Source organism: Schistocerca cancellata, chromosome 8 (genome assembly GCF_023864275.1).
Source record: "Schistocerca cancellata isolate TAMUIC-IGC-003103 chromosome 8, iqSchCanc2.1, whole genome shotgun sequence".
NCBI classification, from domain to species: Eukaryota; Metazoa; Arthropoda; class Insecta; order Orthoptera; family Acrididae; genus Schistocerca; species Schistocerca cancellata.
Window position 1 is genome coordinate 285,200,751 of NC_064633.1, and position 72,089 is coordinate 285,272,839.

Below are 72,089 nucleotides of genomic sequence, written 5' to 3' on the forward strand. Positions count from 1 at the left end.
AGTATCAGAGCAGCAACAGAAATCAATTCTGTACACATGTCAGCTCCCTGTTGCAGATCCCTGCACGATAGAGTGGAAGTCAAATGAACATGTATAACTGTTTCCAGGCTTTGAGTTTCCGTCAAGTGTGTCACTACACGAGTCTGCAGACAAGCTCTCTGATGTGTCGTAGCACCACAAGGAATTGTTTCCAGACTTCGAGTTTCCAATACATCCATCATCTGCACCACTTGTTTAGTCTCATTTAGGTATGGGGCGAGTGTTACTATACTTTTCATCACCCTGTCCAAAATGCATGCATGTGTATCATCAGGAAGAGGGGAATTCTTAGGAATTTTTAGTAGGCTGGTATATAAGACATGCAAATATCCCTGTATGAAATCAAACAACACACGGGATGTCAGCAATATGACCTTACACATATGAAAAACTATCGAAAAAATTTTTTGATAAACGACATAAAATCGGTAAAAACTGAGGAAAACCTGCTATAATTACGACAAATTGATGGGAAATACGTAAAATTGAGGGAAATAAGACGAAATATGTAAAATCGCGAAAAACTTGCAAAATTATGTAAATTGACTGAGAATACATAAAATTAGAGTACAAATATCATGAAATGTGGCAAATTGAGGTGGGTTGGGGGTACCAGGACATTCAAGACCGGGTAAAGTTTAAGAATTGTGCTCTTTCTGCATTCAGTTTTAATCCTCCCTCTGTAAACTAAGTGGGTTTTCGTAACACAAATTTCAACAGAGGCTATATAAGTATTAAACATAAGCGCCACATTAAAGCAGGCTTTGTATCCCACTCCAGGACAGTGTCCTCACACATGCAGTCGAATATTAACGAATTATGGTTGGTTCTCCGTAGCAATGTCATTCCATTAGAATACTATGTAATCAAAAGTATCCGGACACCTGGCTGAAAATGACTTACAAGTTCGTGGTGCCCTCCATCGGCAATGCTGGAATTCAATACGGTATTGGCCCATGCTTGGTCTTGATGACAGCTTCCACTTTCGCAGGCATACGTTCATTCAGGTGCTGGAGGGTTTCTTCACGGAATGCTGCACTGAGGAGAGGTACCGATGTCAGTCGGTGAGGCCTGGCACGAAGTCGACGTTCCAAGATATCCCAAAGGTGTTCTATAGGATTCAGGTCAGGTCTCTGTGCAGACCAGTCCATTACAGGGATGTTATTGTCATGTAACCACTCCGCCACAGGCCGTGCATATGAACAGATGCTCGATCGTGTTGAAAGATGCAATCGTCATCCCTGAATTGCTCTACAACAGTGGGAAGCAAGGAGGTGCTTAAAACATCAATGTAGGCCTGTGTCGTGATAGTGCCACGCAAAACAACAAGGGGTGCAAGCCCCCTCCATGAAAAACACGACCACAGCATAACACCACAGCCTCAGAATTTTACTGTTGGCACTATACATTCTGGCAGATGAGGTTCACCGGGAATTCGCCATACACACACGCTGCCATCGGATCGTCACATTGTGTACCGTGATTCGTCACTCCACACAACGTTTTCCCACTGTTAAATCGTTCAATGTTTACGTTCCTTACACCAAGCGAGGCGTCGTTTGGCATTTACTGGCGTGATGTGTGGCTTATGAGCAGATGCTCGACCATGGAATCCAAGATTTCTCACCTCCCCCCTAACTGTCATAATAATTGCTGTGGATCCTGATACAGTTTGGGATTCCTGTCTGCTTATTACACGTTACGTCCCTCTTCAACAGCCAGTGGTCTGTCAGTCAACAGACGAGGTCGGCCTGTAGGCTTTTGTGCTGTACATATCCACCGGCCGAGGTGGCCGAGCGGTTCTAGGCCCTACAGTCTGGAACCGCGCGACCGCTACGGTCGCAGGTTCGAATCCTGGATGTGTGATGTCCTTAGGTTAGTTAGGTTTAAGTAGTTATAAGTTCTAGGGGACTGATGACCTCAGAAGTTAACTCCCATAGTGTTCAGAGCCATTTGAACCATTTGTACACGTCCCTTCACGTTTCCACTTCACTGTCACATCGGAAACAGTGGACCTAGTGATGTTTAGGATTGTGAAAATCTCGCATACAGACGTATGACACGAGTGACACCCAATCACCCGACCACCGACCACATTCTTAGTCCATGAGTTTCGTGGAGCGCTCCATTCTGCTCTCTCACGTTGTCTAATGACTACTGAGGTCGCTGATATGGAGTAACTGGTAGTAGGTGGCAGCACAATGCACCTAATATGAAAAACGTATGTTTCTGGGTGTGTCTGGATACTTTTGATCACATAGTGTATCAAGGAGAAGAATCAATGTGTTTAACAGACTTAAGCCATTCCCTAGCGTATTCTGTAGGAGAGTGGACTCATGGTATATACGTCTGCCTTAATAGTGTGAGGAGGGTGTACTCTAGGACGAAATCCTACACATGAGCAAACTACGTAACATCATATCATGACTTCCATGTGCAAGAGGAAAGCTGCCACGACAGTGGTGATGCTACTGTAAATGGCAATAGGACTGTTACATCTCCTTTGGCTACTGATCATGGTACTTGCTCCCACATCAGACAGCTGTTTCTTCATGTGCATTTTCATGCAGCAGGGCGTGGATGGTAACTCAAAGTATCAACTATTGAAAACATTCTTGTTGTTTTTCTTCGTTCTATTTCCTAGTGAGGCATGGCGTCATTTGTCAAAACTGCTACTACTACTAATAAGCACGACTGATATGGGAAAGGTGATTGAGGGTATGTATGTTCCTGACTTAAAAAGATGTATAAAATCCATCAATTTCCTAAGAGACAGAAAATAAGTCTCCCAACGTCATTCTAGTTGGCTTATAAGCAGTTCGAGCAGTGGATATACATCGAAGATACCTTCATAGTGAGGAACAGCTCGGTCACTTCCTAGAACAGCAGAATAGTGTACAAGGAAGTAGTTTCATCATCCTAAAGTTTATCTCCATAGAGATTGGGGTACAAAACTTGCAGGTTGGTTGTAAGTCACTAGTTGGACATATATGTCCTGCATTGTAGTATTAAGAGTCTTGCATAGCTCGTGATTAATGCTTCAGAAACCATACGGTTTTAACAATGTAGCATTTTTAGGTGCAGAACCATGGAGCCATATGAGTGTGTGTTTATGCTCAAAGATCATTGCTCTCGTGCCGGTGCCATCTTCCTCAACATGCACACATCTGGAGAGATCTTGTGCACTCGGGTAGTTTCTGTGAGTAGGAGTGGTGCATAACAGTCTTCGCTGATCAGCAGTTCTGGACACAGCTCACTCTGTTTCCTCACGAGACATGGTATGTGATGTGTTGGCAAATGTGCCAACACCTAGTAGATAGAGGAGGCCGAAATGCACGCTATAATCTAACGCAGACGGGCGTGAGGTCTGGAACAGGATACTTAATGAATGCTATAAAGAAAAGTACGTAGCTGCGGTTATACTTAACTTTTAATCCATCATTTGTATACAGCGTTCTTGATGATACAAGTGAGACTCTCTCTAGATATGGTTAATGGCGCCTTGCTAGGTCGTAGCCATGGATTTAGCTGAAGGCTATTCTAACTATCTCTCGGCAAATGAGAGAAAGGCTTCGTCAGTGTAGTCGCTAGCAAAGTCGTCGTACAACCGGGGCGAGTGCTAGTACGTCTCACCAGACCCGCCGCGTGGCGGCGCCCGGTCTACAACCACTGACAGCGGCGACACGCGGGTCCGACATGCACTAACGGACCGCGGCCGATTCAAAGCCACCACCCAGCAAGTGTGGTGTCTGGCGGTGAAACCACAGTATGTAGTGGGTATAGTACCCTCCTACTTACGGCAAGCTACAAATTAAATCAGAGACAGTGTTGCATTTGCAGTCTTGTATATGGTACTTGCAAAGTAGTAAAGGGGTGTTTCAATGATGATACAGAAACTGGGAATCATTCTGCTCTGTCATTGGTTGCTGTTGAAAGTGTCATTGGTTGGCATTGAAATTACCGAAAAACTGGTTAAACTGCGAAAATTGATCATGTGGTGCTTCATTGCAGTACATCGTCCCACATCGGTGGCGTCTTTTCCATCCAATCCGTCCATTGATACGCTTTTGATTACCACATAATAACTGACTGACACCATTGTTTGAGATGGGAAGAACCTTGGCAGAACACTGACCTTCTGTTGCTTGTCACTGTGGAACATGGGGTTAAATGCAGAGGTCATGCCTACTGTCATGCAGAGGTCATTCTTGCTGTCATACAGCTGTTTGGAGACATTCCACATTGCTGCAGACTCGCTCTATTCCAATATTCAGCGATACCTGCCACGTTTTTTCACCAATAAGATAACAGTACCTCTTTTTATTTCTACTAACCCATACATGTTATGAACAGCACCTTCCGGAGATGATCAACACCGGAACAGTGATCATTTACATGGTTGCAGTACAAGGAAACAATGCTCTTTGTCTGTTCGAAATGGAAAACCAACAGATCTGCTATCCTGTCACTGTGGAATATGAGATTCAATGTATAGGTCATCGCCTTTGGACAGCTGCTGGGAAATGCTGCTGCAAACTCTTCCAGTTTCCACATGTTGCGAAATCTTCCGTTTTGTTGTCATTAAGAAACATTGCCTCTGTGTTATATTTCTACTGTCCTGTATCTTTTGGGATCAGCATAGTTTACACCATATGATGTCCAGCTTTCCGAGAGAACCAATGGATCGAAACGTGTTAATGTTGGTTTAGCACCTGACACAGACCTCGAAGTCATGGTAGAAAAACAAATTGTATGGCGGTTTACAAAGCTGTAGTCACACATTGCTTGGATGTGTTACATCAAAAAAACAATGTATCAAACTGCTTATGAAAGAACAAGGTAGGAATCCTCTCTTGTGACTGACAGTCTGTGGGATATGGTCTTCCTCCACTAAAGGTGACAAAACTTTACACAGCTCTGTGCAAGGGATTTCGATCACTGGGCACCTGTTCCAGTGGATCAATATGTTTATGTGTAATATACTTGATGTCAACATGCAGACAGTATATGTTTTCCAATATATCGAAAGAGAGAAACGTGGTAAAATCTTATAGGGTGACGTTAAAAGGTTCTGTTTTTTTTTTTTTTTTTTTCCTACTCTAGATGTTACAAAATAACGATGAGGAGTGTTCTTGAATGTAATAAATGACTTCATAGATGCTGATCTGTAGCGGTATTTCATATGTCTGAAATGAATATAATGCCCTCATGGATGACATTTAGTAATTTGAGCATGCGGAATGCTTTTAGACTATATCGATTTTGCTCATAAAACTCAGGGAAATCAGCTGTATCTATTCTTGGGGAATCAAGACTGTTTTTTATTATTATTTTCACGATTGTGTGTCTCAAAACAAACACTAAATCGCCAAACAAACTGGTATAGGCATGCGTATTTAAGTACAGGCAGAATATGGCGCTGTGGTCGGCAACGCCTATATAAGACAACAAGTGTCTGGCGCAATTGTTAGATTGGTTACTGCTGCTACGATGGCAGGTTGTCAAGATTCCATTGAATTTGAATATGGTCTTACAGTCAGCATATGAGCAATGGGACACAGCATCTATGAGGTAGCAATGAAGTGGGGATTCTCCCGTATGAGGATTTCACGAGTGTACCGTGAATATTAGGGATCTGATAAAACGTCAAATCTCTGACATTGCTGCGGCCAGAAAAAGATCCTGCAAGAACAGGACCAAACGATGACTGAAGGGAATCGTTCAATGTGACAGAAGTGCAGCTCTTCTGAAAATTGGTGCAGATTTCAATGCTGGGCCATCAACAAGTGTCAGTGTGCAAACCATTCAACGAAACATCATCGATTTGAGCTTTCAGAGCTGAAGGCCCACTCGGTATCCTTGATGACTGCATGACACAAGGCTTTATGCCTTGTCTGAGCCCATCAACACCGACAATGGACTGTTGATGACTGGAAACATGTAGCCTGGTTGGACGAGTCTCCTCTCAAATTGTATCAAGTGGATGGATGGGTACAAGTACGTAGACCACCTCATGAATCCATGGACCGTGCATGTCAGCAGGGCACTGTCAAACTGGTGGAGGCTCTGTAAGGGTGTGGGGCGTTTGTAGTTGGAGTGATATAGGACTTCTCATATGTCTAATTACGATTCTGACTGTTAACATGCACGTAAGCATCCTGTCTGATCACCAGCATCCATCATGTCCATTGTGCATTCTGACGAATTTGGGCAATTCCAGCAGGACAATGTGACATCCTACACGTCCAAAATTGCTACAGAGTGGTCCAGGAACGACCTCCTGAGTTTAAACACTTCTGCTGGCCATCAAACTCCCCAGACAAAATGGTTCAAATGGCTCTGGGCACTTCTGACGTCATCAGTCCCCTAGAACTTAGGACTACTTAAACCTAACTAACCTAAGGACATCACACACATCCATGCCCGAGGCAGGATTCGAACCTGCAATCGTAGAAACTCCCCAGACATACAGATTATTGAGCATATCTGGAATGTCTTGCAACGTGTTGTTCAGAAGAGATCACCCCGCCGAACTCTTACGGATTTATGGACAGCCCTGCAGGATTCATGGTGCCAGTTCCCTCCGGCACTACTTCAGACATTAGTCGAGTACGTGCCACATTATGTTGAGGCACTTCTGCGTGCTGACAGGGTCCTAAACGATATTAGGCAGGTGTACCAGTTTCTTTGGCTCTTCAGTGTATATCATCACGACTCCTGTGTTATTTCATACTTCATAACATCTAATTATAAAGTAGTCAAATTACTTACGAAACTACAACACAAGAATCTGCTGCTATTGCGAATGATGGTGACAGAAACCTTACAGACAGGTGGGTAGAGGCGAGATATGGAACAAATATGTCAGATGTCGACGTGCAGACGGTATTTATTTTCGATGTATCAGTGGAATCTTATAGGGTTCTCTACTAAGTGACAGTAGGAAGGTCTATAATAAGACATGCTCTCATCATTTGTTTTTATGTTTCGTAAAGACCAGCATGATGTAGCAGCGTATAGGTAAAATGGGACCTGCCATAGTGTACCAAAACAACAACTTCCGCTTGAATTGTATTTGCTGTTGCTGAACGTAAAATGAGTTTTTTCCGACATATGAGCAGGTAGCATGAAAGACTATATTTTCCAGTGTTATTTTGCATGTCTGAAATGTTTGTAATACACACATGCTGGACAATTTATTTATGGACACTGATTCGAATGCCAGGAACGCTCTGAAAACATGTAATTTTGTCCACAAAACTGAGAGAAATTGCTTAACATAGATGTTTCGTTAGAATGAGTTTAAATTTCCGATTTTTCTATACTTTGATGAAAGTTTCGAATTGACGAGGACATTCTTCAGTGATTGATAGTTTTCACTGCAAAATAGTGGAAGTTTTTCATTTTATGCAGGGTGCACATGAATAAAAGATGTCAGGTAAGTTAACACATTAACCTCTGCAGTTTGGTCATCTGTATTCAGTGGCAGTGCTGTAGTTTTTTTTCTTCACGTTGTTGGATGTCACAGAATTGCGGGATGCAGGGGGAGAGAGGGAGATGCGAACTGTACCCTGCAGTCAAACGTGAAAGCATGACTGTACAAATGCCATTCCACACAGATAATTCAATCGTCTGAAAACAATATAATGTCCTCCTGCACGACGATTTATAATTTGAACAGGAGGAATACTCTCAAACTATGTCGATTTTGCTCATAAAAATAAAAGGAAATGGACTGCGCCTCTCTTCATGTAAACAAGACTTTTTGTCATTGTGATTGCGTTTTTTAATAAATGCTCGTCTACATCAAGTGTTCTGACGTTAAACACAACCGTTACATTGAAACGTATTCCCTCACAGAGCGGTTGGCGCCAGCGGAAGCAATCGGTCACAGCAGGGGGAGTGGGGCGCAGCTGCACTTTTAGATAAACAAAACGCAGTTGCTATAGTCATCATTTATCTTACTTTGTTCTCTGGCGTGTTGACCGTCCGGACTGCCTCGTGCTCCAGTAAGGAGGATGCTCCAACTGCGGCTTTTCAAATGCTCTGCTTGCTGGTTGGGTTGTGCAGCAGTGGTCCAAAGATTATTCTCTCAGTTACGGCAGTTGGCGGCAGGTGGTGGATTGTGGTGGCAGCTGCCTGTTTCCTAACCAGCAGACATTTGAGAAAGCATTGTACAGAATTTCGTTGTTGTTCCAGGAAAGGGGGGAGGGGGAGCAGTCTTTCTTAGAAATATGTTTAACAGCTTGCTCTTGAGTCTTTTGTCCATCTGTGACTGATTTCCGCAGACTGGAGACAGTATATCACTGCCACCAAATGGATGTCTTCGTGTACCAACAGCAAAAGATATAACAGGCCTGTATCCCTACCTACAGCGAAGAGAGTGAGGGATGAGGTGTGGTAGGGGGGAGGTAAGACTGGCTCGAAGCTGGTTACACTGTGACCACACATCAAGGAGAACACACATGCAGTTGCCGCCCATTTCTCCTAGTGTGACCTTTTGGAGTCGGTTTTTGTGGTATTTGTGTTATTACAATGATTTTTCCCAATCTTTGGTGATTGTGTTGCATTATGACCTGTTTACGAGTGCTGTTTTTTTCACGACAATTTCTATGTGTAACTGGAACAGGGAAGCATTTTCCATCAGCAGTGCTAGTGTGTACTGGCCTTCCTACACTTCAGTTATGGTTAGCTGCCCTGTCCCTTCTTATAATGCACACGTTAGTAAGCAGCTACACCAAGGTGACCTCTTAGGGCAGTAGAACAGGATGTTGTTGTCGAGAAATACAAGGGAGCATCAATTACTTGAATTTTGAGCACCAGGGTGTTTGATAAGCAATGCAATGGGAGGCTCCTGTAGTGAACTCCAACCAGTGATAATCACAGTCCTCAGCTGTATACTTATAGGAAATGCACTTACTAAACTCCAGTCTATCCTACACCAACATCTCATTAGTTGAACACATTTCCCGCCAAAAATAAAAATAGTACATTCCAATGCAGTCTTTTTCCCGCCAGCTTGCAGGTTAAGGGATAATCTTATGTAGAGTTTATTTCGAGTATATCTGATATTAGTTTCGAATGATACTGTGAATTTTTTCCCAGCGGGGCAGCACCATTTGTATGGCGTCGCCAATTTTTGAGCTGTATTGTGATTTTAGGTGCACTTTGCGTACAGCGCTATGCATATAGTTGTGTAATTAGGACCGATCTTTGCTTCAGTTCCCCAACACAGAATACGTAATGTACAACAACCCAACCTTCCTCTCCTTCATCTGGACAGTTTCCCTGTGTAGAGGGGTGCCCTTGAGCTTTCCATCTAGAAGGGTCAAGGTTTGAGTCCCACAAAGGGCATTGCCATTTGAATTTCACGCTGATTCTCAGGTTGGGGGTGGGCTGGGACGTCAGCAAAGACTTGGGACGTAGTAATTCGTACAATTTTTGAAACTCCCACCATATTTTGAATTTCCCCTCAAAATTCAAAATTCCCGCCAATAGGGCAGGTGGGGAAGAGGAAGGGGAGGGATGGGGACAGTAATGGAGGGGGACGACGATGGCCCATGTGCTAGTTGGGGAAAACCCACGACTTCAACCGCAGGGTTGGTGGGGTCAATTAATTGATCAGTTTAATTAAGTTGCGTAATTCATTTGACATCAGTTTCACATAAAAAGTGCAGCCAGAGACCTATTAGCCCACTACTCACGTCCCCCTGCAACTGTAGCGTTCAAACCGATTGTGAACGACGTGCATCACGTTTCAGTACCTACCAGAGGACACACATTAGAGTGGGGACAGTACTCGCAACTTACTGTAGAATGGACGCACCTCAGGCAGAAAATACATATGTACAACTTCCTTGCTTCCCTGAGGCGTCTCTCGATGGTTGAAAACGTGGAATGGTGTTGAGTATGTCAGCTTTGAAAACATTCCACATACAATCTTGCAGCAGCTGGCTTACTGCAATCTGCTTTGCCATATGCAAGCACCATGTCGGTGGTCATTTCTGCAGCTGTCACACTGATGTCAACAACGCTAGTACACTGGCACACCACACAAGTCCAGAGTAGGATGAACCCAAGGGCTGTGTGGAGGAATGTAGCGCATGCACGGTAATGTTATTAGCCTCAGGTTGTTCAGCCGCAGTATACAGATGGCTAAATGGTTTTATACTTTCTGTAGTAAGAGACCAAAACGAGCCGGAACAAACTATCACAACTGTTTGTTCTCAGACTTCGACACTCTCCAGTGTCCCAGTCGTGTGTTTTCCTTCTTGAAAACCAATCAGTGTGCCTTCCTGCGTAACATACTAAGTGTTGTCAGTGTTTTTTATGGGACACCCTGTATATTAGCGCTTTACTATGCTGGGGTTAGTGACTCAGCTACTAGAAGATTTGCACAAAGAAACGAAACTGACTGTAAAAGATATTTTACAGGACAGAAAATTAGATCCATGATGGAATTCTAGAACATAGCTTATTTGTAGTTGCCAAATTACTAGCTGGAGAAACAATTAGATGATTCTAATGTAGAATTAAATTGTAAGGTATTAAGATAGATGTTATTATAACTACACGAAACTACCACAAAGAAAGAGTTGTTTTCTGTATGTAAGTGTAAACTGTGGCCTGGTGAAATGGCACATTATCATCCATAAAAATTCCATCGTTGTCTGGGAACATGAAGTCCGTTAATGGCCACAGATGGTCTCCAAGTAGCCCAACATAACCATTTCCAGTCAATGATCGGTTCAGTTGGACTAGAGAATCCAGTCCATTCCATGTAAACACGACCCATACGATTATGGAACCAACACCAACTTGCACAGTGCCTTGTTAACAACACGGGTCGGTGGCTTCGTGGGGTCTGCGACAGACTCAAACCCTGACATCAGCTGTAACTACCTGAAATCAGGACTCAACTGACCAGGTCTTGTTTTTCCAGACAACTGTGGTAGAACCGATATGGTCACGAGTCCAGGAGAGGCTGCAGGGGACGTCGTGCTTTTAGCAAAGGCACTCACGTTGGTGGCCTGCTGCAATAGCCGATTAACGACAAATTTCGCCGCACTGTCCTATCGGATATGCTCCCTGTACGTCCAATTCCTCGTACACCCAACACTGATTTCTGCGATTGTTTCATACAGTGTTACTTGTCTGTTAGCACTGACAACAGTATACAAACACCGCTGCTCTCGGACGCTAAGTGAAGACTTTCGGCTGCTGAAATTTGGTATTATAGGCACACTATTGAAACTGTGGATCTCAGAATGTTGAATTTCCTAACGGCTTCCGAAATGGAATTTCCCGTGCGTTTAATTCCAACTACCACTCCGTGTTCAAAGTCTGTTAATCCCCATTGTGCAGCCTTAATCACATCGGAAACCTTTTCGCATGAATCATCTGACTACAAATGACAGCTCCGCCAATGCATTGCCCTTTTATACCTTGTGTATGCAATACTACCGTCATCTGTATACATGCTTCTCGCTATACCGTGACTTTTGTCACCTCGCTGTATAAAACGTAAAAAATACCTTCTTCCACGCACCGTACAGCTATTTGCATGATAGAGAAGCAGGTTTTTTGCTACTGCTCTTGCAGTAGGTCTGTGACCCAGTAATGTAGAAAAGTAGGCAACTTACTGGCTTTCGAGCATGACAGTACGTAGCCAAACATGTAAGGGCGGAATATAGGAAACACTGTGATTCGATATTTCGTTTCTTTTTTTTTTTGGTGGGGGGGTATAAATTATGCGCTACCATTACTTCATGCTGAAGGATGATGCTCCCTCATTTGTGAAATGAAGCAGATGCGACGATATTAGTGATTATGTGCGAAAGTTCAAGAACTAAGATACCATTCATGTATCTAGCCTCTGTTGTCTATTTCTTCGTAATTGTTCTTACATTTGCCAGCAGTTCATCGCCAATGCGAATTTGAAATGTTATGTGCAGTTTTCAATGAGAATATCAACATACAAATATTACTATTCGTGGTAATAGCGATCTAGAAGCACAGTAGTATAAACCGTATGAGTAGATTAAGAATAGCTAAAACTTCTGTTACAGTTCTTGTACACAAATAGACTGGAAAGCAGCATGAACAGTTATAGGAATTTGGCGCTTACTGGACAGGGTGCACGACCCATTGGTAGAGTCGCGTTACGCAGAGGCGTCGGTTTGGCACTCTGCCTTTTACACCTTGAAAGCAACGCCCATATGGCGACAGCGAGGAACGTTGCGCTTGCGCAGACGAATCGCCGCGACTGCCGCATCAGTCTTCAAGCGTGGACTTGTCTAAAGGAGAAAATGACATATCAGTAGTGCCAGTGTCGTCGTAACTGCCGTCTGTGTCACGTCTGCTGTGCAGCGAGCTACGCTAATTTAGGTATTAACTGTATTTTTCTTACTTGTCACTTCTTCTTCAGTGTTTTTTTGCTTTTAGGAAGCTTTAATTGTCGAGTGCTAGTAATAGTGTTCCATAGATTTCGTGTTTGTTTTGAATACAGTAAGAGAGAGTTCCTTTAGTCAGCCATAGTGCCAGTAGTGTCAGTGTCATCGTAACTGCCGTCTGTGTCACGTCTGCTGTGCAGCGAGCTACGTTAGTTTAAGTATTAACTGTATTTTTCTTATTTGTCACTTCTTCTTCCGTGTGTTTATGCTTTTAGGAAGCTTTAATTATCGAGTACTAATAATAGTGTTCCATAGATTTCGTGTTTATTTTGAATACAGTCAGAGAGAGTCCCTTTAGTCAGCCACAGTGCCAGTAGTGCTAGTGTTTGATTTGAATACAGTCCAGATACAGGTAGTGCTATTTTCATTGTTTTCTACAAGAAGTGTCTAGCAACCACAATTTAGTCAACTATCAGCAACCTTTAGTGAACTAGCAGTCTAGTCAAAAGTTGATTAACTCTCTACAGTAAATTGATTTCTTAGGATGGATAGGATGTGTGACTGCTGTGTACGGATGCAGGAGGAGCTGGCAACTGTTCACGAACAGCTGAACGTGTTGATGGCCGTGGTCAGCCATCTTAAGGCTGCTGCCTCAGAGTGTAGCGGCAGTGGGGAGTCTGGTGCATCGCATGGTACACCCCGGTTGTTAAATGCTTCACCCACTGTCCCTGCTGTCGAGGCATCTTCGCGGGTACCGGGCGCGGTTGGGCCACCCTCTCCCCAAGGGGAGTGGCGGGTTCAGCGGCGTTCGCGGCGCACGAGGTGGAGGGCCAATGTGGAGGCTGACCGTGTGGCATCACCCGCTCTGCTTGTGAGTGGATATGTGGCCGCTCCTTCAGCGAGGTCCGAGCAGGCACACGGGGGGAGGGGTTTATTAGCGATTGGGAGCTCCAACGTTAGGCGGGTGATGAAGCCCCTTAGGGAAATAGTGGAAAGGTCGGGGAAGAAGGCCAGTGTCACTCTGTCTACTTGCTGGGGGTTCTCATCTGAGATGTGGCAGAGGCCCTGTCGGCGGCGATAGAGAGCACTGGGTGCACCCGACTGCAAATTGTTGCTCATGTTGGCACCAATGACACCTGCCGTCTGGGTTCAGAGGTCATTCTCAGTTCATACAGGCGGTTGGCGGAGTTGGTGAAGGCGGAAAGCCTCGCTCGTGCGGTGGAATCTGAGCTAACTATTTGTAGTATCGTTCCCAGAACTGATCGTGGTCCTCTGGTTTGGAGCCGAGTGGAAGGCTTAAACCAGAGGCTCAGACGATTCTGCGGAGATCTGGGGTGCAAATTTCTCGACCTGAATAGGTCAGGCATGCAATACACGCAGGAAGCGGCTACAAGGGTAGCGGAGTACGTGTGGAGTGCACATGTGGGTTTTTTAGGTTAGAGAATTCCCTCCCTAGACCCGACAAGATGTCTCTTGAGACGCGGCAAGGTATGAGTAGGCAAAATGCAACAGGGAATAACAATATTAATCTACTAATAGTAAACTGCAGAGGCGTCTATAGAAAGGTCACAGAACTGCTCTCATTAATAAATGCCTGCATAGTACTAGGGACAGTAAGTTGGCTGAAACCAGACATAAACAGTAATGAAATTCTAAACTCAGATTGGAATGTGTACCGCAGAGACAGGTTGGACAGTGAAGGGGGAGGCGTGTTTATAGCGATAAGAAGTGCGATAGTATCGAAGGAAATTGACGGAGATCCAAAATGTGAAATAATTTGGGTGAAGGTCATGGTTAAAGCAGGCTCAGACATGGTAATTGGATGTCTCTATAGGCCCCCTGGCTCAGAAGCTGTTGTGGCTGAGCACCTGAAGGATAATTTGGAAAATATTTCGAGTAGTTTTCCCCACCATAATATAATTCTAGGTGGAGATTTTAATTTGCCGGATATAGACTGGGAGACTCAAACGTTCATAACGGATGGCAGGGACAAAGAATCCAGTGAAATTTTTTTAAGTGCTTTATCTGAAAACTACCTTGAGTACTTAAACAGAGAACCGACTCGTGGTGATAACATAATAGACCTTCTGGTGACAAACAGACCCGAACTATTTGAAACAGTTAACGCAGAACAGGGAATCAGCGATCGATGATTTCAGCCGTAAATAGAAATATTAAAAAAGGTAGGAAGAATTTTCTGTTTAGCAAAAGTGACAAAAAGCAGATTTCAGAGTACCTGATGGCTGAACACAAAAGTTTTGTCTCAAGTACAGATAGTGTTGAGGATCAGTGGACAAAGTTCAAAACCATCGTACAATATGTGTTAGATGAGTATGTGCCAAGCAAGATCGTAAGAGATGGAAAAGAGCCACAGTGGTACAACAACCGAGTTAGAAAACTGCTACGGAAGCAAAGGGAACTTCACAGCAAACGTAAATATAGCCACAGCCTTGCAGACAAACAAAAACTACGCGAAGCGAAAGGTAGTGTGAGGAGGGCAATGCTAGAGGCGTTCAATGAATTCGAAAGAAAAATTCTATGTACTGACTTGGAAGAAAATCCTAAGAAATGTTGGTCTTATGTCAAAGCGGTAGGTGGATCAAAACAAAATGTCCAGACACTCTGTGACCAAAATGGTACTGAAACAGAGGTTGACAGACTAATGGCCGAAATACTAAATGTCTTTTTCCAAAGCTGTTTCACAGAGGAAGACTGCACTGTAGTTCCTTCTCTAGATTGTCGCACAGATGACAAAATGGTAGATATCGAAATAGACGACAGAGAGATAGAGAAACAATTGAAATCGCTCAAAAGAGGAAAGGCCGCTGGACCTGATGGGATACCAGTTCGATTCTACACAGAGTACGCGAAGGAACTTGCCCCCCTTCTTGCAGCGGTGTATCGTAGGTCTCTAGAAGAGCGTAGCGTTTTAAAGGATTGGAAAAGGGCACAGGTCATCCCCGTTTTCAAGAAGGGACGTCGAACAGATGTGCAGAACTATAGACCTATATCTCTAACGTCTATCAGTTGTAGAATTTTGGAACTCGTATTATGTTCGAGTATAATGACTTTTCTGGAGACTAGAAATCTACTCTGTAGGAATCAGCATGGGTTTCGAAAAAGAGGATCGTGTGAAACCCAGCTCGCGCTATTCGTCCACGAGACTCAGAGGGCCATAGACACGGGTTCCCAGGTAGATGCCGTGTTTCTTGACTTCCGCAAGGCGTTCGATACAGTTCTTCACAGTCGTTTAATGAACAAAGTAAGAGCATATGGACTATCAGACCAATTGTGTGATTGGATTGAAGAGTTCCTGGATAACAGAACGCAGCATGTCATTCTCAATGGAGAGAAGTCTTCCGAAGTAGGAGTGATTTCAGGTGTGCCGCAGGGGAGTGTCGTAGGACCGTTGCTATTCACAATATACATAAATGACCTTGTGGATGACATCGGAAGTTCACTGAGGCTTTTTGTGGATGATGCTGCGGTATATCGAGAGGTTGTAACAATGGAAAATTGTACCGAAATGCAGGAGGATCTGCAGCGAATTGACGCATGGTGCAGGGAATGGCAATTCAATCTCAATGTAGACAAGTGTAATGTGCTGCGAATACATAGAAAGAAAGATCCCTTATCATTTAGCTACAATATAGCAGGTCAGCAGCTGGAAGCAGTTAATTCCATAAATTATCTGGGAGTACGCATTAGGAGGGATTTAAAATGGAATGATCATATAAAGTTGATCGTTGGTAAAGCAGATGCCAGACTGAGATTCATGGGAAGAATCCTAAGGAAATGCAATCCGAAAACAAAGGAAGTAGGTTAAAGTACGCTTGTTCGCCCACTGCTTGAATACTGCTCAGCAGTGTGGGATCCGTACCAGATAGGATTGATAGAAGAGATAGAGAAGATCTAACAGAGAGCAGTGCACTTCGTTACAAGATCATTTAGTAATCGCGAAAGCGTTACGGAGATGATAGATAAACTCCAGTGGAAGACTCTGCAAGAGAGAAGCTCAGTAGCTCGGTACGGGCTTTTGTTGAAGTTTCGAGAACATACCTTCACTGAGGAGTCAAGTAGTATATTGCTCCCTCCAACGTATATCTCGTGAAGAGACCATGAGGATAAAATCAGAGATATTAGAGCCCACACAGAGGAATACCGACAATCCTTCTTTCCACGAACAGCACGAGACTGCCACACACCGTCAGGTGTCTAGCGGAGTATGGATGTAGATGTAGATGTAGATGTAGATGTAGGTGTAGATTTACACAACTCGCATATCACGGCACGGTGGGTTCTGAGGTAAGTGTATGTTAGTTTTTTAAACATTCTGAACTAGCGTCAAATTTGAATCGTGGTTTTATCTGCATCTTTCAGTTTGCAACAGACATCTGTGGGGACTCCACCCATCGGAGACGCGAAACGTATAAAATCTTGTAAAATGTACTCCCTCTCTGTATCTTTTCTTCTGTTTACTGACTTTCATGTTATTGTACGAATGCAATGTCAAGTGTACTCGTGGTATTAATAAAGCAAGTGTATCGGTGACATGCAGCACACTTGCCGCAAGGAATCCTACAGTGATGATTCCGGAAAGCGTAGCTAATTTTGTCTCTGCTTTCGAAGGGTACTCCCCAAAAAAGCGACGTTACCAACAACGCAACATCTAAAAGAACATCATTTTTTGGAGAAATTCATCAGAACAGTGACTACCACAGTGAACCGCTAAAACTTTTCTTGTCCCCTGATCAACATGCAGTGGAAGTGAAAGGCGGCCACGGACCCGAACAATATTCGCGCCTACTGGACGTACTTTGCTATTTCACATACGACGACCACAATGCTCCATATATCAGGATTCCGCTCAAACATCAAATCTCGGACTGAATAACGACCACTAGTGTGTGTTTCCCTGTTCTTCCGTGCCAGTCGAATCCGTTAGTTACACAGTTCGTATCCCAGACGGCTGGGCCTCGCGGGATGTGTTCTGCTCTTACAGCCACTCCGCGAACGTGCCACGAGTTCGGACTGAATATGCCGCCACAGCGCATTAAAGAGGCGAGTGGAGTTCCACTACAACCTGGATACATACCTAATTAACCGGCCTTCCGACCGGAACAAACGGCAACGTAGTTTTAAATTACTGAGCTCATTTTACAAAGTCGCGACATCGTCGAAGATACATCTAATTTACCGGCTTCATTGAGTAACATTGCAAACTCTGCTGATGTTTGCTGTTTGAGACTTTCCCGAGATAATAACTCCTTCCTTGGTTCTCTGGCGTCGTGCGGAAGCCCCACAACATGTCAGTGAGACAGCTGCAAGTCATCTTCAGGTGCTTACTGCTCGCCGATATAGACGCTGAATGGCTAGAAAAGCGCAGACGCCAAGAGTGGGGCTACAACGTCATTGTAGGCAAATCACAGAGTACGGCGACATCCAGTGCCCTGTACCGGACAGAAGGGAGACCGTCTTCGGACGTGCGACGCGGGAAAAGTGTCGCCGCAAATCGCGACCCAGCGTGCGCGGGCAGACTTGTCCCCTAGTTTAAGGGTACGGACCCCCGATTCCCCGTGTATGTTGACTCGGATTCTTTCGTCTTGCGGCCAAAGGTGCCCTAGTAACGCCAATGTTGGTTCCCGTGCCTTGCTGAGCTGAAATCACATGTCCTTTACTTATTTCGACTGCTTCTTTAATGATGGGGTCCAACTACGTGGACGAAGACGAAAGGATCTTTGTCTGTCCCTGGTTCATGCTATGTCCCGTGTCCAGACAGTGTTTAGCAACGGCTAACTTTAAAGGCTGACCCAGTCTGTTGCGACATCTGTGTTCAGCGCATTTATCCTTAACAGTAAGACACATCTGTCAATGTATAATTTCCCTCACTGGCACAGGACCTTATATATCCCTGGTCTCCTTAGATCTAGGTTTTCTTTAACAGAAGCCAGCATCGTCTGCGTTCGCGCTGGAGGGCGGAAGACATTTTATGTGATGTTTCTTGGACAGCCTGCCGATCTTCAAGGACACACCACCAACATTTGAGAAGAAAAACCAACCACCCTCGTGGAGTTATCTGTTTCTTCTGACTGTTCTTGAGGTTTTGTGTGCAGGTCGAAATGCATTACGAATCTGTTTATCAGAGTACCCGTTTTTTACAAACGCAGAGCAAAAATGGGTTAGTTCCGCTGATAAGCTCCCTGAATCATACATAGCCCTAGCCCTGCGAACGAGAGTTCACAATATGCCAGTGCGTTGAGATGGGTGATGGCAGCTCGTAGTTCGCAGATATATGTCAGTATCACTTGTTTTACGGAATACACTGTGACCCAAGGACCCATCTTCTTTTCTGCGGACGAAGACATCTAACAAAGCGAGTTCTCCATTTTTCTCCATTTCCATGGTTAAGTAAATCCTGAGATGGAGAGAGTTAAGATGTTCCAGAAATTCAGGAAGCTTTGTTGACCCATGTGACCATACTACAAAGTTGTTGTTCATATATCTTCAGAACCTTTGGTTTTCAGTGATGACACTTTCTGCAGGACCTGACCATCATTTTGCAGGACAATGCTCAAGCACGTACAGTGCAAACGGTTAGTGATTTGTTTGACTGATGGGGCTGCTAAGTGCTACACCACTTACTGCACTCCCCTGACTTAAGCCCTCGTAAGTTCAACTCGATTTCTAAACTGAAGAAAATACTTCACGGCACAACTGTCAACACGACTGGCACTGTTAAGAGTATCCTACGACTTTCACCTCGCTGGCAATTTGTTATACACAATGCTGGTGACTACTTTGAAGGTCTGTAAAACTTTGAAACACGTATCTATTTTGTACGATCTGTAAATAAATAGTTGCCACTATTAAAGTTCCAACTCTCGCATGTAGAAGAGAGTTCTGTATTATGGCCACATGGGACAGCAACACACCCTGCAGTTCTGGAACACCTCAAATCTCTCCATCTGAGGATTTGCTTCACCATGGAAATGGGGAAAAATGGAGAATTTCCGTTCTTAGATGTCATAGTCCGCAGAAAAGAAGATGAGTCCTTGGGTCTCAGTGTATTCCGTAAAACAGTTCACACTTATCTGTATCTTCGAGCTACGAGCTGCCGTTACCCACCTGAACGCAGTAGCGTATTATGAACTCTCGTTCATTGGGCTACAGTTATCTCAGGTGCAGGGAATTTATCAGTGGAGCTTGGCTATTTTTACTCTGTGTTTGTTCAAAACGGGTACTCTGATAAACAGATTCGTAATGCATTTCAGTCTGCACACAAAACCTCAAGAAAAGCCAGAAGAAATGGAGAACTCCACGAGGGTGGTTTAGTTTTTCTACCTTATGTTGGTGGCGTGTCCTTGAAGATCGGCAGGCTGTTCAAGAAATGTCACATAAAATGTGTCTTCCGCCATTCAGCGCGAGTGCAGACGATGTTGGGCGCTGTTAAAGACAACCTAGATCTAAGGAGACCAGGGATGTATAAGATCCCATGCCAGTATGGGAAATCATACACTGACAGATTTGTCGCACAGTTAAGGATAAATACGCTGAACACAGACGTCACACCACATTGGATCAGCCAGAAAAATCTGCTGTTCCTGAACACTGTTCCGACACGGGACATAGCATGAACTACAGACATGCAAAGATCGTCTCGTCTGCTTCCACGTAGTGGGACTCCATCATTAAAGAAGCAGTCGAATTACGTATCAGTTATGACCTGATTAACATAGATACGGGATCTCAGCTCAGCAAGGCATGGGAACCAGCATTGGCGGTACTAAGGCATCTTCGGCGGCAGATGAAAGAATCGGAGTCAACACAGACGGCGAATCCTAGTCCGCAAATTAAACTGGGGGCCAACAGTCTGCCCGCGCACGCTGGGTCGCAATTTGCGGCGGTGCTTTTCCCACGTCGCGGATGCGAAGACTGTCGCCCGTTTCTCCGGCACGGGTCACTGGATGTCGCCGTACTCAGTGATTAGATACGATGACGTTATAGCTCCGCCCCTTGGCGTCTGCGCTTTTCTAGCGAATCAGCGTCTATATTGGCGTGCCACCGCAGCAACACGTGAGTGAGCACCTGAAGATGACGAGCAGCTCTTTCGTTGAATTGTCGTGGACGTTCCACAACACTGTGCGACGCGGTGCCTATGCTCATGTAGTCGGTGACAGCACCCACACACCGCCGAGCACAGGGAAATTGGATGCCGCGAAGTCAGCGCTCTACAACGCCTTAGCAAAACACCTGTGGTCTGCATGCGGCAGATACGGCACTAGTTTGCAGCTGCCGCGCCGCGTCTGGCTCTGTTATGACACAGTAGTGCACCCAGCTATGCCGCCGAGTAGGTTCTATTGCGTATAAGCGGATCTGAGCGGAGAAGGTCTGGGACTGTAACGTGAGTTGAACAAGTGTGCACGCTGCTTAACTACTTATACATGTCGTGTATTTGCATATCTGACCGGGTCTGTAACGGACATATGCTCCTTAGTTCCTTTGACTCATTTCACCCGGAGTTCAGCAATTGACAATTCTTTAGTCGTTTGTTAGCGCTCGCGGAGTTTTCTTGACTATTTGCTTGCTGTGAATTGGAATTGTGTATCTTTTACTGCGGACTGTACTGAGAAGCAATGGCTGAATTATCCATTTCGCAAGTGGAGGATATATATATTAAAAAAGTACTATGAAGGGGGAGTTAACACCTATCAAACACCCAAATCCAAGAGCAAAATGCAAAGTCTGAGATAATTTTTACGTACTGAGTAATCAAGGTAGCGCTAGTATTCCTGGATTTGTTCAGTGCGTGAAATGCAAGCACATATTATCATACAAGTCATCAGTGGGCAATAGGAATTTGATTAGGTACGTTGACTAAAAAATTCTGCGAAGATAAGCGTGTTCCGACAGAAGAAGAGATTTTAAAAACAGGTAAAAATTTATTATACATACTGTCGTAAGCACTCCGTCTTCAGACCACAAGTGGCCCATCGGGACCAACCGACCGCCGTGTCATCCTCAGCTGAGGATTCGGATAGGAGGGGCATGTGGTCAGCACACTGCTCGCCTGGTCGTTATGATGGTTTTCTCCGATTGAAACCGCTACTGTTCGGTCGATTAGCTCCTCAATCGGCATCAGGAGGCTGAGTGCACCCCGAAAAATGTCAACGGTTGAAACGTCCCCTTTGAACAGTTACACATGACTGTCCTTAAACTGACACACAATATTTTTAGCGCAACGCAATCTGACTTTCAAAAATCCCTACAAAAGAATGTCGACCCTTAGCCGAGGATACCTCACTGGAATCTTCTGAATTTTTCTTGTAGTTTGTGCAATTAGTGCAGCCTTTCTTTATTGCTAGCGCGTAATTGTAGAGAGAATTTCCTTTGTAGTTGTAGTTTTTCATTCTTGTACAGTAAAACAGTTGTGGCATGCATGTAGATTTGCACCAAGTATTTCGCAGCTGCGCTTGCAATTAACGAGATATCATTTTCAATGCTATGTTAATGTGTTTTCTTATTTTGCTCTTCAAATTGTGCTTTTCTGTGTTGTCGTGTGAAATAGTGTGACAATAATGGCGTGTGAAAAACGTAATACTAGGGTCCAATGTAAACTGAGAAATGACAGTGAAGACGAAAGCAGTGTGTTAGCGCCACCGTGTAATGAATTAACTAATGTTCAAAGTAGTAATTTGGTAATTGTGCGTACGGAAATAGAACGGACTGCAAATAATGGTGTAGGCAGTGAAACAATTAGTGAACAGGGAAGCATTATCGATCGATCGGTCGGCAACAGCTTGTGTCATCCGAAATGACAGGACACAATCTTGCAAATACTGTAGATTCAGGTATTGGGTCCTCGCCGTTTTCTCAAATAAGTCGAGACACATTTTCTGCTTTTCAAAATGCGAATATTGCCGGTTCAAATGCATTGCCGAATAGCACTGAGGAACATGTTTCAGACACCAGTGCATTGTTATTACAATTAATGCAACAAATGGGACAAAAGCTTCAAAAGTTAGACACAATGGAACAACACCAGAGACAAACACAGCAACAGTTAGACACAATGGAACAAAATCAGAAACAAACACAGCAAAAGCTTCAAAAGTTAGACACAATGGAACAAAATCAGAGACAAACACAGCAAAAGCTTCAAAACTTAGACACCTCACTTGAACAAACACGTGAAGATTTAACTACTGAGTTACATAACATTGAATCGAAATGTCAAAAAGTCTGTAATGACGTAAAAACACAAATTTGTGAGCATTTTCATCCTATTTTTTCGCGGCATGAAAATGCATTACAGAATCACGAAGCAGCCATAAAAGAACTGCAAACCATTGTTCATGAAATTCATGAGACCTTGTGGGCTAAAATTGACTCAGTTGCATCTACCGATTCGGTTACGCTACTTGCAAAAACTCAGGAAAACTTAAAGGACGCAGTAGATACGATTTCAACACAAATGGACAATCTGAAACTTGGTTCATAAAAACACACTGAGGAAATAAGTACACTATCGGAGAAAGTAGCCGAACTTTCGGATCAGTTCACTAACTTATCTGCAATGGTAGATGATGATCTGAATGACACAAGACCTGTAGCCATCACTGACACAGAAGAGTATGAACAAATTAAGAAATTCGCAATACAAAAGTGAAATCCGGGAAGTACAAGATCAGTTGGCACAAGTAATACAAAAATTACATATTTCAGAGGACACTTGCGCTCCAACACGGGAAGAGGGAGTTAGAAATACGGAAAAGCCACAAAATAATAACACAGGGCATTTCGGAAATTATGAAAGAAATTGGCAAGGTGCACCGGATTTTGAGATGGAACCGCCGACACGACGTAACAATGACCTATATGCTACTCGCTGACACGATGATTTTGACTGTAAGCTGTTCATTACTACACGTAAAATCAAAACATTTAAGAATTCTGGCAATGACATTCATCCACAAGCGTGGCTCCATCAATTCTCTCATTGTTTTCCTCCCAACTGGTCATTAGAGCACAGATTAGAATTTATGTGTGGCTACTTACAGAATGAACCAGCTGAAAGAATGCGATCGGTCATTCACGATTGTCACCGTGAAGGAGAATTTTATCATGCCTTCCTCTCAGCATATTGGTCTCAAGCTACACAAGACCGAGTAAAACATAGCATCATAATGATGAAACATTTCGAACAATCTGAATTTTCCAGTCTTGTGAAATATTTTGAAGACATGTTGCACAAGAATCAGTACCTGTCAAACCCATACAGCCCCTCAGAACTCATCCGCATTTGCTTAATCAAACTACCTGAACATTTACGACATATTATTTTGGCAGGACGTTGCAAAGATGACGTTGAAGCTTTTCAGGGACTGTTACAAGAATTGGAAATTGACACTGACAATCGCAGAACGCGAAAATAGGAACACAACAATTACAGGTCACATCCATCACAATTCCGTGATGAAAGAAATAATAACTGTACACCACAGGGCTATTCTCACAACACAAATCGTGACCAAAACAGACACCACCCGTATGACAACCGTTGGCAGAGTAGTAATAATTACAGGGAAAGATCACCTCTCCGCGGTAGTGACTATCACAGAGACAATCAGAGAAACAGACAATATGGGAACCAAAATAATTATTATCAAGGGAGATGGAATAACTTTAGATGCAACGGTCCTGCGCACAGTTACGATTCAGGGAGAAATTCTCCACCACGTGACCGACAAGAAAGAAACTATAGAATCTACCGACATGACGACAGACGATATGATCGGGGCCCTCTCGACAAGGTGAATTTGTAGAAGTTAGGTCTCCAAATCCCAATAACGACACGCGCCAACAAAGAGGCAATAGGCAATGACTCATACCACTGGCTTCCACAAAACTTACTTCTGAAACTGACGACGCAGCTGCCGTAGCTAGTAATTACGTAAAAATGGAAGACATTAGGGACATCTTACTCCAGGAACACGACGTAAAACATAACAACATTGCATATCCTGTGATTCACATTACAGTAAATGACGTAAAATTTACGGCAGTACTTGACTCTGGCAGTCCCATTTCAGTAATTAGTGAAACAGCCTTTAGCAAATGCAACAAATCGAACGATTGCCCCACACTTCCGTTACGTAAGATTAAATTACAAGGTGCAATCTTTGGAAAAAGTGCTGATGTACGCCAACAAACCAACTTAGAATTCTTTTGTCAAAGCCACAGATTCTCTATGAACTTTCTTATTGTTCCATTATTGTCGACGGAAATTATATTGGGAGTAGACTTTTTGAATGAATACAAAGCAATCTTAAACTTTCACGATGCTGAAATAAGTTTAGAGAAAGAAGGTAAGTCAATAGCTTTGAAATTTGAAGATTGGCTCTCAAACCACGATGAAGAAATTAATCGGCTTTACCTCCTGTTAGACAACAGTTCGGAATTTTCGACGGAACTTGACACTAACAATCACTCTGCAAGTAGTGACAGGGATGATATCGATGGCGCATTTGATACTAATGAGTTACTTCAGAATAAAATTCAAACAATTGAGAATTGTAATGACAGTGATTGGCAAGCCCTTTTTGAGATTTTACAAGCACATTCCACAGTTTTTACTCACAAAACAGGAACAATCAAGGGATTTCAATACCAATTTCGTGTTCGTGAGCATACTAAATTTTGTGTTAGACCATACGTAATTCCGGCGCATTACAGGGACCGTGTTAGAACAGAAATACAATTTATGCTTGACGAGGGCATTATTGAGCCTGCAGTAAGCTCATACAACAATCCATTACATGTTGTTGAGAAGAAAAATTGATCGATCAGGCTTGTCTTAGATTCGAGACAAATCGATACTATCATCATTCCTGAAACAGACAGGCCGCAAACTTTAGAACTTCTTCAAAATTTTAATGGTGTAAAAGTGTTGTCTTCTATTGATCTCAGATCCAGCTTTTATCAGATCTCACTTCATCCAGAATGTAGAAAATACACAGCTTTCCTTTGTTTCGGCGTTTGTTATCAGTTTCGGAAACTTCCTTTTGGTTTGAACATTTCTTCGGCAGCATTCATTCGCGGGCTAAATTCCATATTACCTGAGTTCTTAAAACGTCACATCACCTTATATGTGGACGATATTCTGATAGCAGAAGCCTCATGGGAACAACACAATCGCATCCTCAACAGCGTGGGAAGTTTTTGGGACATATTATTTCTTCTGAAGGCATTCAGCCGGATCCAGAAAAGTTAGAAGCAATCAGAGCCATTCCAGTTCCATCCACAAAAAAACAAGTCCGCAGTTTTCTAGGTCTCGTAAATTTTTACCGTCGTTTTCTGAATATGCAAATTCTAGTTACACCAAAACTTTGTTCTCTCACTGGAAAAAATACTATTTGGAACTGGGACGAACAATCACAGTTGGAATTCAGTTCTTTGAAAGAATCGCTACTTAACGCGCCAATACTAGCTCATCCAGATCTGGCACAAGATTTCTGCCTTAGCACGGATTCTTCTAAAGTCGGTCTTGGTGCCCATTTATTTCAAGAAGCTACAGAAAATGACACTACTGTTCAGAAAACCATTGCTTTTGCTAGCCGAGTGCTAACAAAATCTGAAAAAAATATTCCGTTACTGAATTAGAAGCTTTAGCTATCGTTTGGGCATTTAACAATTCCTTTTCTTTCTTTCTGGTAAGCACGTAAAAGTATACAGTGATCATCGTGCATTACAATTTCTTATGTCTTCAAAATTAAATCATGACAGGTTAAAACGTTGGGCATTGTTTCTGCAAGAATTCCACTTCACAATAGTCTACATTCCCGGCAAGGAGAACATTTTTGCGGACGCACTGTCACGCGCACCGAGTGGGCTTGAGAAAAAGTAACACAGAAGGCAACCTCGAGAAAAATTTCAGTATTCTTTACATTCAGAAAGTCGCCTTTGAAAACTTCATCTCCACATCTTTAAAGGACATTGCTCATGAACAAGATAAAGATCCGATCTGGAAAGACATCAAAAGCAAATGGCATGAAAAGACACACACAGATTCGGCATTATTATCTGGTTAGAAACAACATACTGTTCAAACGCTGCACTGTTGATGACAAGCTATGGGTACTTTGCATTCCTGACGATTTTGTTAATAAGCTCATTTGGTACATTAATTTCAGCTATGCACATTTTGGCCCACGAAAATGTTATCATATTTTTCGGTCGACTTGTTATTTTAACAATATGGAAAAGAGAATTTGAAGAGTCTTGTCTATTTGTAAACTTTGTCAAAAGGCGAAACCGTCTACTATCTCACACCGTTGTTACCTATCATTCCTTCTAAATTAAAAGAATTTGCTGCTGTTGATCTCTTGGGACCCCTTGTCAGAACATCGAATGGATTTTCGTACGTTCTAGTCGCTGTTGAACTTACTTCAAAATCTGTTTCTTTCACTCCGTTACGTAAAGCCACTGGACGGTCTGTATCTAACGCCTTTGTCAAAAATTTCTTACGTGAAGTTGGCCACGTTGCTAAAATCATTTCAGATAACGGACCGCAATTTTGATCTGCTGTTTGGTCACACATGCTTCGGAATCATAAAATCAAACCTGTTTTTATTTCATTGTACTCACCACATTGTAACACCTCCGAACGGGTTATGAAAGAAATCAATAAGCTTTGTAGACTTTATTGTCACAGAAAGCATCAGCATTGGGACAGATATTTACACTTATTTCAAAACGTGCTGAATGAAATGCCTTATTGCTTCACTGCTTTACCACCTACTCTTGTACTGAAGAATGAAGAACCACCGAACAGAATCAGAGAGCTTGTACCTTTCCCGAATACACGTAAACTTCGACACAAAGACATAACTGATTTGGCTATTAAAAATATAAAATCTGCAGCAGACAAAAGGAGAGAACTACACGGTAAAGCAAATACAAACAAATTATATAATGTTCAGAAAGTTCTCGTTAAAGCTCATTCATTGTCACATAAGAAGAAACACTTGAGTCACAAATTCTTTCTTGTTTACAATGGACGTTACAGAATCCGAAGTATACCACATGATAATTGCGTTGAAGTTGAAACTCTGCGTAGTAGGAAGAGTAAAGGTTTACGCCACATTTCACATGTAAAACCGTTTATTGAAAGATAATCTGCTTTTTAACTTTGTCTTTGCCATATAACTTTTCACTTTACATTACTAGTATGCTTTGTCAGACTTAGAATCTGTTAACATGCAACAATGTTTGAAGTTAAATATCCAGTCAAAAACCAAGAGAACTTATTTAAACAGAAATTACGAATGCATTGTTATAGTGAACAGACGTCACAGTGTTATTGTGTGTGTACATCCTTGCTTGTTAGTTGCACGATTACATAACGGCTATAAGGCTTACATACTTAGAACATATACTGGTACTGCTAATGAGATTTTAATGCAACATTTTGATTTACTTGAAAATACATTCTAGATTTAAAGTACTTTTAGTGAGATACCAGATGACACAGTGGTTAGCTTATGTGACAGCTACACGATTTTATCACGACGCTACTAATGAGTGACAATTTACAATGTTGCTTTTGCAGTGTTTCTGTTTTATATATGCACAGTTTTTCTGTATTATTCTGGAAAGTAAAACATGTTTTAGTAGTAACTTTTGTGGTGTAGCTACAATGAGACTGCCTTTTCCATAGCACAACAATACGTTACAGCACAGTACTTTCTTCATCACGGCAATAAGCATAATAATTAAGATATCTATACGCAAAGCATTTCACTTTTGTTTATCATGAGGTAAGTACATTGGCTTCTGCAGAACTTAGCTTTCGGAGGACGATAACTACAACACTTCCACAGAGATTATCTTACAACAAGACGCACAGTTTAGCGCTACAGTACACGTATTTGAGTGATTAATTTTGTACTTAAATCATTTATTTTTAAAGATATTTGAAGTACAATGATACATAGGTTTTCTGTGATACATTTCATTCCATTGCTGTAATCTGTAACTCCTGAGGGTATAATTACATTAATCCTCAGGGGGTACATGCCTACTTTGTGTACCATGTGTTTGGCAAGCACAAGGAGCCCTAGCTAATATGGTATATGCTTATACAACTTTACACATCGGTACCATATTTCTCTAACACACAAATTACACAGCTATCTGATCATTTAAATGAGAGATAAACATTTCTTTTACATCAGTGACACATGTTTGCGCAATTACACCGTTGGATAACTTCACACTTATGAAATTGTATTTTCCAGAATGAGATTTTCACTCTGCAGCGGAGTGTACGCTGATATGAAATTTCCTAGCAGATTAAAACTGTGTGCCCGACCGAGACTCGAACTCGGGACCTTTGCCTTTCGCGGGCAAGCGCTCTACCATCTGAGCTACCGAAGCACGACTCACACCCGGTACTCACAGCTCACAGATACTCGCAAATTGTATTTTATCTGTACTTCGTGAACTCTCCATATTTCTTCAGAACCATTGTGAGACTATGAGAGCTTTGAATGACGTATTTTTATGGGATCATGATTTTTAAAGTACGTTTGAGGTAGATAACACTTTTGAAATGAGCAGAGAATTTTTTTTAGGTTTTAAAATATGCAGAAAGCTACGACGATTTTGAGATGTGATTGATCTGTTACGATGTTATTATTACGACGACGATGTGTATTATGCTGTTGAGGTATGTTTATGATCAATAAGCTGATGCTATATGAGGAATTTGATTATGCTGTGTATTTATTATGATGAAATATTGAAGTGTCGCTGCAAGATTGACGTGTCGACGAATATGTACATGTGTAATAAGGTAAGGAATAAGGAGTAGTGGTGAGGGACTCTGATTTATGAAAAGGATGTTGGAAACCAAGAATTGTACTTTAAGAGTTATGAAATGTGTGTAAATGCGTGAATGTATTACAATGCCGATGAAAATTTTTTGGACACTGTTCTATTAATAGTATTTTGTTTCTACAGATTTGTAACGCAAATATTTCGACCTGTGAAATTTTATTTGTATCAAACTGTCACTGTAGCGGAAACTGCTGTCGTAAATATTTCAGTAAGAAAGGTAAGTGACCTTGATGTAACGCGTTTTGGGCGCCCAGCTGAGAGATAGTCGTCTGACAAAAGAAAGCCATTAGGTGGAGAAATAAAGAGGCCATTAGCCTCGCTATTGACATTTCTTTGTCGAAAGCATCGCAAATACGACACGCTCAAACTTGAAAACATATGATTACACTGTGGAGCTCTTAATTTATGATATTTACTAAAATGCCTAATGAAATGATGAGTAACATTTTATATCTATTGTCTTTCTAGTTGAGAGATTTTTTACTGCCTTTGGAGACGACATTTGCCTAGTGATGACGTTTCACGCCTTGCCTTATGTGTTTATTTGCTCATTTTGTTTAATATCTAGTTTCTAGCTGCCCTGCAGCATTGCTTAAAATAAAATTTAATAGTTGTACTAATATAGATATTTTATGCCTACAGATCCAGTAAATAAGCATTTTATGATCTACTTCCAAAAAAAAGAGGGAGCACAAAAAGATATTTCCGTTCACAGGAATTGCATACATAATTTTTGTCAATGACTGGGTAATTTGTTTCGTAGATAAATCAAGGTGATGCATCACTCTCGTATTAAGATGTGACACAGGTATTAAATATGGCCATTTTTACTGTAATGTTTTTTCTGCTCGAGCTTTGTCATGTTTAGGTATAAGTTATTGCATTTGCTGCTGCTGTTTACCAGGCATAGTGCTACTAAATTTCAGTTTGTATTACTCTGTTAAGCCAGATTTACTACTGATTAATTTTTCTTGTTGCTGCAGATTGGCTCATATTAGTGATAATGTTACATTTGCTTTGCTAACTTTTATATATATATATATATATATATATATATATATATATATATATATATATATATATATATATATATATATATATATATGCTGCTTGCTTTGCCAATTTGCATTTTTTGTCATTGCTGTTTGTGTTAATTGTTTTATGCTGCTGCATTGCCTCCATCTGAGCTCAGTAGATTTAAGTTACCTTAAGATGGGGTAGGCTATATGAGAGAACAAGTTGTGATGAATTGGAAGAAATGCATTGAGAAGCTATAAGAAAATGGTTTGGCCAAAAAAGTATTTTGAAAGAGGATATGAACAAAAAAGTAGGGTTTAGGGACAACAGGTTTAGGTAGGATTTTCTTGGAAATAAATGAAGAGGTATGATAATGGAAAATAAATAATGAGGTAAGAAATATGTGAACATATAAATACAGAAAGCATGCTTTGATAGGATTTTTTTGGTGGAAACAAATGTTGAAATAAGACGAAAGATCTATGGAATGAAGTTTTGTGTTGGACTGCAGTACCAAATGTCACACTGAAAACAAACACTGTCCTTTCCTCCTGTGTTATTCTGCTATGTGTTTATGTACCCTTGTGTATTTGTCTTTTTCCTGTCTTTATGTGTTTAGCTAATAAGATTTACATTGTAGAATTTTTCTGATAATGTGTTATTTACTTTGTAAAGATGTTTAGACATTATTTATTCTGTTTTGTTCTAATGCTCATGTGTGAAGTTGATGTTTCAAAAGTTATTCTGATCTTTTATGTATGTACTTATGTCATAATTCTTGTAACACTGATGTACATGTTTATTTCTATGCTTCTGTAAAGCCTGATTTACTACAAATGTTATCTGTATTGTTACGTTCTTTAATGATGTATTTTGTATCTTTGTATGTGTATTCTTATGTTATAAAATTGTAATTGTCACCAGTTCATCAAATTAAGTAACTTGTAAGTTACATTTCACTGCACACGTTTCTGTTGGTCATAGTATATGGACAATATGTGAGAAGTAGGGACTGATAGTGTTTGCACGTGTGTTAATAATTCAGCAAGGGACTGGTTAACAGCATTGCTGGTTCTAAGGACAATTAAAAAAAAAAAACTTTGTGAGTGCACAAGCGGTGGTTTATGGACTTGCTATATTCTGCGCAAGACCCTTCGATGGTGATTGTGCACCTGCACAGTCGCAACGGATGGCTGCTAGCCATCTCTACAAGGACTACAGTGGGTCTACACCTTTGATGACTCACCAATACCATTATTTCTACAAGGACTGCAGTGGGTTTGCACCTCTGGTGGCTCACAAATACCATAATCTCTACCAGGACTCTGTGATGACCTACCAATCAATATTCTTCAAAACTTCGAATGACTCTGCTGTGGGTTTGCTCTGTTGTGGCCCATTACCTATCTGCATGTCAAGAGTCAGCACTGTCTTTCCGTTGAAGGACAACACTACTTCTTCAAGACTGCATGGAAATCCACTACTTCCGTGTGCATTTTCTTTTATTGCTCAGACTTTGAGAAAAAAAACTGCAATTTTACTGTGATGAATGATCAGGACTGTCTTTATGGACTGTGAGAAAATTTTAGCTTTTGACCAACATTGTATCGATAAGTGTGTGCATTTGATTTCTTTGTTATTGTAATTATGAAAATTTTTTTCAAATCTGTGTTGGTCACTGCCGAAAATAATTTGTAAAATTTTTTGTGGGGAGCATGGGGGCTAACTTACACAGTGCATGACAGCCCGGATGGTCACCCATCCAAGTGCCGGCCACGCCCAACAGCGCCTAACTTCGGTGATCTGACAGGAACCGGTGTATCCACTGTGACAAGACCGTTGCCTATATACTGTCGTAGACTTCGTCTTATTTATCTTTATCTTGTTGTCTATCGCTAGAGACTTGCAATGAATAATACCGACGATATTGTGAACCCTTTACACATTTTGCAATTTTATATCTTTACCTCTGGACGTGAGCGATCATTTCAAGAAGGCCACTGCGCAATATGTGACACTAAACGTGAGAAGCTTTGGAGGGGCGAGGCTTTATTAAACTCACCTAGGAGGCTGTCACCCTGGGAGCAACTGTCGAAATGATAAACACCAAAGAACTTGTACCTCACCCTACGATAGTTGCTCGAGAATTTCCCAACAGTGCAGGAATTGCAAGAATAACTACCCTTCCGAAAATTGTTGTAGCAACCACACAAGGTGGATGTTTAGCCAGCACGGACATATGAACAAATGATGTTAGAAAAGTACATTATACTACAGTGTCAATTAATAACATTAATGAGGAGTGCTCCCTTGTGAACAGAGTACTTCTTTCTCTAAAGTTTATAGACGAGCCCAAGACAGGAGAAGATATTTTACAGGTACACTTGTCGAAGCTAGTGTGGGTAAGGATCAGTAGTCTGGTGTCGTGAGTGCGTTAAAGGAATACGAAAGGCAGTTATGTCTTGCACAAATAAATTCACGACAGTCTTACGCCGCACTTTCGATACATATCATTGGTTGGGGGAAAATTGTTATGAATGGATTGAACATATATCGATTTACAAAAACTTAATACCATATATGAAACGTGCGGGAGTGAAGTCAAAATTAGAGAAGTCTCTGCACCTAGAATGTGATACACGTTGGAACTCAAAAATAACCATGTTGGAGACACTGTTGTCTCGATTCGAACAGATTAAGGGGATGCTGCAGGGAAATAACAAGTTTGTAAAAGCAGATGGAATAGACAAGCATCTCCTCTGAAATTTGATAGGTTATTTAAAACCGTTTCACAATCAGACAAATAGCGATAGGGGGAATGTCCTACAATAGAGAATGGCCTCCTACTATCACTTGTCTGGCATTCTCAGAGGTTTGGACGAGTTTGGAATGATGAAAAAACTGGCAACGAGAACTTCGCACTACATGCATCAGAAAGTTAATCTTGTGATGAATCACGTGATCGCTACGTTCCTCACACCACCTTTTCGAAATATGAGAATTCCTTCCTCTCCAGCAGAAAAAGAAGAAGAACGATCACCTGATAGAGATCTTTGTAGGAGAATTCCACAAAGTACAGTCGAAATGCAGCAACTTGACGAGACAAAGAATAGAGAATTCAAGAGGACCAGAACTGTTGACGACACTGAGCGTGACGACGCTGATGAAGCACGAAGTGACGGTGTGTCTGTGTATCAAGTAATTCACACATCAGACTTGGACGACGATCGACTCCTTGATTGGTGGAGAAAAAATCCTCAATACTCCCAAACTATCACAAGTAGAAAAAAATATATTTTCTATTCCTGCTACCAGTGCTGTGGGTGAAAGGACAATTAGTATGGAGGTAACATTATTCAGGAAAAATAATCAAGAATAAATCCTCAATATGTTAATGAACTTTCGTTCATTAACAGTAATTATAAACATACAGAGAACTGATTTCATACTCGTGATAAATCGTAATTTAAACAATGCGTTGATAGAAGGTAATTGTTAAATGTTTAGTGTTACAATGCAGCTTCTCGTGTGTTAATTTCAACTCTATAAGTAAAAAGAAATCACAAAATAGTGCATGTTTGTTCTAATTCGATAAAAAATACATCTCATGTAAACACATATGAATCTGTTTGCTTTTACGCTGTTGTACAGTACACTGATATTTTCTCGTATCTGCCTTCAAGTTTTGTACCTATTTGTTCATGATTCACAAGTGTTACGTGCGTTTCTAATGTCGTTATAAATGATTAACAAACCTTCTTGCGACTAGAGGGAAATGAACACAACCACAAAATAATGTGGGTCTGAGTCGGGTTTAAGCTTCTGGGTACAGATCCGATTCAGACGTCTATAGACCCAACTCAGATCTCATGGTATCCGGTCATACCCACCTATAGCAGACGTCTACAACACACCTGTACAACAGCTGCGCCAGGTCATTTACGAAGAATGGATTGATCCGGTCATACCCACCTATAGCAGACGTCTGCGACACACCTGTACAACAGCTGCGCCAGGTCATTTACAAAGAATGGATTGATGGCAGATCTCCTTCGTAACTATGGCGCCATCTACGTGAGGCTGTTTTACCCGCCATTGTGCTAGATGACACTCTTTGGTCCATCTGGCTGATCAAATTATCACTTCTAATTAAGGCCGCTTTGATTTCAAAGGAACACTATCCGATGGAGTTAGTTAAGTTTGGCCGACAGCAGTGGCGTGCATTCAGGAAAAGCAACTGGAGCATTGCTTCATTAATGCAATCTGGGGCAAACCTATTCTTCTCATTTGATTGACAGGTGATAACCTTTTGTTCTCCTTTTATTGACAGGTCCTTAACCTATTGTTCTGCTAAAAGGATCCTTCCTTTTCATTGACGGGCACTTAACCTATTGTTTCCCCACTCCCTCCCACTACCCTCCCCCTTCAGCTAACCCCTAACCCCCTCACTGCTACAGGTACACTTTCAGGCCTGAGTTATTGGATAGCCGCTCTCACTCTTACCACTTTGACTACTTAATTAAATTGATCAATTAATTAACCTCTCCCCTCTGGTAAACCCCCTCCCCTTCCACCCCCGAAAATAAGTATGAAAAAGACTCATTGATCGGTCATTTGGAGGGAATTCGGTTGTAGTGTATGGAATATTGTTTAAACAATTTAGACAATGTATCGAATATTGTTTAGTTATTTATGGCGGTGTATGGATAGTTTATTTATTTAGTTAAGGAATTTGTCTGGAAATCGTTTGCTTTGTATGGAATATTGTTTAAACAGTTTAGACAATATGTTGAATATTGTTTATTTAAGCAATTTAGAGGACTGAAGGCAGTGTATGGAACAGAGTTTGATTATTTATTTAAAGAATTATTCAGGAAGTCGATTACCATCCTCACCACCCCATTCCCACCCCCCTCGCCCCCTCTCCTCTTCCCCTCCCTTTCTCTACCTGGAAACTGGCAGCTCTGCGGTGGAGAGGAAGGATCTCACGAAACACATATCACACGTAATTACACAGTTAAAAATCTTTCGACTGCGAAGCACCCACCGCCCACCATCCCCTGCCCACTGGACGCTACCGAACATGTTCCCAGGAGTCCGGTTGCACTGGCAGCCCCCGTGAAGTGACGGCGCGGCCGTCAGCTGCCGAACCACGCGCAGTGGGTCCCGAAAGGATGAGGCGGCAGCATCCCTTCCATACATGGCACCTGAGAAATACCTGTCGAAATACGTGTTCACCTAGGCACCGTTGCTGACGCAATGACGCAGAGCTGCAGGTCGAGCACTGAGAGAGGTGTTTGCATAGCGGATCACCCTCAGCAAGACGTTTGCATAGCGACTCACCCTAGCAGGCGCAGCTAAAAGGTTCTCAATTTTATACTGAAATCACATGTCTACATAAATGAGAGCCAAGTCTACCTCTCGGAAATAGTAAAGTGCTGCAGAAATAGTTAACAGTCGCTTTTGTAGGAACTTTCGTGATTTCTCAGGTTGTCTGCATGGAAATTCTGGTCCTACCAGGATCTGTTCACGAAAATAGCTCAGAATAACACCGAATACATTCTTCTTGATGATCTTAATGGGACAGCCCGTCTCTTACTCAATTTACCTGTCATACTGCTGCTGCTGCTGCAAGTGTGGGAGCATTGTCCGCCGTTTTTTTTTTCTGCAGACGAGACTTCCAGCGGCAAAACACTATTTTGTACAGATCGCCATATTGCACTGACAATTAAAGCCTGCAAAATTGGTGTATAGATCGTCAAATACATCCCACATACTGTGCCGCAGCGCAGCGCCGACGGAGGAAACTGCCCCCGTAATACAGCCCATGACCGCAACCACAAAAGCGTGTGTCAGCCAGAGAGAGGCCAACTGGCCGTGAATGAGCACCCACCCCAGGAGGACCTAAGTGATAGGTGTTCGAATGCTATCAATACTTCCAGTGTAAACACTCTTCATATTGAATCTTCTCAAATTTACGCAGAGTATACACGCGACACACGCAGTTTCGAAGGCAACTCAACGCAAACTGGGTATTAGTTCACAATTCACCCGCCAACGGGACGCATGAGCCAAATCGTCATAAGACGAAAGCTTTCTTGGACCCTCTGAACTGGTATACAAAGAATGGGCAAGTCCCATCTCGGAACAAAGCCGCTTGCTGAGATGCTGTTTCCAGCCTTGATCTGCTTGCTTGCTGCTACGCTTTCTACGGCCATCTCCAGATTCACTAGAATATTGGGAACCAGACATATATTTATCATTGTAACTGCAAGTAAATATTAGGATTGCTGCCGCAGTCTGATACCGAGTAATGTAGTGGATATGTCTCCTCGCGCATAATTTTTCACGTAAAAAAATGTTTCATTCCCCTTATGGCTATCGACGTGCTGAATCTCTGCCTCCCTCGTCATAGGACACACAGTAGCGAGCCCAGACACTCGTAAATATACTGCAAACACTGTTGTACAAAGGCTGGGTCGGTTCCCCTCCGCACAAAGGCGTCACTGTTTCTGGAACCGACCTATTTGCTTGCTCGCTTGCCTTCTACATCCATCTCCAGACTCTGGGATTACAAGAATACGTGTATTTTCACATGGTTTGCCAGAATATTATACCATTTACGCGATACTTCCCGATATCAAGCACTTAGCAGTATGCTACCGACTGCTTGCGCAACATAATTCCGAAGATATAGATTGGAAATCATTTCTCTATAAACCCGAAACTTTAGCGAGGTGGAGCGTGCTGTAAACCATTGAGTAACTAGAAACGTATCCCGTCTGCGAAGACCTTTACATGAAAACTCGACAAAAATAGAGGTAACTGATATTTCCACATCGAATACCGATGTCGGTGATGTAGCAGATTCTAAATCATCCCTATAATTTACATAGTCAACTAAGGTGTTTCTCATGTCTAGAGAACCAGCAGTTGGTGTTCCACCCGTCTTTCACCTGCTGGATGCACACACCACAATCGATGTTCTCTCACCTAAATGAAGGCGTGAAATGTTTAGAAGCAGTCAAGCGGACAATTTACATGGGAGGGAATAATGGTCCAGCGCAAACATACGTCCATATTGAATCTTCTCAAATTTCCACGTGATCACGGAAGCTATCTAACACATACTAAGTATTAGTTTGCTATTTGGCCGTCTAGAGCTCAACACGGTTACGTCAGCTACATTCCTGCATCCCAGCAGGCCTCTACATTGCGACAGCTCCTACTGTTTGTCGGAAACGTGAATCATTCCCGCCACAGGCCACTGGCGCAGACAGGATCATCCTAGGAAACCGGCCACGGTTTCAACTGGATGACATTCGACAATGAGCGAGGTATGTACACACTGCTGACGGCTGTGGCTCTGGAAATAGAAGTATCTGTACCAATCTTATTACTTGACATACTTTCCCCTTTTCTATCACAGCATTCCATGTTAAATGCATACCTTCCTTACGACTGGACATAGTCATTCCCTTTGCCCATGTCAGAACACACACACTTACTTTATAAGCCTGATGGTCAAGGCAAGCCGGCCCCTGTGGCAGAGCAGTTCTAGGCCCTTCAGTCCGGAACCGCGCTGCTGCTATGATCGCAGGTTCGAATCCTGCCTCAGGAATTGATGTGTGCGATGTCCTTAGCTTAGTTAGGTTTAAGTAGTTCTAAGTCTAGGGGACTGATGACCTCAGATGTTAAGTTCTAAAGTGCTTAGAGCCATTTGAACCATTTGAGCTCAAGGCAAACCTATAACGCATCCCTTGCTACTAAGTATAATACTCCGCCAACAACTGATTGCTGGCGATACGAAATAATCCTGACCAAAAATCAGCGATGGACATGTCTCATTAGTTTTTCTTGCGAGTGGTACCACTGTGTCTTAGAAAGAAAGATGCAATCGTCTTGCAAACCACTAGATGTTAAAAAACACGACCATACTACTATCACAAGCGGTCTTGGTTCTACAGGTGCACACAAGTGTCCATGTTAAAAGTTATACCGGCTTTATAAATCGTGGTATGGCATTACCTCCAAATGAAGTGATTTTTCCAGACAAATACCGCGACACTGAGGAAAGACGGTGATCGTCGGAGTGTATATTATCCGACCAACAGTGCGGTTGCACGTCGCCGACGGTGCAACCTCGTAATAAAATTACCGAATTTGGAAAGTGATTCAGCTAAGGAATGTGGTATGGAACCAGTATTTGCAACTCCCTCATGCCTCCGCTATATATTTCTCCAGTATTTGTAATGCATTATGTCTCGGTGCTATGTCAGAGGTTCAGTGATATATCGACTGGGTTATAGGCGATAGTTGATTGGGAAGGATCACAAACAGTAGACGGTGCGCTGATTGAAATCGTAATAAATGTACACTAGCTTTTCAGATCTCTAGTGCTACGCTTTCGGTAGAAATGATGTCCATGATTTGGAATCAAGTCTTTCCATTCAACCACATACTTGCATTGTATCTGATGGAAAAGTCCTTTAATGATTACATCCACTAGCGAATCATATTTCTGACACTCTCATATCTCGAAACGAGTCACCTTTTTCAAACCTATCTGCTACAGTAAAATTTTAGATAGTTCCTATAACAGACAGACAGGATGTATGGCTCATGTCGTCTATTTACGCTCAGTACTCGTATGATATAGAACCTTTCTTAGACGAAGTAAAAGACATTGTACGACACTCAGAAAGAAAAAGGCTGCTCATTCTAACTGATATCAACGCAAAATCCCCCTTGTGGAACTTAGATAGAACTTACGACAGAGGGCAACTAGTGCTTGACGTAGTAAATGACTGCAACCTCTTCATACTGAATAGGGAGAGTCAGCCACCTACCTACTGCGGAGACGCCGGTGGTGTAAGTAACATAAACCTTTCTCTAGGGAACGCAAAATCTTTTCCACTAGTCAATACATGGAGGCTATTAGATAGAGCCATACACAGCGACCACAAGCAATCGTCATAACCACGGACAGGTATATCGATACACATAACATGGACCATGAACATCAGCATTTACACATAGGAAGAGCCGACTGGCAAAAAGTTCGAGATATTGTTGGGGCGTCGTCATTACACACTGCTCAATGCAGTATAGATCACAAAATGCATGTACGACAGATATCATACAAAGAGCACAGGAAGCAGCTATACCATGGATAAAAACTTGGTGGGCACAGAAACAACCCTGGTCGACTGAACTGGCAAGACTAAGGAAGGATTCACGGGACAAAAGAAAGTACTACCAACGAGCAATGACAGTTCCTGAAGACAGATAAGACTTGATCTGTATCGTGACGCTAAACAGAAATACCAAAAACAATTAAAGACAACAAAGCTAGGCTACTGGACGAATTTTGTAAAAATCCAGCAACAGAACGACATCTGGGGACAACCATTCAAGATAGAAACAGAACGAGTTAAGACACCGACAGTTCTGTCAACACTAAAACAAGCTGACGGCATAATGACCAGAGGATGGAGAAGCACAGCAGAATATCATCTGAACAGGCTCCTCCCAGATGATGACCCCACACAAGACGAGCGACACCACGCTGACCTAAGAGAGAGCATGAGGCAACCACACATCAGTAAAAGTGTAACCATGCCATTCGTGCAAGAAGAACTCGCGACGGCAATCAGCAAGCTTAATAACCGAAAAGCACCCGGCCCAGACAAAATACTTTCAGAAACATTAAATTAAACAGTAACACAAATCACACCTTTTCTGACTAACATGTTCAAAGAGGCACCGCTAACAGGCAGAATTCGAAACCTCTGGAAAACTGCTAATGTAGTAATAATCAGGAAATCACAAAACAAAGCGCCAACAGACCCCAAAACGTACCGACCGATCTGTCTCTCAAACACTCTCGGCAAGGTACAGGAAAGGCCCCTGTGTGACCGTTTACAACCGCACAGACACCTCCTCGGCCTAACGCCCCATCAATTCGGCTTCAGGGAAGACAGATCAATAGAAGACGTCGTCAACCAAGCACTGAAAGTTACAAATAGCATCAGCGACAAATACATGGCGCCGGCCGGAGTGGTTCAAATGGTTCAAATGGCTCTGAGCACTATGAGACTCAACTACTCAGGTCATCAGTCCCCTAGAACTTAGAACTACTTAAACCTAACTAACCTAAGGACATCACACACATCCATGCCCGAGGCAGGATTCGAACCTGCGACCGTAGCGGTCACGCTGTTCCAAAGTGAAGCGCTTAGAACCGCACGGCCACACCGGCCGGCCGGCCGGAGTGGCCGTGCGGTTTAGACGCTACAGTCTGGAGCCGCGTGACCGCTACGGTCGTAGGTTCGAATCCTGCCTCGGGCATGGATGTGTGTGATGTCCTTAGGTTAGTTAGGTTTAAGTAGTTCTAAGTTCTAGGGGACTGATGACCACAGCAGTTAAGTCCCATAGTGCTCAGAGCCATTTGAACCAAATACATGACATCCATACTAATCGACATAGCCAGGACTTTTGACAACTTGTTGAGGCCGTCCTTCTTTGCCAGGTTAAGGGAAATGAGGCTATTAGCTTCCCTCTACAATAGCCTACTCGACTACTGCAGAGGCAGAGTGGTGGAATGGAGGGCTGGTACACGCAAGGTTTTCAAGAGAATAACAGGGCTCGATCTGCGGAGCAATATTCTGGGATATCGCAATCGAGCCCTTGCTGAACACCCTGGACAGTGATGACAGTGTAAGGGATGTGATGGCTTATGCAGCTGACCTGCTCGTAGTAGTGTCAGCCAACTCGAGAGCAGCACCAGAGACCAAGGGCACGCAACTGCTTCAGAAAATTAACAGTGCAAAGGAAATAAATTAAAAATAGCTCCCAACAAAACTGTATATTCACTGCTCAGAGGGACACGACAGAGGAATCCAATTCTAAAATTAGAAAATACAAGCATACAGAGGAAGCAAACCACACGTTGTCTCGCACTGCATCTTGATGAAAAACAGACTTTCAACCACCATATAAAATTGACAACTGACAATTCCTCCAAAATTATGCACAAACTAGCAAGACTAAATACAACTCAGTACAAATTACCTATTAAGACGATAAGGACCTATCGCATTGCGATATTTGAATCCTTCGCATGCTTCGCCGCAAGTGCTTCGGCTCACATACTGAACATACAGATTAACAAGACAACTGCAAGACGATGTCAACGTAGTGTACTCCTGAGAATCAGAAGAGCCTTCAACACCACGTCACTAGAGGCACTTTGCCTTGTGATAGGGACCTGCCCTATAGACATAACAGTAACGTTATAGAGCTGCACTTTACTGACTTAAGAGGGACAGGTTCGATAAAGTCACTGAAATTACGGGAACCAACATTATAAACAAAACACAAATGAGACAATGGCGGATTCAAACATGGCGGAGAGAGTGGGATGCATTGGACAAGGGTCGCCGAGTACACTCCTTCTTTCCTGATGTGCGCGAAAGACTACAACTGAAACATGTCGACCCAAGCTGGGCGGTTGGTTCATTTCCTGACAGGCCACAGGCCGTATCCGGCACATTTAAACCATATGGGGCTAACTAACGATGAAGTATGCGTATTTGGAGAAAATGGGACACCAGAACATGTAACATTGCTGTGGAACAGGCTAGCACAAGTGAGACCTATACAGAACGACAATAACATAGCCAGAATATACATAATCCCGATAACTGGAAAACAATAAATAGCATAGCCGATATTGTGTCGAACACCTACATCTACATCTACATACATACTCCGCAATCCACCATACGGTGCGTGGTGGAGGGTATCTCTTACCACAACTAGCATCTTCTCTCCCTGTTCCACTCCCAAACAGAACGAGGGAAAAATGACTGTCTATATGCCTCTGTACGAACCCTAATCTCTCTCATCTTATAAATAAATTTCCTCAGTAGCGATTCACGAAAAGAAAGCCTCCTTTCCCCTAGAGACTTCCACCCGAGTTCCTGAAGCATTTCCGTAATACTCGCGTGATGATCAAACCTACCAGTAATAAATCTAGCAGCCTGCCTCTGAATTGCTTCTATGTCCTCCCTCAATCCGGCGTGATAGGGATCCCAAACGCTCAAGCAGTACTCAAGAATAGGTCGTATTAGTGTTTTATAAGCGGTCTCCTTTACGGATGAGCCACATCTTCCCAAAATTCTACCAATGAACCGAAGACGACTATCCGCCTGCCCCACAACTGCCATTACATGCTTGTCCCACTTCATATCGCTCTGCAATGTTACGCCCAAATATTTAATCGACGTGACTGTCAGGCGCTACACTACTAATGGAGTATTCAAACATTACAGGATTCTTTTTCCTATTCATCTGCAATAATTTACATTTATTTATATTTAGAGATAGCTGCCGTTCTTTACACCAATCACAAATCCTGTCCAAGTCATCTTTTATCCTCCTACAGTCACTCAACGACGACACCTTCCCGTACACCACAGCATCATCAGCAAACAGCCGCACATTGTTATCCACCCTATCCAAAAGATCATTTATGTAGATAGAAAACAACAGCGGACCTACCATACTTCCCTGGGGCACTCCAGATGACACCCTCACCTCCGATGAACACTCACCATCGAGGACAACGTACTGGGTTCTATTACTTAATAAGTCTTCGAGCCACTCACATACTTTGAAACCAGTCCCATATGCTCGTACCTTAGTTAGGAGTCTGCAGTGGGGCACCGAGTCAAACGCTTTCCGGAAGTCAAGGAATATGGCATCCGTCTGATACCCTTCATCCATGGTTCGCAAAATATCATGTGACAAAAGGGCGAGTTGCGTTTCGCAGGAGTGATGCTTTCTAAAGCCGTGCTGATGCACGGACAGCAACTTCCCTGTCTCAAGGAAATTCATTATATTCGAACTGAGAATATGTTCGAGAATCCCACAACAGATCGATGTTAAGGATATTGGTCTGTAATTTTGAGGATCCGTCCTTCTACCGTTCTTATATACAGGCGTCACCTGCGCTTTTTTCCAGTCGCTCGGGACTTTACGTTGGGCAAGAGATTCGTGACAAATGCAAGCTAAGTAAGGAGCCAATGCAGTAGAGTACTCTCTGTAAACCCGAATTGGAATCCCATCAGGACCTGGCGATTTATTTATTTTCAACCCATTCAGCTGCTTCACAACCCCAGGGATGTCTATCTCTATGTCCTCCATACGGGAATCCGCACGAAACTCAAACGGCAGTATGTTTGTACGATCCTCCTGCGTGAAAGATTTCCCAAATGCTAAATTTAAAATTTCAGCTTTCGTTTTGCTGTCTTCCATTGCCAGGCCAGACTGATCAGTGAGTGACTGGATGGAAGCCTTCGATCCGCTTATCGATCTTACGTAAGACCAGAATTTCCTTGGGTTTTTAGCAAGATCTTTTGCTAAGGTATGACGGTGGTAGTAGCTGAATGCTTCGCGTATCGCTCTTTTTACAGCAGCACGAATCTCCACTAACTTTTGCCTGTCCTCATTCTCCCGATCTTTCTTGTACCGCGAGTGCAACTGCCTTTCCTTCCTGAGCATTCTCCGAAATGCGCTGTTGAAACACGGTGGGTCTTTTACGTCCGTAAACCGCTTTTTCGGCACATACTTGTCCAATGCGTGATTTACAATGTGTTTAAAATTTGCCCATAATTCTTCCACGTCCATGGTACCGGAAGTAAATGAAGTCGATTCATTTACTAAGTGGGATGCTAACAATTGCTTATCTGCTCTTTCTAGTAAGAATACTCTCCTAGCCTTCTTGACCGACTTTTTAACCTTCGTAACCATAGTCGTAATGACAACATCATGATCACTAATCCCTGTCTCAACACTGACACCGTCGATGAGGTCTGGTCTGTTCGTGGCTACCAGGTCTAAAATATTTCCATTACGTGTTGGCTGTCTATTTAACTGCTCAAGACAGTTTTCGGATAATGTATTCAAACGTAATTCACACGACGGCTTGTCTGTACCACCTGTCATGAATCCATAGACATCCCAGTCTATACTAGGTAGGTTGAAGTCGCCTGCGGGTACTTCTGCGATACAGAATGTCGACTCCCTTTGAATGATTGTAGAACTGTCACGGTGGAACCTGGTGGCCGGTAATAACACCCCACAATTAACTTTATTTCCACTAGCCCTGTTAAACGTGTCCAGATAACTTCACAATCACATTCTACTTCGACCTCAGTAGACACAATATTTACTGCCAATATCTTGATAGCTAAAGTGTCATTACAATGAGCGTGTCCTGATTTCCCTGCCTGTACATCGACTGGTGAGTGTTGATCAGGACACCTCGCACTACTGCCTAGCCTAAAAAACCCTCATGTGCACGCCACAAGTACTCTGCTACCCGAGTAGCCGCTTCCTTTGTGTAGTACACTCGTGACCTATCTAGCGGCGTCCTACAATTCCCCACCCAATAGCACAAGTCTAGAAATCTGCAGCCAAGACCGTCACAGAGTCGACAAAGCCTCTGGTTCTCTGGTTGAGACCCTCCACTCGGCTCCAAACCAAAGGCCCCCGATCCACTCTGGGAACAATGCTGCAAATAGAAAGCCCTGCTTGCACGCCGCGTGTGAGGCCAGCGGTCTTCACCAAATCCGCCAGCCGCCTGTACGAACTGAGGATCGCCTCGGAACCCAAGCAACAGGCATCATTGGTGCCGACGTGAGCAACTACTTGCAGACGACTGCACCCCGTATGCTCGATAGCCGCAGGCAAGGCCGCCTCCACATCTTGGATGAGGCCTCCCGGCAGACAAACCGAGTGAACGTTGGATTTCTTTCCAGCCCTTTACGCTATTTCCCTAAGGGGCTCCATCACCTGCCTAACATTGGAGCTCCCAATAAGCAGCAAGCCTTTGCCCCCGAGTGCCTGCTCGGGCCCTGCTGAAGGAGCGGCCACCTGCCCACTGACAGGACGAACGGGCGAGGCCAGCCGGACAGCCTCCACATTGACCCTCCGCATCAAGTGACGCGAACGCGTTGCAATTCGCCACGCACCCTGAGGTGAGGGCGGCCCCAATGCGCCGGGTACACTAGAAGGTGTCTTGGCAGTTGAGTCAGCGCACGCAGCGAGCGACACCTGCGGTGTCTCAAGCGACGCGCCAGACCCTACGCCGTCGCTGCACCTCGAGGCAGCAGCCTGAAGGCGGCTGACGGTGGCCAACAGCACGCTCAGCTGCTCACGAACCGCGGCCAGTTCCTCCGGCGCCCGCACACGGCACGCACACGCCCTACCCATCCTACTGCTAATATCTATCGACTCCACGAAATTATACTCTACGGTTATCAATAAGCAATATTACTCCTCTCAAATACGAGAATACGCAAGGATTTTACGTAATTAAATATGCAAGCGCACAAACAACAAGCGAAATATGCGACTCGCTACTGCACTGCTGCTGCACTGATACTTCACCAGCGGCTGCTCAAGGCTCACTCTGCAAGAAGAATACAAGTGCCAAAACCCATATGGAGGCTTAGACAAGCACAAACAACACAACAAACCACATGGAAGGACACAAACACTACCACAGATTCCAAAACCGAAGAAGGAACACTTAGTGAACATGACACAGAAGGAATCAAAATGTAAGGGACCAAACCAACGCTGCATGACACAGCATGCCACAACACAGTCACAAACAATACAATACAACAGTACAATCATAAAACAAATAAACACCGGCACCACATACTAAGACTATAGTAATAAGGTAATGTCGCTTGGGAGGAGAAGGCTCCAAGAACTTTTATCCCAAGGCTCCACCTCTCCAATGATAAACTGCATAGTATACTGCACACAAGCAGTAATGTATTGCTCGTCTTATTGTGTGCAGGCAGAAGTATATTCTCTTCTCTATTCAAAGCTACAATCAATGAATTTTATATATCAGAAATATATTAAGTTATTTAAGGAATAATGCATTCAAGTAGCAATGAACTATATTCTATTGCTACTAAGAAATTACGAACATAAGCGTATTTCTCATGTAAAGTTAAAATTCATGTATTCCATGTAAGACGTGCTCAATCAGTATTTAATCTGAATAATCTGTGTAAATATACATTAGCACAAACCATTTCAGATGAGAATAGCTCAAGGTTGTACCGAGACCTCCTCATCTGAAGTAGGTAGAAATAGGCCATTATCAACCAACATGCTACTTAGACTGCATTACATATCAAAATAGAGCATATCACTTCCCTCTACATACTACGAATTATTTTCACCACGCTCATTGTATTACATTTTCTTTTTTTTCTTTTTCTTTGAAATTTGCACTATCTAAATTATATTCTCATCAACTAGATAGTAACAAATTATATGGAATCATTTTAACAGTTGTTAAGCATTCAATTCGCTGTAACTTCAGAGTAGTTTTTATATATTATGTTCTTTATATTATTTAAGAAAAGCATTAACAACTGTATACCAATAAGATTGTAACAATGAGAAGTCTTTGCTGTTAGATTCAGAAGCATCTGACCCACCTTACATTTCAAGGCAGAGGGTTACCCTGTACTGTTAATGAAATAAATAAATAAAATAAATGCTGCAAGTCGCATGTAACCCTGTGTCGTTGTTTGAAACATTGCTTTTTTTCTACTGTAACACGCTTTGTACGCCTCCATACATTTTGTTTTTTAGCCATGACTTCGAGGTCGGTGTCAGGATCTAAACTGTCATTTAACACGTTCTAATCCATTGCTTCTTGCAGAAAACGAGACATCGCATGTTGTAAATCACGCTGTTACTGCTGTTACCGTAACACACCACACACACTGGACGATTTTAAATAAAAGACAGTTACAACATAAGGAAACTGTAAGAGTTTGGCGGAGTTGTGGAGCGTTTCCAAACTGCAGTCTGAAGGTGATTCATGACCTCTACATTTAAACTCATCTGTCACAGTGACAGAATATCTTATGGCTCTGCGTTCTGTTTCGACTGATTCCTCATGTTGCAGTTATATACGCTATCACTGTTTCGGTGCTAGCCATCCCAAGAAGGTGTTGCCCTTCCACCAAAACTCTTTCTCCATCTCAAAGAAACGATGTCAGTCAATCATTATGTGGTAACCAACAGCATACCAGTGAATGGATGGGAGGGAAAATACACAGTCATTGTACTGTAATAATAAGAATCACAGTTGGCAGTGCAAACATTTTTACATTAATTTCTACACCGAGAAATGATGAGACAGCATGTTTCCCAATTTCACTATCATCCCTAAACTCCCATTCTCTACTTTGCTAGTATCACTGCGAATGTAGGTAGATGACTATGTAGTACATCCATTCATTGTTAATTCTCGAACATATACATCATCAAAGCGTAATAGACAGTGCTCCACATATGTCTAACACATCGAGCATAGTGCGTAATTTACATTCTATCTCTATACGGATGGGAATCACAGAAAATTCTCGCAGTCTTTGGATAAAATTAGGGCCTGGAAGACCCCGTCACACTGTCTTTAATCAAGCTGCCCTGTAGCACCTTTACCGATTTAATCTACAGCTGACCAGAATTAAACCGCTACATTCTGCGTCTCGTGAATGAATGGACCTTCCCGAGTCCTCGCCCATCCAACTGCGCAAGATTTCTCCAGATGAGCCCATGTTGAGGAGATAAGCACCCCTTATCAGTGTATAGTAACAGATTTGAGTGTTATAGTAGCAGACGATTAAGAAGATCAAGAAACAGGTGGTTTTTATGCATGACGGAGCTCCCCAGACAGATGGATTTCGAAGTATTTGACGTAAGTAAACTACACTATCAATTTTAAAGTATTGTTCTAGTGTCTGGGATCAGTAATAGGAGGTTATTGGTAAGAGAGAACATAAACACACACACTCCTGAGGCTACACGCTTATAACGTTAGATCGCTTCAGTTTCCGACCTGCCAGTTTGTGGAATGCAGCGCTGCCAATATCCCACTATAAGAAAATATATTTCCAGTGCATGACATACATCCTATTCCAGGTTTCTCTACGGTAAACTACGGTAACAAACGGTCAAATGGCAAAAATTACTTCCTTAAAACACCGACTCTGTGCAATATAGGTTTGCATAAATTTATAGCGTCCACTTTTCACATCCGATCACAGTTGAAAAATTATACTATGCCTGCATCAGTCCTATATAAAATGATCGTTAGTAACGGAGAATACCTCTTACAAGGAAACAGATAAAAACATATCAGCGGCATACAATGTAAACCTAACTCTGTCAAGCAGATGTATACAAGGGAATTGCAGTGTCTCACAGACACCTATCGCTAACAGCATCATCTAGTTATGAAACTGAAGTCTCGATTTTATACCCAAGATGCGACAGGTAAATGGAGTACATCGCATAAATTTTCGTTCGTTTAGAGGAATGTGTCGAAACATGATGGTCACACATCACACATGATGGAAGTTCTCTGATAACCGAGAGGTTTGCTGTTATCGATCGCAAGTAGACAGTTGGGATTCTGAGATTAGTTACAGGTCCACGGTCCTAAAGAGGATAAATATCCAGTACGTTGCTCAGTGTCAGACTGTGGCAGCAATCCTAATATTTAATTGTAGTTCCACTGATAAATATGTGTCTTGTTCTCAGTATGCTTGTGAGTCTGGAGATGGCCGTAGAAAGCGAAGCAGCAAGCAAATAGGTCAGGGCTGGAAACAGCATCTCAGCGGAGGCCTTTGTTCCGATATGGGGTTTGCCCATCCTTTGTACACCAGTTCAGAGGGTCCGAGAAAGCTTTCGCCTTATGACGATTTGGCTCGTGTGTCCCGTTGGCAGGTGAATAGTGAACTAATACCCAGTTTGCATTGAGTTGCCTTCGGAACTGCGTGTGTCGCGTGTATACTCTGCGGAAATTTGAGAAGATTCAATATGACGAGTGTTTGCACAGCGAGTATTGATAGCATTCGAACTCCTATCACTTACGTCCTACTGGGGTGGGCGCTCATCTACGGCCAGTTGGCCTCTCTATGGCTGACACGCGCTTCTGCGGCTGCAGTTATGGGCTGTATAAGGGGGGAGTTTCCTCCGTAGGCGCTGCGCTGCGGCACAGTGAGTATGTGGGATGTATTTGTCGACCCGTAGACCGCTTTTGCAGGTTTTAATTGTCAGTGCAAAATGGCGATCTGTACAAAATAGTGTTTAGCCGCTGAAAGTCTCGTCTGTAGAAAAAAAAAAAAAAAAACGGCGGACAATGCTCCCAAACTTGCAGCAGCAGCAGCAGCAGCAGTATGACAGGTAAATTGAGTAAGAGACGGGCTGTCCCATTAAGATAATCAAGAAGAATGTATTCGGTGTTATTCTGAGCTATTTTCGTGAACAGATCCTGGTAGGACCAGAATTTCCATGCAGACAAGCTGAGAAATCACGAAAGTTCCTACAAAAGCGACTGTTAACTATTTCTGCAGCACTTTACTATTTCCGAGAGATAGACTTGGCTCTAATTTATGTAGACATGTGATGTCAGTATAAAATTGAGAACCTTTTAGCTGCACCTGCGAGGGTGAACCGCTATGCAAACATCTTGCTGAGTGTGATCCGCTATGCAAACATCTCTCTCAGTGCTGGACCTACAGCTCTGCGTATTGCGTCTGCAACAGTGCCTAGGTGAACACGTAATTCGACAGGTATTTCTCAGGTGTCATGTATGAAAGGGATGCTGCCACCTCATCCTTTCGGGACCCAAACTGACCACTGCATGTGGTTCGCCAGCTAATGGCAGCGTCGTCACTTCATGGGGGCCGCCGGTGCAGCCACACTCCTGGGAGCATGTGTGGTAGCGTCCTGCGAGGTGCAGTGGGCAGGAGATGGTGGGTGATGCGTGCTTCGGAATCGAAAGATTTTTAACTGTGAAATTACGTGTGATATGTGTTTCATGACGGTATTATTTACACAATCGGAATAAAAAAAGAAATGCGATCGATGTAATTACTTCTCACAAGACCTGCATTTTTCCAAACAGCAGAGAATGATGAGCAAGCGAAATCCAAGCCCCACAAACTGATTAGTTTTTTATAAAAATCAATATACCATCGAATTTCCCCTTCGTGAGATCCTTCCTCTTCACCACAGGGCCACCAGTTTCCAGGTAGAGGAAGTGACAGAAGAGGGGAGGGGGCGAGGGGGTGGGATGGGGTGGCGGGAGAGGTGATCGATTTCCTGAAAAATTCCTTAACTAAATAATGAAACTCTATTCCATACACTGCCTTGAATCCTGTAAATTGTTTAAATAAACAATATTCCACACATTGTCTAATCTGTTCAAACAATATTCCATAAACAGCAATTGATTTCCGGACAAATTCCTTAACTAAATAAATAAATTATCCATACACTGCCATAAATAACTAAACAATATTCGTTACATTGTCTACATTGTTTTAACAATATTCCGTATATTACAATCGAGTTCCCTCCAATTGACCGCTCAACTTAGTCTTTTTCCCACCAATTTCCCATAAATTTATCAATTTAATTAAGTAGCCAATAAAACTGACAACAGTGAGACATTCTATTCAATAACAGGGGGTTCGCTGAGGGGGGGGGGGGGGAGGGGAGTGAGAGGGGTTAGGGGACCAATAGGTTAAGTGCCTGTCAATGACAAGGAAGGATTCTTTTAGCAGAACAATTGGTTAAGGACCTGTCAATCAAAAGAGCATAATAGGTAAATGACCTGTCAATCAAAAGAGAGCAATAGGTTTCCCTGTGATTCTATACCTGCCCCTGATGTAGGCAAACCCGTACTAAGAAAATGTGCTGATACTCTCTTTACCCTACTACTTATGGCTACATGTGTTCTAAAAGGCCTCAAGACTCTGTAATCAAAAGTCTAAGAAGCTGACTTTGCCTAGGGTATTGATCAGGATAGAGTTGGTGGATAGTGAAAGTTCCACCAGATATGATGGAAAATTGTGAATACAGAATGAGCAGACCCTGTCTAAGGCAAAAGAAAACCAACTCCACTTTGAATCTGTCTAGTAGCAAGCAGCATAGTGGTTAGAATCTGTTCACCAATAGTGTAGCTGAAACTTATATTCTGGAATCAACCTTCATGTCTTGACACTCTGAGTCCACTCAGTGAGTCTACTCAACCCCACCTGATTCCAGGTACGATCATCATGGAGCAATCTGATAATCACGGTATTACCCCAGGTGGTCAATCCACCGGCAGTATTACTGGTGCAACTGGTCTTTCAGATTCTGGGGTGGCCAGCTTAAAATGCAGTATGATTCAACAGAGGATGTCGGTGTCCTCTGTCCAACTTAAAACCAAAACAAAACTTTTTTTTTTTGCAACACCTAACATACAAACACTTTTGCAACCAGGTAAACTTCATAAATTGAGAGTTACAGTGAAGGACAGGAGATTCAAATTTTGGCACTTCAAGAAACACGAATGACGAACAATAGCACCATGGGTTTCGGTAATTATTGTCTTTTTAAAAGTAAAGCTCATAAAAGAATACTGAATAATACACCATATCAGTGAGTTGGTGTTACAGTCTCCAAAGATATTTTAAATTCAATAACGGTGATAAAACCCATTAATAGTAGACTAATGACAATTTCTCATAAATGTTCAACTAAGGCATACACTGTAATTAATGCCCATATGCCTGTCAATGAGGATAACTGTAAAAAAGATGTAGAAGTTAATGAAACTTCGGAAATGTGAGAAAGCGTCATCTCGAAAGTTCCCTCAAACCATGTTAAAATTTTAATGAGTGATTTTAATGCTCAACTAGATAAAGAGAAAAAGCATAAGAAAATGGTGAATGGATTTCCTGGGCATAAATGGACAAAACAAAATGGCCAAAGACTTGTTGAAATGTGCAAAACTTCTAACCTTAAAATCATGGCAGCACATTTTAAAAACAACCCTTCCAAACAAAAAAAATTGTCGGGTACCCAATAAATTTATTGCGGAATTTCAAATCGATCATGTAGCAATTTCATAACCTTACTAAGAAATTTTAAATGTCCAAGTTAGGAAAGGGGCTAATATCGATTCCGACATTATTTAATGCGAATAAAAGTAAAACTTCAACCACAAAATCTCTTCAAAACAAAAAATGTTATCCTAAAATTCGATATTGCTAAAATAACCCCAGCTCTAACAATTGAACTTGACAAAAAAACAATCCATCAATTGGCAAAGCCTAAAACAAAAGTTCATCACAATGGCACAAAATATAATTATGTTTCGAAAGAAATAAAAACAGGTTTGGTGGAAAGCGGATTGCGAAACATTAGTTGAGTCTAGGCTTGAGGTGTTCAAAAATTGGGATAGTAACAAAATTGAACATACATACAACATCTTTCTCACTATAAGAAAAGAAAGATTTAAATTAATCCAATAAACTAAAAGAAAAAACGTCCAACTTTTAGAAATTGGAAAAGACTTCCAAAATAATAATGCAAGAAACTTTTATAAAACATTCCAAACAAAACTAACTAGTTACCAACCTCAAAGTCTTTGCTTCAAGAATGAAAATGGTTGTTTTGCTTAACAACCAGGAAAATTGTAAGGTACTTGCTAATTATTTTGAACAATTAAACTGTCCAGAATCAACAAATAAATTCCAACCACAGCAAACTAATAACACTAATCCTAATTCTAAAGAACCTGACGAAATCGAAATAATTAAATTAAGAGACTTAAAAACAATAAAGCATCCGGAGAAGATGGTATAAATGCATAAATTCTATAAGCAGCTGGCCCTACCACTATAAAAGAGATGACTCAGCTAATACGAGATATCTGGCAAACGGAGAAATTACCTGAGGATTGCAAAACTGCCCTAAATCATCTATTGCATAAAAAAGGGGAGAGAACCGATGTTAATAATTACAGAAGAATCTCTCTTCTCCCGGTCACACATAATATTCTCTCGCACAGTTTACTTGTTAGAGTCCAAGAACCGTTAGAAAGTAAAACTGGTGAATACCAAGCACGCTTTAGACTAAACATATCCTGTCCTGAACAAATTCTTAATTTAAAACTAATCCTTAGGCACCAAAGGATTTCTGGTAACAATATTGTATGTACATTTGTGGATTTTAGAAAGGCCTACAACTAACTTCATCTTGAATCTCTTTTCCAAATTTTAAAGGAAAAAGTTGTGGCATGGAACAAACAAGCACCAAAGTTTTTGTACATAAAATATGGATAAATAAAAAGAGTTTCTGACTTGAAATACTTGGGAAAATCATACAAGAAAACGGTCTGGAAAAAGGTGCAAACGAAGGTCGCTGTCAAGAAATGGCAATTTCATTCAGATTAACACAAAATATTTATAGTAAAAATCACTTTCTAAATTCAGTAAACTTAGGCATTACAGCACTGTAATCAAGTCTTTACGAAGCAGAAACTATAATCTTAAAAAGAAAGAGGAATATTAAAGAAGTTCAAAAGAAAGAAGCAAAGATTACTAGCCCCAAAATTACTGATGGGGAAACGTACTGTGGCCGAGTGGTTCTAGGCGCTACAGTCTAGAGCTGCGCGACCGCTACGGTTGCAGGTTCGAATCCTGACTCGGGCATGGGTGTGTGTGATGTCCTTAGGTTAGTTAGGTTTAAGTAATTCTAAGTTCTAGGGGACTGATGACCTCAGATGTTAAGTCCCATAGTGCTCAGAGCCAATTGAACCATTTTTTTTAGAAACTTACAGGCTGAGAAGTAATAAGGAAATAGAATAATACACATACGTACATAGTGACATGAGAAAACGAAGACTTAAATTTTATGGGCACATTAAAAGAACAGCACCTACTAGGTTGACAAAACAAATGGTAGTATTCTATGAAAACAGAAGTAAGGCCAAAACTGAGCCAGTTAAATGGATCACTGCGGTTAAGGAGGACCTTAAAGTAGCCGGTATAACTCATGCCGACGTTGCAGATAGAAAACATTCAGGCATAAGCTATTTGCTTGGCAAGCTGGTCAGAGGGAAATTAGAAAACGGAATGGAACACCGTGGTCTGATGAAAGAAAGCGACTTCATTCTGAAAGGAAGAAGCAAATTTGGACACAAAGTAAGGACAACCATCAAAAGTAACATTGATGGATTGTACCTCGAGTGGCCGTATTGGGCCTATACGTGAATAATAAAAGTGCTTGTGTCCAAACCATTTTCTGTGGGTTATTTCGCAGAAAAAGGACATAGTAAGAAATGGATGGCCAACAACGAAGTAGGTTCAAAAATCCAGAAAGTTCACTAGACATTTTCAGTGCAATATGTATACCAAATGTGACTGGTTAGCCGGTAGCAGTGACCTAAATTTGGTGTTTCGCTGATATTGTCTATTGTTTGGAAAGAACAGAAATACTAGTAGGACCAAAACTGGGTGCACGTATTTGGGGAATATAATGAAGTCGACAACGGATCATAGATTCTCTGTAAATCATCTATGGTCGCCCGTAATTACAGCTGCCTTTAGAGAAAATAGATCAGAAACTGTGTTTGATGACCAAATTAAAAATGGAATCCTCTACACAATCAAGTGGTAAGGTGGAACAGAGGCATCCTTGAAAGGTTTATTAATGCAGTGTGTTTTCAGTTAAAAGAAGACAAATTCTATTTATGTGAAAAACACGTGGAATTGTTGAAGTGCACTACAGAGTATGGTCCTCTTTTAGCGGAGTCCATGGAAACAACTACTGTGTTTAAAGGAATTTCTAATCGGATTCAAATCGATCTAATACAAACCGTAGGTTTCATAGCTTTACCAGCTATAAATCGGGAAACAGGGGATGTTCCTTCTGCAGCTGTCATGGTTGACGGAACTTCAGATGTGGCAAATAATCCACTATTTTATGTTGTCTTGCGTTATATATGTCAAGGATAGATAAAGGAAAGATTCTTTGGGTTCTATGATATATGTAATGACAAACATGTACTAGCTATTGCAGAATTTATCAGGCACTTCGTAACAGAACTCGGATGTAGAGAAAATTTGAGTGCACAATCGTTTGACATCGCGTGGAATCGAATGGGGTTCAAGCATTAATCAGTGACACAGCCTGAAGGTATGCCCATGTACTAAACCTTGTTCTGTCTTAAGACATCCCTAAATATAGAAGTGTCAAATATTTTTTAGTTCATTTAATGGATTTGAAGTTTTTTCAGCATTTCGTAAATGTGTTAATTTTTCGGATAAATTTTTACAACGCCATCTTCCATATGAATGTCTAACGTGATGGAACTGCTCATCAAGACTGGTAAACACTGAGCAGGATAGAACTAAACTTTGGGATGTGTTTAGTGCTACACTAGAACATCTACTATAAACTGATTCAGACATTTTCACATGAACTAATGGCTTTTTGGCACATTTAGAAGCTCAATAATTTGTATTTCTCTCGAACACATTCCGCAAAATATTTACCTTCGCCGATAAGTTATATAACATCCTTGAGACGAAGCAGGTGATCTTTTATACTGTGAACAGAAAATCCAAGAAACTCACCGCCCCGTTGCCTCGCTACGTGACGACTAAACAAGTTTCCCAAGAAATTGGATCCCAAGTAGGAGATACCTCGAAGAGAAAAAATATCAACTATAAACGCGTCTATTGTGAAGTGTTTGATAATATTGATAGCCACTAGGATTAAAGATCTCAAGATTATTATAAACTCAATTTTTTAAATTTATTGTTATATGAAAACTATGGATTATGTTCCAACCAGTTCCCTGAAAGCAGCTTCCAAAGTCTGCTATATACATATGAATAAAATATTTACTTGACTTTAACACACTCCTTTGCCGTAGGAGTATTGGATAATTTACAATATTCATGGAATAGCAAAGCATAACTTGATATAAAGAATCACGAACTGTTCTCTTGAAGTACAATGTTCAACCTTGACAAAAGTATATGTCCCTTCGAAACTACATGAACATTGTCCTATTCAGTGTTGTTGACTGCTAAAAGTGAGGTCACGAACTGGGGCAGAAGTATTGCTAGCCCAACACTATATTGATCTCAATGTGAGGGCGTTGAAGTGCTGAGAGAGGAGACATGGTCTTCAGAAGTGCCTCCCATATGTCGTTTCGAATTGCAGCGAACCCTTGCTGACGCCTATGGTATCCATTCACATTGCCAACTTTCGTGTGTCAATGCGATCCATCTGCGATACCACAGAACCTGCCATTTACGTGACAAAAAGTGTGCTTATGACAACAAGCCAGAGGGACAGTATCATACAAGAGTATGGCAGCTCCAGTTCAGAGCTCCCCTTAAAAGAGTTGGATTATAATCATGGATGCATAACGTTTTGCTCATCCTCCTTTCAACTCCACCCCACTTATCCACACTCAGCTCCAACATCATGAAGCGAACATCTCGAAAAAACTAACCCCTGGTGGTGGAATGGATCTTCCAATTGAAGAGCACCATCAGCCACGCTGTAGAGTGCCCAAGGGATACCACATGGAGGCGGCGCCGCCACTGATGACGGCAACCCTTTCGTCAGCAGTATAGCACCTGCTTACAGCACATTCGTAATTTCAGTAGTACCTCAGGGGAGATGGTGTAGTCCCTAGGCTGGCCCACGCTGTCGACCACCACTTTCCCAGGATATTAGCCTCTTTCTGACCATGAGACTAGTCCATCTCAACCTCTGACATACCAGTTTGCCACTGGTGTCCCAGAATCCATGTAGAGTTACCATCGGTGGTTTTGAGAGGTAGCTCGTCACCCCTCCACACTCAGCCATGATTCTCTAAGTGTCCGAGAACTTAAGGAACTTTCAGAATCATTTGGGACTTGTATATTTGTTGTGGCTTTATTGCTAAGATGATCTTTCTTCAGTAGCTTCCTGGATCTTCATTAACATCTAGATGATTTTCTCTCTACGTCAGGCTGTATCCTTGCCGGAGGGAGAGGACAGCGGGACAGAGTGACTGTGGGATGATTTCCCTTGTGTGAAAACTCGCCGTCGCACAGATAACAACACAACAGCACTCCGAGCGCAATCCTCGCTGAAGCTGCACTAACAGTAAGTCGCTTTACAGCGGCTGCTGCGCACAACGGCGCACCAGCAGTCGCTGTTACCACTGGTGACCTGGCTGCCCTCATAGGCTCACTGTCTGTGGCCTCCGACAAGGAGTCTCACCTTGCCTAGATGCTACAGAGAATCGTTGAGCTCGTGGGAATGACTGTCGAAGCAGCCGCGGCAGCTGCATGCAGTGAGCTCGTTCAGCCACTCCCAATGACCTCTGCGCTGGGGAGCAGTAAAGACTGATCTCCCTTTGGCTACCGCGTGGCTGACGGCACCACTGGTAATGAAGAAAACGCAAGAGATGTGAGAAAGGAAAGGAGGCGAAACCACAACTGAATATTCTGAAGGAACAGAAACAGACCAGGGATGAGGGAAACGATCCTGATGACCTGATGGGCACCTGAGAGAGAGAGAGAGAGAGAGAGAGAGAGAGAGAACCTTGGTATATCGTTACAGGCGACTAAAGGTACTTTTAAAGGGTTGATCACATGACTGTTTGGCAGAATTCAGATATGAGATTGTCCGCAAACGTCTCATACAGTGAGCAGTCTCAATTTTATCTCACTATACGCGCAACCATTTGTTATACAAGACAGAATTCCAGCCATTGGGCTCCTCGTTAATATAAAGAGAAAACAGTATAACTGATTGCTTCGAAGCTCTACTGGCCTTTGTGGTTCAAGGTATCTATCACCTTCACCATGTGTGGCAAATGCAACTAACGTATGATCGTGTGGAAAAACTGGATTTGGAGGTAGCCGGTTCGAATCTTGGTAGTGGAAAAAAGTTTCGCCAGCAGTACTTGATTGACAAGGGGAGAAAGGATGGAACCATACAAATCTTATCCTTAATAACTAACACCAAGTGTTCTTTGCTAAACTCCTAACTCCTCTGCTGTGTCTCATGAAGGTTATGTGACACCGTTGAAGGTAATCCGTCTGTTATATGACGACGTTATTATGTTGACCCGCAGAGCGCTTTTCAAGAAGAGGACGCTGGCCGCCCTCTTATCATCATCAAAACGCAGACATGGCGCTAAACTCTACATACACTGATCACTGACTTTTGCGTTCGACAGATAATCTGAGAGACAACGCTCACAGTCCGTAAAGAAAAGACATTATCACGCAAGATGGACGATCGACTTCCCAATTAGGTGCCTGAACAACTCAGATGTATTTCAGCCAACAAAGCCAAACGAAATTTTCAATCCTTAAGGCCCCTACTATTTCTTGGTTCTTACATTGTCTTCTGGTTTACCTCCCATTCGCCTGCAGTACCACAAACTGGTTAACACGTTCATTTCTTTAGGCACACGAACGTGGACTGATTTCGCATTTGTGACAGTCTCTTTCACACTTGCCCTAGATGCATGCCTTGCAGTAAGACTTTGCCATGCCAGTATTTTCATAAGTTAAACGCATTGAAAGTTGAGTATATCATGTCAGGTGGGTTACCAGACGTCCGCAAAATTCCTGACATGCCTCAGATTTTAACCTTTTGTCTAGAGTATGGGAGAATCTGAAGAAAAATCTTGACAGCCAGCATTGTGAGGGATATTACGAGGGGCGTTCAATAAGTAATGCAATTTTTTTCTCGGACAGTTTCGTTTGGAAAAAATCAGTATTTATTGTTGGACATCGTGAAATATTCCCGCTTCAACCCCTATAGTTTTATTAAATTCTGATAGGTGGTTGCGCTATAAGTAGCCTTAAAAACGGCGTCTGTAACGGAAGTGCTTTCCAAGCAGAGAGCTATCATTGAGTTTTGGCAGTAAATCAGAGCATTGCACATATTGATATGCGCTTGAAGAATTCTACAGACACCTGGCACTGAACAAAACCACGGTGAATCGTTGGGCGAACTTGTCCTATCTCCAGCGTGCTGGTATGACACACAAAGCTATGACTCCTGTAGTGTTGGAACAGTTGGACACTCTCATTCAAGGTGATCGAAGGATAATAATTAAACACCTCACTGCTCAACTGGATGTCTCTGTTGGTAGTGCTGACACCCTCATCCACAAGTTTGGGTACTCAAAGTTGTGTGCCCACTGATTTCCATGCCACCTAACAGAAGATCATAAAGAGGAACGAAGGTCAGTCTGTGTGGAATTGATTGAGCTTTATGAGGCTGATCGTGACAGTTTTTTCCAGACATTGTCACAGGCAATGAAACATGTGTTCGTCACTTCGAACCAGAAACAAAACGGCAATCCATGGAGTGGCACTACACCACTTCTCCTCCAAAGAAAAAGTTCAAAGCTGCATCCTCAGCCGATAAAGTCATAGCGACGGTTTTCTGGGACTTTGAAGGGGTTATTCTGTTTGGTGTACTCCCTCATGGTACAATGATCAACTCTGAAGTGTATAGTGGTACCCTCAGGGAATTGAAGAAACGACTTCAGCATGTGTGTCGTCACAAAAATGCTAACAAACTTCTCCTTCTCCATGACAAGTCTGCACACCCAAAAGAAGCTTACAAAACTTCATTGGACTGTTCTTCCTCATTCAGCTTAGAGCCCGGATCTCACACCTTCCAACTTCCATCTATTTGGCCCAGTGAAGGATGCACTCTACAGGAAGCAGTATGAAAATAATGATGCAGCAAGACGTTGACTTCAACATCGACCATTAGAATGGTGCTATGTGCATGTACAGGTCTTTCCAATAAGGTGGGGTAAGGCTTTTACGCCGAATGAAGATTATGTTGTTAACCTGGGTTTTGTAGCCAAAAGAGGTGACTTACGCAATCTGACTATTAAAGTATGCTTCCTCGTAAGCCAAGTGAATATAAAGAATTGCACATATAAGATTGTTCATCCAAAAAGATATCTGTGTTGACGATTAGCAAGCGTGTTTGCAGAGCCTTTTACAAGCATTATTTTGACAATTTACGAGTCGTTTTCATCTCTGCACATCACTGTACTGCATTATTTCGGTGTTTTACTAGTGGTTTGCAGGTCTGTAGGCTGTGAATTGGGACCCCAAGCACGTCAGAGCATGTGACTTGTATCACTGTAATAAATAAACTACGTGTAATCCCTCCCTAAATAATTTATTCCAAAATAAATAAAGTACACTCCTTCCTCTCTCCAGGAGCCCAGCACAGGCTGAGTCATTTTCCCACAATTTTTCCCCCAGACCGCCATGGGATGAAAGTGCACTCTGGTGGCAGTACTGTGTACTAGGTCAGTTGCACTTCAGACCTCTTGGTGGACACACTGGATGGAACTACTGCCTCAAATTGTATAAATAAAGACTAAAAATATAGACTTATGTCCATCCTATCCACCAGGCCAGCACAGGCTGTGTCCTTTTTGCACCATTTTCCTCCCCAGACCGCCATCTTGGATTACTTCACAGAAGGGATGACAGTGCTCTCTGGTGGCAGTACTGTGAATTAGGTCGGTTGGATTCCTGATCTTATGGTGAAGACACAGGTTGAATCCTTTTCCTGCCAACTCCTAGAAACAGGTGACGGTCAGATGACTTAGGTTAGTGGAGGTAGCCCAAGTGGCCTTTTTTCCCACCATTTTCATAGGTTAGTGGAGGTAGCTGTGGTGTGTTGCATTGTTCTTCTCGAATTTGAACTTCCTGCCACGGGTGGTGGGGGCAGGGGGTTAGGTTAGTGGAGGTAGCCCAATTGACCTATTTTCCCACCAAAATTTTAACTTCCCACCATGACATCACTGTGATGTTGCCATATCTATCGCTGCCATATTCGATCCGTGATCTGGGATCCGCCATCTTGAATAAATTTGGCAGCAATGCAGAGGGGGGGGGGGTGACATGAAGGTAATCCCACTAACTACATCCTGTATACAGCTAAGACAAGCAGTGACTATATCAGTGTACATCACACTATGGATGAGTTCGCACCTGTATCAAGGTCTCAACCTAAGAGGACAGATGCACGTAGGCAGAATATTCGCTTGTACATGGACGGAAAAATTCAGGCTCTGAATTCTGAACAGAAAGTTGGGGGTGTATGCAAGGAACTACTGTCATATTGTCAGACCCTTATGAGATCGATTAATACATTAAAGGAAAGGGTTAATATTACTGAAAAAGTAGGTATGTGCCTTAACTATAAATACTGATGCGATAGAAAAAAATGTATATAAGGTATACTCCACACAGAACACTGCTTAGTATATAACAAGATGTCAGCTAAACACAAAGCCATCGAGTCACTGAAGGCCGTTCAAGAGATATTACGGCTGCTAATATTACGACATTTGGAGTAGGACCAAACACTAAGAGAAAGCTTTAAGCCAGTTACCAAATTTCTGGGGCAGCTTTCGGTGAAATTAAGACATGATACTATTGCCAGTTTCATTAACCGTCACAGTGATGCTAGGATAGAGAGAATATTCTATGTCAGCAGCCTGTAAGTTTAACTGATACTCAATGCGGATCGATGGTAGAGAAATTAAAAGAAAACCAGATCTACTTAATCTTATTTTCCTAAGACCGTCGCAAAAACTAAATTATTCAGCTAAAGATCGCGAAATGTTCAATGAAATACTGCTTTGACTGATCTACAGAAGAAAGCAAATGGAGTATCAAAATACCAAAGCAGTGTGAAACGCAAAACCATTATAAAACCTATGTTAGATGGTAAAAATAGCAGCGATGATGGTGTTGACATTCAGCATAAAAGAGTGACCAGTTAATTTCCGCAGTATATAATACGTTAAGACGATCCCAATGAACTAATAGATCGACTATGACTTCTCATGGCATCAGCTGCCACTCATTCGAATGAGGTTGTTCATAAACTTCAGGACTTAGAGAGAGAGAGGTATCTTGGAATAAGTATTGAGACAATAGTTCAAGAACTACACAAACAAGCATCCAAAACATGCCCTCGAGCACAAGTAATGATAAAGGTTTGGTTGACCAATGGCAGGCTGATCTTGTAGATAGGAAGGAGTATTCATGAGTGAATAATGGTTTCAAGCATATTTTAATGGTCATTGATACATATTCTTAATTTGCATGGGCACTACCTGTGAAAACAGGATATCCTCCTATAAATATCTGCACAGTATAATCGAACCAAACACAGCACAGTAAGAATGAGGCCAATTGATGTTTGTGATAATGGACTCCCAGATACTGTATACAATCGTATTAAATGCTGTATCCACGCAAACAAAATTTTAATGTGAATGATTTAGTACATATTTCAAAACACAAGACAGCATTTGAGAAGTCACACCTACCAAACTGGTCAGCTGAGATACTTACAGTTTCCAAGGCGCAAAGAAGGAATCCTAGAACTTATAGCTTGAAGGATAGCAGTGGTATTGAAATTGCAGGATGCTTTTACACAGGGATATTGTAGGAGAACTCAGAACCAAGTGTGTTTTCTCGTAGAGAGGGTCACAAGACATTGAGGGAATAGAGCACTAGTTAGATGGCCTGGTTTTCCTGCAACACAAAACAGTTGGATTAACACTGACGATTTGCTACATAATAAGGTGTGTAGACTACAACCACCACAGTAGTATAATTTGCTGATAGGAGAGACATTAGAGGAGTTGATAGTATTCTCGACAAACTGCTGGTCGAATTACAGATTCCCTATATATAACTACTGTGGACCCGGAAGAAAGCTTTATAAATTGTTGGCATGCAGTGATAAAGGTGTTAATATGTTTGACAAGGCATGTTTGGAACACGACATTATGTACACAGCAAATAAATAAATAAATAAAGATCTTCCAAGATGTCACGCTGCAGATCGATTTTTATCTGATAAAACCAAGGCAATACACGCAAGAAGGAATATCGTCGTAGTTCAACGCATTGTGGCATTTAAAGTTGAAAAAATCAGGCATGGTAAGAATATGTGGCGTTTGGAGATGAATTTCCAAGGCAAGTTACGAATGCAGTATGTTGCGCTCTAAAGAAGAAGAAGAAGACAATGAAGAAGAAGCCGGAGTGGGACTATTTAAAAAACGGTATCCTGGCAGTGACGTATCCTGCTAAAAAGTATCTGAAGCATAAATCAACGGTTAAAGCACCCAGGGTGCTGTCAACGGCCAACATGTCAGGTAGAATTATTACCTTCCTCATGCCAGCCCTTGCAGGTCTCTCAGCAGTGGGTTAATTGGCTGGTGGTGCAGCAGCTACTGCCAGGACAGTCAAGACTGCACAGAACTCCCAGGAGCAACTAGAGGAGGCAACAAGACAAATCACACGATAGAAGCAGCAGACAACAGGAAAGGACTATACCTAAAACCATACAAGAAAGGGTTAGGTCCTTCATAAATGGAAAAATAAAAGCCCCTTGCCATCCTACTATGTACACTCTTACAAATGAAGATATCCTTAAGTCTTAGAAAAAAACTCAACGTTCCAAGATCCGTGGCGTGCTTATGTGGAACATTACCAAAAACTATGTAGAAATCCAGAGAATGTGGAATTGTGAATTTAGATGTTACTGGAGGACCTGGAACCCAATGGGTGTCGTATTAAAAGAAAAACCGTACAAACAATGTCTTCTATTTCGACTCCTTTGCTGACTTGTAACCTCCAAAAGAATTACAGCGATACTTCACCAGCAGAAGACACGTGATCCACAATTTTCAACGCTACCAAGACTTTAATACTTACCTGTGTGCTCATCTGTGCATCATGTTCCTCCTGACATTTACAAAGAAAGATATATAAGAAGGTGCATTGAGCATCCATTTACCAGTTGACGTTCACGTGCAGTGTCGTATACTCTGACTTAAAAAGAATAATCATCAGTATTATGTGTGAGTGACTTCGTGCAGACTGTTTTAAGAATTGAAGAATGGAATATCGTTCTGATTAGGCTGGAGTCATATAACAGTGTCCCAAGTATCACAGAGGCTAGCAATAAACTGCATCAGGAAATTAATGGTAAAACATAAATTGTGGAAATAGACCCAATTGCGTATGATACTGATGAATTAAATGAAATTTTGAAACAGTCTGGAAAATGGATCAAGTTACAAGCAAACACCAATACATTTAAATATGGAATAAGGACGGTGAATGCAACGATTGACTTTAACCAGATAGGTTCAGTAGGAAAACTATTGGGTGTCACAAAAGGAAAAGTTTTGAAGAAAGATTCTAATAAATTTTACAGGTCTGATCAGATTGTGAGTATACTCCCTGTCAGTGCAATGTGTTGAGTGCAACATTACAAAGAACCCCTATCTCAATAGATAGATTAATCTATACAATTTACGGATTTTTCCCATCAATTGGATCACAGTATAATTTTGCTGAAACTCCTACCAACACTACATACCTCCCTCTGACAGTTAAGACATGGGACAATCTGCAGTTGTTTACTGTGGACCAGAATAATCAACTTGTTGACTTTCATGGTGAGGAAATCATTGTGCGACTACGTCTAAGACAGGATGGGAGTAAGGTATAAAACCAGCACACACGACTTACAGCACAGCATTTTTCAGCTGAACCGCAAAGTGGTATCAGCTGAACCGCAAAGTGGTAACACATGCATACTATGAGCTTCTTAAATCGATAGGTCTGAAACCCTGCAAAGACATCACTCAATATAACGGTCCCAGTAGAATATGATGATCGAATTACACACTAGGAACACTTCCCACATAAATCTTATGCTTCAGCCACATTTAACAATAATGACGGAAGGAGGACTGTCATCCAGTTCCAAGACGTTTTAACCCTCCCATGCAAGAGTATCATATATCTGGATGGGGTATTTACGAAACATTTTGGCTCTCACAGTGGGGTCGAAGCTTACATGAATGCTTTAGCATTCTTATTTCAGGGGATATTAACCCTGAGATTGTACACCTAACATAGACAGAGCATCAACCCTTAAGACATAAAGGGGATACGCAAGACGATGTGAACACCTGTACTTACTTGGGAAAGGTTTATTAATAAGGGGCTGGACTCTCATTTGCCCATAATACAGCTGCGATTCTTCTTGGAATACTGGCATGTAATGATTGTATAGTCTCCAGTGGAATGTTGTGCCACTCTTCGATCAGAACCTCTTCTTACTCCTGTAGTGACGAGGGAGGCCGAAATCTGCTCCGGAATCTGTGCTCCAATACTGCCCACAGAGGTTTGATAATGTTCAAGTCAAGGGACTGTGCTGGTCAGGGAAGACGCTGCAGTTCAGTTGCATAATCCTCATATCACGATTTTACGTTCCTGGCTGTCTGAATGGGTGCATTATCATCCTGAAATATGGCATCACTGTTGGGGAAAAACATTTGAATTAGGAGGTACACCTGATCTCCTAAAATGTTCACATGATCTGTGGCTGTAACACGGCCTCTGAGAGTAATGATGGGGTCAGCAGAATATCATGATATGGCTGCCCACACCATCACACTTCCACCTCCATGCTTAAGCGTTGGAATCAAGCAATCAGGATTGTAGGCTTCTTTTGCGTTCTCCAGACGTAAACCCGGTCTGATGTTGTAAATAACGAAAACATTGACTCATCGGATCATATAACTTGTTTCCACCGATCAGCCGTCCAGGATTTGTGCTCCCAACACCATGTTTTACGCTTCTTTGCGTTGGTTGTCGTCGGTTTCGGCATAGCAGTTTCTCCATGAATATTCGCTTTATGGAGTTCTCGGTGGACAGTGTCGATGGTTACGGTGTCTCGAAGATGTCTATTGAGCTTTACATTCACTCTAGCCGCCGCAGTTTTGTGTTGTTTTGACACAATTCGTGTTAGAGTAAGACGATCTCTGTCATTTAGTTTTGATTTGCGTCCATTATTACGTTTCTTTCCATGTTTCGTTTAGGCTGACATGACCTTTGAAACAGTTGCTCTTGAAACATTCAGTAAGTTGGCTATCTTAGTTACTGATGCTCCAGCTAATTGGGCCCCCACAATCTGCCCTCTTTCGAACTCTGTTAGGATTTTCATAGCACGTCGACCTCGGCCTCTGAATGTAAATACGATAACTGCACTACTCGTAAACGACCTGCACTGATACCTAGTCCGTACTGAGCACTCACATTCCAGCGCGACATGTGCCTTACCTACGTTGTTGACCGTCAGACACAACCAACCCATTACTACCGCTGTTCATATTATTTCACCTATCCCCTGTATATCTCTGCCTTGCCACCAGATTTGGGAAGTTTAGAAAATGCTGGGTGGTTTATAGATGAGCCAGTGGATAGAATAGTGGATAAATACCTGCCTGCGTACCTCTGAAGCTGATTATGGCGTACCCTGAGGTCTTGCAGCGAATTATTATGAATGCTAAACAGGAATTTGTTCTGGTGCAGTGTGCGACAGATAGCAACTCATACATTCAAGGACGCCATGAAAAAAACAAGATGATCTCTAAAAAAATATAATAATTGTTCCACATCACTGAAGTGGATGAGGAGCGTTTGAAGTTTTTAAAAGCTCTGAATGTTGGTGCACATCTGCTATCAAGTTTCTGTTCATTGGAGCTTTTTGAGTACCCAGTGCTACCGATAGCAGCTAGACAAATGTGGGCTATTAAAATCTGTGTTCAGTTGGAGGCTACTAGATTCATCATACTTGCGCTTCAGACCGACACAAGAGGAAATATAAAAACAATTCCACCACATTTGACAACTACAAGTTAATTAATAACAGAGAGTCTAATTGTACTCAGAATTCTATCCCAATGACAATTTACGGCTACAGTGGGATGCAAATATATACAGTCTAGCATTGGACATGTACGTGAAGTTCTGTGCTTCTTATCATTGGGGGGGGGGGGGGGGGGGAAGAGAAAGGACATCTATCAGCCAAGGGAAATTCAAGGGGCTGGCACCAAAACAGAACGAAATAATTAAACCAGGACTGATAGTTGCACGAATTGAATTTGAATCTTCAACAAATTTTCCAGAATATAGTGCACCATATGCTGTGTGTTTAACTGTTGCCCATTCACTGGTGTTGTGCCAAAAAAAAAAAAAAAAAAAAAAACACGTTGTGCGGCGGGCTGTATAAATGTTGTTGTGCCATTCCCAGAGCATTTCACAAAGGTATCTCAAAGTGTGAACATCACAGCAGACATTCAGTATTTCACATTTTAAAGATATTGAATTCATTGAATTCATAGCTCTTGTGGAAGATGGTGTGCTAGAGGCATTCTCAGCAGGTATTACATTGCTGAGGTCTTTCAAAGATGCGAAGTGTGTTAAACATGGAGTAGTACAAAGTGGTTAACACATTTCTTCCATGGAATTCACTGGGATGATCCTGGTATACCCTAAAAGGACATGGTGGCATCGATTTGATTATTTGACTACATGGATATCATCATCTACATCAAAGGGAAGGAGAGAATCACATAGATGAATTCCATCTTCAAGTATGCAGCTATTCAAGACTTGGAATTCTATGGGTACCCTACTCTCCATCAACTCATGAAGAAGAAGATGTGTCGAAATAGTATTGTGTCTGCTTATGAAAATGTAAAATTAATTTTAAGTTGAATGAGAAATAAATTAATTCTGTGTACTCTTTTTACTGAGTGCACCCTGCTCACATTTTGATAGCTACATAGTGTGTTGCTTTGTCTAAATACTATGTCTGTAGTTCTCCTCAAGCACAGGTGATATAGGTTTTGACACATCTACTATATTTCTCTGGAAGTGGACATGGTCACGTGCCACCTGGTCCCATAATCCAATACATGCAGCACTATAGGCGAAATCCCATACAACCAATATATATATATTTTGTTATTCTCCATCTTCAACTGCTCCCTCATGTTGAAAACTAATGTCATAAGTGTGTCTTGCACACCCCTTATATATACAGTGCACTGAGGTAGGTTTTTTCTGTAAATAACAACAACAAAGACATATGGTAACGAAATTCATTTATTCAGTTCTCACAGATATATAGATACAATTCGGTTCTTGAGACACAATTCGATTCTTTTTTTTCCACAACACTAATACAATTTGGTTCTTGAGATGCAGTTTGGATCCTTTTCACATAATACTTTTCAGTGCAGAGATACTTTTTTTTATTAGCACACTGTGACTAATAGTAATGACTATGACTCAAAGAGACCACACAGTGCACCTAACAGTAGCATTGGTTGTGCATTTACAATTTTTGGGGCACACAGCTACTGACTGGAAATATTCACAATTTTTTTGGTGGGTAGCAGTGGTTGAAAATACGAACAATTCTTTTTTCGATGGACAGAGGGCGTTAAACATATCTACACTAAAAACTAATCACACTTGGATGACTAGCAGCAGGTGAAACTTAAAAACTACTCCATTTACATTACTTGCAGAGACTCTTTACAAGTGTATGCATTTTAAAGGGCTATTTACAAGTATGCATTCTGTCAGCTCATATAGTGTGCACATACACTCCTGGAAATGGAAAAAAGAACACATTGACACCGGTGTGTCAGACCCACCATACTTGCTCCGGACACTGCGAGAGGGCTGTACAAGCAATGATCACACGCACGGCACAGCGGACACACCAGGAACCGCGGTGTTGGCCGTCGAATAGCGATAGCTGCGCAGCATTTGTGCACCGCCGCCGTCAGTGTCAGCCAGTTTGCCGTGGCATACGGAGCTCCATTGCAGTCTTTAACACTGGTAGCATGCCGCGACAGCGTGGACGTGAACCGTATGTGCAGTTGACGGACTTTGAGCGAGGGCATATAATGGGCATGCGGGAGGCCGGGTGGACGTACCGCCGAATTGCTCAACACGTGGGGCGTGAGGTCTCCACAGTACATCGATGTTGTCGCCAGTGGTCGGCGGAAGGTGCACGTGCCCGTCGACCTGGGACCGGACCGCAGTGACGCACGGATGCACGCCAAGACCGTAGGATCCTACGCAGTGCCGTAGGGGACCGCACCGCCACTTGCCAGCAAATTAGGGACACTGTTGCTCCTGGGGTATCGGCGAGGACCATTCGCAACCGTCTCCATGAAGCTGGGCTACGGTCCCGCACACTGTTAGGCCGTCTTCCGCTCACGCCCCAACATCGTGCAGCCCGCCTCCAGTGGTGTCGCGACAGGCGTGAATGGAGGGACGAATGGAGACGTGTCGTCTTCAGCGATGAGAGTCGCTTCTGCCTTGGTGCCAATGATGGTCGTATGCGTGTTTGGCGCCGTGCAGGTGAGCGCCACATTCAGGACTGCATACGACCGAGGCACACAGGGCCAACACCCGGCATCATGGTGTGGGAAGCGATCTCCTACACTGGCCGTACACCACTGGTGATCGTCGAGGGGACACTGAATAGTGCACGGTACATCCAAACCGTCATCGAACCCATCGTTCTACCATTCCTAGACCGGCAAGGGAACTTGCTGTTCCAACAGGACAATGCACGTCCGCATGTATCCCGTGCCACCCAACGTGCTCTAGAAGGTGTAAGTCAACTACCCTGGCCAGCAAGATCTCCGGATCTGTCCCCCATTGAGCATGTTTGGGACTGGATGAAGCGTCGTCTCATGCGGTCTGCACGTCCAGCACGAACGCTGGTCCAACTAAGGCGCCAGGTGGAAATGGCATGGCAAGCTGTTCCACAGGACTACATCCAGCATCTCTACGATCGTCTCCATGGGAGAATAGCAGCCTGCATTGCTGCGAAAGGTGGATATACACTGTACTAGGGCCGACATTGTGCATGCTCTGTTGCCTGTGTCTATGTGCCTGTGGTTCTGTCAGTGTGATCATGTGACGTATCTGACCCCAGGAATGTGTCAATAAAGTTTCCCCTTCCTGGGACAATGAATTCACGGTGTTTTTATTTCAATTTCCAGGAGTGTATTTTACACTATTTTTGGTTTATTTAAATTATCACTTCTCTTACATTGTGCATATATTTTAAATGATTTTTTTGTCTATTTGAATTAAAACTGCACATATGGTGTGCGTGTATATTTACAAGTGCACAACTATGAAAGCACACAACATATGCGTATATACACTCCTGGAAATGGAAAATGAACACATTGACACTGGTGTGTCAGACCCACCATACTTGCTCCGGACACTGCGAGAGGGCTGTACAAGCAATGATCACACGCACGGCACAGCGGACACACCAGAAACCGCGGTGTTGGCCGTCGAATGGCGCTAGCTGCGCAGCATTTGTGCACCGCCACCGTCAGTGTCAGCCAGTTTGCCGTGGCATACGGAGCTCCATCGCAGTCTTTAACACTGGTAGCATGCCGCGACAGCGTGGACGAGAACCGTATGTGCAATTGACGGACTTTGAGCGAGGGCGTATAGTGGGCATGCAGGAGGCCGGGTGGACGTACCGCCGGATTGCTCAACACGTGGGGCGTGAGGTCTCCACAGTACATCGATGTTGTCGCCAGTGGTCGGCGGAAGGTGCACGTGCCCGTCGACCTGGGACCGGACCGCAGCGACGCACGGATGCACGCCCAGACCGTAGGATCCTACGCAGTGCCGTAGGGGACTGCACCGCCACTTGCCAGCAAATTAGGGACACTGTTGCTCCTGGGGTATCGGCGAGGACCATTCGCAACCGTCTCCATGAAGCTGGGCTACGGTCCCGCACACCGTTAGGCCGTCTTCCGCTCACGCCCCAACATCGTGCAGCCCGCCTCCAGTGGTGTCGCGACAGGCGTGAATGGAGGGACGAATGGAGACGTGTCGTCTTCAGCGATGAGAGTCGCTTCTGCCTTGGTGCCAATGATGGTCGTATGCGTGTTTGGCGCCGTGCAGGTGAGCGCCACAATCAGGACTGCATACGACCGAGGCACACAGGGCCAACACCCGGCATCATGGTGTGGGGAGCGATCTCCTACACTGGCCGTACACCACTGGTGATCGTCGAGGGGACACTGAATAGTGCACGGTACATCCAAACCGTCATCGAACCCATCGTTCTACCATTCCTAGACCGGCAAGGGAACTTGCTGTTCCAACAGGACAATGCACGTCCGCATGTATCCCGTGCCACCCAACGTGCTCTAGAAGGTGTAAGTCAACTACCCTGGCCAGCAAGATCTCCGGATCTGTCCCCCATTGAGCATGTTTGGGACTGGATGAAGCGTCGTCTCACGCGGTCTGCACGTCCAGCACGAACGCTGGTCCAACTGAGGCGCCAGGTGGAAATGGCATGGCAAGCCGTTCCACAGGACTACATCCAGCATCTCTACGATCGTCTCCATGGGAGAATAGCAGTCTGCATTGCTGCGAAAGGTGGATATACACTGTACTAGTGCCGACATTGTGCATGCTCTGTTGCCTGTGTCTATGTGCCTGTGGTTCTGTCAGTGTGATCATGTGATGTATCTGACCCCAGGAATGTGTCAATAAAGTTTCCCCTTCCTGGGACAATGAATTCACGGTGTTCTTATTTCAATTTCCAGGAGTGTATTTAGACAAAAGTTATTTACATTATTATAAGTGGATCATTCCATTCTATATATGTACACTATTCACACACACTCTTCCTCACTCACACTACTCTCGTCAAGTGAATAGTGTGAATACAGATGAGTTTCAATACCATCCTCACAAATTGGCCCACTTATTGTCATGAAATGACAGACTAATTTTGGATTGCAGCACAGTGTACATCTTATGCCCTCAGGATTGAATACTAGTTGGCTGTACCCTATGCTGTGGCTGTGGTGGAGCACTGTGAACATGAGTGTACAGGTACTGCAAATAATCA